Raw genomic sequence first — 72089 nt, forward strand, 5'->3', positions numbered from 1 at the left:
CACACACTTATCTCTCAGAACTGAGCAAGTGGAGAGACGTTCGTTCATCTAGCACCAATTGAACGGGTTGCAGGAGACAATTTTTCTCTGCTTTCTCAGTCTGTTTCCTAGTGCCTGTTTGAAATTCCTGCAGTTTTCACTGTCAAAACGAGTTGGAGCTTGTACCTCCACATATATATGTATGGAATGGAGTTTGCAACTGAAAAGAAACTTTGTGTTCCCAACAAGCTAGGTGAAGGACGGCTTTCACACACACTTATCTCTCAGAACTGAGCAAGTGGAGAGACGTTCGTTCATCTAGCACCAAGGGAACGGGTTGAAGGAGACACTTTTTCTCTGCTTTCTCAGTCTGTTTCCTAGTGCCGGTTTGAAGTTCCTGCATTTTCACTGTAAAACCGAGTTGGAGCTAGTACCTCCCCATATATATGTATGGAATGGAGTTTGCAACTGAAAAGAATCTTTGTGTTCCCAACAAGCAAGGTGAAGGACGGCTTTCACACACACATATCTCTCAGAACTGAGCAAGAGGAGAGACGTTCGTTCATCTAGCACCAAGGGAACGGGTTGCAGGAGACACATTTTCTCTGCTTTCCCAGTCTGTTTCCTAGTGCCGTTTTGAAGTTCCTGCAGGTTTCACTGGAAAACCGAGTTGGAGCTTGTACCTCCCCATATATATTTATGGAATGGTGTTTGCAACTGAAAAGAAACTTTGTGTTCCCTACAAGCTAGGTGAAGGACGGCTTTCACACACACTTATCTCTCAGAACTGAGCAAGTGGAGAGACGTTCGTTCATCTAGCACCAAGGGAACGGGTTGCAGGAGACACTTTTTCTCTGCTTTCTCAGTCTGTTTCCTAGTGCCGGTTTGAAGTTCCTGCAGTTTTCACTGCCAATCCGAGTTGGAGCTTGTACATCCCCATATGTATGTATGGAATGGAGTTTGCAACTGAAAAGAAACTTTGTGTTCCCAACAAGCTAGGTGAAGGACGGCTTTCACACACACTTATCTCTCAGAACTGAGCAAGTGGAGAGACGTTCGTTCATCTAGCACCAAGGAAACGGGTTGCAGGAGACACTTTTTCTCTACTTTCTCAGTCTGTTTCCTAGTGCCGGTTTGAAGTTCCTGCAGTTTTCACTGTAAAACCGAGTTGGAGCTAGTACCACCCCATATATATGTATGGAATGGAGTTTGCAACTGAAAAGAAACTTTGTGTTCCCAACAAGCTAGGTGAAGGACGGCTTTCACACACACTTATCTCTCAGAACTGAGCAAGTGTAGAGACGTTCGTTCATCTAGCACCAAGGGAACGTGTTGCAGGAGACAATTTTTCTCTAATTTCTCAGTCTGTTTCCTAGTGCCGGTTTGAAGTTCCTGCAGATTTCACTGGAAAACCGAGTTGGAGCTAGTACCTCCCCATATATATGTATGGAATGGAGTTTGCAACTGAAAAGAAACTTTGTGTTCCCAACAAGCTAGGTGAAGGACGGCTTTCACACACACTAATCCCTCAGAACTGAGCAAGTGGAGAGACTTTCGTTCATCTAGCACCAAGGGAACTGGTTGCAGGAGACACATTTTCTCTGCTTTCTCAGTCTGTTTCCTAGTGCCGGTTTGAAGTTCCTGCAGGTTTCACTGGAAATCCGAGTTGGAGCTTGTACCTCCCCATATATATTTATGGAATGGTGTTTGCAACTGAAAAGAAACTTTGTGTTCCCAACAAGCTAGGTGAAGTACGGCTTTCACACACACGTATCTCTCAGAACTGAGCAAGTGGAGAGACGTTCGTTCATCTAGCACCAAGGGAACGGGTTGCAGGAGAAACTTTTTCTCTGCTTTCTCAGTCTGTTTCCTAGTGCCGGTTTGAAGTTCCTGCAGTTTTCACTGCCAAACCGAGTTGGAGCTTGTACATCCCCATATGTATGTATGGAATGGAGTTTGCAACTGAAAAGAAACTTTGTGTTCCCAACAAGCTAGGTGAAGGACGGCTTTCACACACACTTATCTCTCAGAACTGAGCAAGTGGAGAGACGTTCGTTCATCTAGGACCAAGGGAACGGGATGCAGGAGACACTTTTTCTCTGCTTTCTCAGTCTGTTTCCTAGTGCCGGTTTGAAGTTCCTGCAGTTTTCACTGTAAAACCGAGTTGGAGCTTCTACCTCCCCATATATATGTATGGAATGGAGTTTGCAAATGAAAAGGAACTTTGTGTTCCCAATAAGCTAGGTGAAGTACGGCTTTCACTCACATATATCTCTCAGAACTAAGCAAGTGGAGAGACGTTCGTTCATCTAGCACCAAAGGAACGTGTTGCAGGAGACACTTTTTCTCTGCTTTCTCAGTCTGTTTCCTAGTGCCGGTTTGAAATTCCTGCAGTTTTCACTGTCAAACCGAGTTGGAGCTTGTACCTCCACATATATATGTATGGAATGGAGTTTGCAACTGAAAAGAAACTTTGTGTTCCCAACAAGCTAGGTGAAGGACGGCTTTCACACACACATATCCCTCAGAACTGAGCAAGTGGAGAGACGTTCGTTCATCTAGCACCAATGGAACGGGTTGCAGGAGACACTTTTTCTCTGCTTTCTCAGTCTGTTTCCTAGTGCCGGTATGAAGTTCCTGCAGTTTTCACTGTAAAATCGTGTTGGAGCTAGTACCTCTCCATATATATGGATGGAGTGGAATTTGCACCTGAAAACAAACTTTGTGTTCCCAACAAGCTAGGTGAAGGACGGCTTTCACACACACTTATCCCTCAGAACTGAGCAAGTGGAGAGACGTTCGTTCATCTAGCACCAAGGGAACGGTTTGCAGGAGACACATTTTCTCTGCTTTCTCAGTCTGTTTCCTAGTGCCGGTTTGAAGTTCCTGCAGTTTTCACTGTCAAACCGAGTTGGAGCTTGTACCTCCACATATATATGTATGGAATGGAGTTTGCAACTGAAAAGAAACTTTGTGTTCCCAACAAGCTAGGTGAAGGACGGCTTTCACACACAATTATCTCACAGAACTGAGCAAGTGGAGAGACGTTCGTTCATCTAGCACCAAGGGAACGGGTTGCAGGAGACACTTTTTCTCTGCTTTCTCAGTCTGTTTCCTAGTGCCGGTTTGAAGTTCCTGCAGTTTTCACTGTAAAACCGAGGTGGAGCTTCTACCTCCCCATATATATGTATGGAATGGAGTTTGCAACTGAAAAGAAACTTTGTGTTCCCAACAAGCTAGGTGAAGGACGGCTTTCACACACACTTATCTCTCAGAACTGAGCAAGTGGAGTGATGTTCGTTCATCTAGCACCAAGGGAACGGTTTGCAGGAAACACTATTTCTCTGCTTTCTCAGTCTGTTTCCTAGTGCCGGTTTGAAGTTCCTGCAGTTTTCACTGTAAAACCGAGTTGGAGCTAGTACCTCCCCATATATATGTATGGAATGGAGTATGCAACTGAAAAGAAACTTTGTGTTCCCAACAAGCTAGTTGAAGGACGGCTTTCACACACACTTATCTCTCAGAACTGAGCAAGTGGAGAGACGTTCGTTCATATGGCACCAAGGGAACGGGTTGCAGGAGACACTTTTTCTCTGCTTTCTCAGTCTGTTTCCTAGTGCCGGTTTGAAGTTCCTGCAGTTTTCACTTTAAAACCGAGTTGGAGCTAGTACCTCCCCATATATATGTATGGAATGGAGTTTGCAACTGAAAAGAAACTTTGTGTTCCCAACAAGCTAGGTGAAGGACGGCTTTCACACACACTTATCTCTCAGAACTGAGCAAGTGGAGAGACGTTCGTTCATCTAGCACCAAGGGAACGGGTTGCAGGAGACACTTTTTCTCTGCTTTCTCAGTCTGTTTCATAGTGCCGGTTTGAAATTCCTGCAGTTTTCACTGTCAAACCGAGTTGGAGCTTGTACCTCCACATATATATGTATGGAATGGAGTTTGCAACTGAAAAGAAACTTTGTGTTCCTAACAAGCTATGTGAAGGACGGCTTTCACACACACTTATCTCTCAGAACTTAGCAAGTGGAGAGACGTTCGTTCATCCACCACCAAGGGAACGGGTTGCAGGAGACACTTTTTCTCTGCTTTCTCAGTCTGTTTCCTAGTGCCGGTTTGAAGTTCCTGCAGTTTTCACTGTAAAACCGTGGTGGAGCTAGTACCTCCCCATATATATGTATGGAATGGAGTTTGCAACTGAAAAGAAACTTTGTGTTCCCAACAAGCTAGGTGAAGGACGGCTTTCACACACACTTATCTCTCAGAACTGAGCACGTGGAGAGACGTTCATTCATCTAGCACCAAGGGAACGTTATGCAGGAGACACTATTTCTCTGCTTTCTCAGGCTGTTTCCTAGTGCCGGTTTGAAATTCCTGCAGTTTTCACTGTAAAACCGAGTTGGAGCTAGTACCTCCCCATATATATGTATGGAATGGAGTTTGCAACTGAAAAGAAACTTTGTGTTCCCAACAAGCTAGGTGAAGGAAGGCTTTCACACACACTTATCTCTCAGAACTGAGCAAGTTTAGAGACGTTCGTTCATCTAGCACCAAGGGAACGGGTTGCAGGAGAAACTTTTCTCTGCTTTCTCAGTCTGTTTCCTAGTGCCGGTTTGAAGTTCCTGCAGTTTTCATTGCCAAACCGAGTTGGAGTTTCGACCTCCCCATATATATGTATGGAATAGAGTTTGCAACTGAAAAGAAACTTTGTGTTCCCAATAAGCTAGGTGAAGTACGGCTTTCACTCACATATATCTCTCAGAACTGAGCAAGTTAAGAGTCGTTCGTTCATCTAGCACCAAGGGAACGTGTTGCAGGAGACACTTTTTCTCTGCATTCTCTGTATGTTTCCTAGTGCCGGTTTGAATTTCCTGCAGTTTTCAGTGTAAAACCGAGTTGGAGCTAGTACCTCCCCATATATATGTATGGAATGGAGTTTGCAACTGAAAAGAAACTTTGTGTTCCCAAGAAGCTAGGTGAAGGACGGCTTTCACACACACTTAACACTCAGAACTGAGCAAGTGGAGAGACGTTCGTTCACCTAGAACCAAGGGAATGTTTTGCAGGAGACACTATTTCTCTGCTTTCTCAGTCTGTTTCCTAGTGCCGGTTTGAAGTTCCTGCAGCTTTCACTGGAAAACCGAGTTGGAGCTATTACCTCCCCATATATATGTATGGAATGGAGTTTGCAACTGAAAAGAAACTTTGTGTTCCCAACAAGCTAGTTGAAGGACGGCTTTCACACACACTTATCTCTCAGAAATTAGCAAGTGGAGAGACGTTCGTTCATATGGCACCAAGGGAACGGGTTGCAGGAGACACTTTTTCTCTGCTTTCTCAGTCTGTTTCCTAGTGCCTGTATGAAGTTCCTGCAGTTTTCACTGTAAAACCGAGTTGGAGCTAGTACCTCCCCATATATATGTATGGAATGGAGTTTGCAACTGAAAAGAAACTTTGTGTTCCCAACAAGCTAGGTGAAGGACGGCTTTCACACACACTTATCTCTCAGAACTGAGCAAGTAGAGAGACCTTCGTTCATCTAGCACCAAGGGAACGGGTTGCAGGAGACACTTTTTCTCTGCTTTCTCAGTCTGTTTCCTAGTGCCGGTTTGAAATTCCTGCAGTTTTCACTGTCAAACCGAGTTGGAGCTTGTACCTCCACATATATATGTATGGAATGGAGTTTGCAACTGAAAAGAAACTTTGTGTTCCCAACAAGCTAGGTGAAGGACGGCTTTCACACACACATATCTCTCAGAACTGAGCAAGTGGAGAGACGTTCGTTCATCTAGCACCAAGGAAACGGGTTGCAGGAGACACTTTTTCTCTGCTTTCTCAGTATGTTTCCTAGTGCCGGTTTGAAGTTCCTGCAGTTTTCACTGTAAAATCGTGTTGGAGCTAGTACCTCCCCATATATATGAATGGAGTGGAATTTGCAACTGAAAACAAACTTTGTGTTCCCAACAAGCTAGGTGAAGGACGGCTTTCACACACACTTATCCCTCAGAACTGAGCAAGTGGAGAGACGTTCGTTCATCTAGCACCAAGGGAACGGGTTGCAGGAGACACTTTTTCTCTGCTATCTCAGTCTGTTTCCTAGTGCCGGTTTGAATTTCCTGCAGTTTTCACTGTAAAATCGAGTTGGAGCTAGTACCTCCCCATATATATGTATGGAATGGAGTTTGCAACTGAAAAGAAACTTTGTGTTCCAAACAAGCTTGGTGAAGGACGGCTTTCACACACACTTATCTCTCAGAACTGAGCAAGTGGAGAGACGTTCGTTCATCTAGCACCAATTGAACGGGTTGCAGGAGACAATTTTTCTCTGCTTTCTCAGTCTGTTTCCTAGTGCCGGTTTGAAATTCCTGCAGTTTTCACTGTCAAACCGAGTTGGAGCTTGTACCTACACATATATATGTATGGAATGGAGTTTGCAACTGAAAAGAAACTTTGTGTTCCCAACAAGCTAGGTGAAGGACGGCTTTCACACACACTTATCTCTCAGATCTGAGCAAGTGTAGAGACGTTCGTTCATCTAGCACCAAGGGAACGTGTTGCAGGAGACAATTTTTCTCTACTTTCTCAGTCTGTTTCCTAGTGCCGGTTTGAAGTTCCTGCAGATTTCACTGGAAAACCGAGTTGGAGCTAGTACCTCCCCATATATATGTATGGAATGGAGTTTGCAACTGAAAAGAAACTTTGTGTTCCCAACAAGCTAGGTGAAGGACGGCTTTCACACACACTAATCTCTCAGAACTGAGCAAGTGGAGAGACTTTCGTTCATCTAGCACCAAGGGAACTGGTTGCAGGAGACACATTTTCTCTGCTTTCTCAGTCTGTTTCCTAGTGCCGGTTTGAAGTTCCTGCAGGTTTCACTGGAAATCCGAGTTGGAGCTTGTACCTCCCCATATATATTTATGGAATGGTGTTTGCAACTGAAAAGAAACTTTGTGTTCCCAACAAGCTAGGTGAAGGACGGCTTTCACACACACGTATCTCTCAGAACTGAGCAAGTGGAGAGACGTTCGTTCATCTAGCACCAAGGGAACGGGTTGCAGGAGAAACTTTTTCTCTGCTTTCTCAGTCTGTTTCCTAGTGCCGGTTTGAAGTTCCTGCAGTTTTCACTGCCAAACCGAGTTGGAGCTTGTACATCCCCATATGTATGTATGGAATGGAGTTTGCAACTGAAAAGAAACTTTGTGTTCCCAACAAGCTAGGTGAAGGACGGCTTTCACACACACTTATCTCTCAGAACTGAGCAAGTGGAGAGACGTTCGTTCATCTAGGACCAAGGGAACGGGATGCAGGAGACACTTTTTCTCTGCTTTCTCAGTCTGTTTCCTAGTGCCGGTTTGAAGTTCCTGCAGTTTTCACTGTAAAACCGAGTTGGAGCTTCTACCTCCCCATATATATGTATGGAATGGAGTTTGCAAATGAAAAGGAACTTTGTGTTCCCAATAAGCTAGGTGAAGTACGGCTTTCACTCACATATATCTCTCAGAACTGAGCAAGTGGAGAGACGTTCGTTCATCTAGCACCAAAGGAACGTGTTGCAGGAGACACTTTTTCTCTGCTTTCTCAGTCTGTTTCCTAGTGCCGGTTTGAAATTCCTGCAGTTTTCACTGTCAAACCGAGTTGGAGCTTGTACCTCCACATATATATGTATAGAATGGAGTTTGCAACTGAAAAGAAACTTTGTGTTCCCAACAAGCTAGGTGAAGGACGGCTTTCACACACACATATCCCTCAGAACTGAGCAAGTGGAGAGACGTTCGTTCATCTAGCACCAATGGAACGGGTTGCAGGAGACACTTTTTCTCTGCTTTCTCAGTCTGTTTCCTAGTGCCGGTATGAAGTTCCTGCAGTTTTCACTGTAAAATCGTGTTGGAGCTAGTACCTCTCCATATATATGGATGGAGTGGAATTTGCACCTGAAAACAAACTTTGTGTTCCCAACAAGCTAGGTGAAGGACGGCTTTCACACACACTTATCCCTCAGAACTGAGCAAGTGGAGAGACGTTCGTTCATCTAGCACCAAGGGAACGGGTTGCAGGAGACACATTTTCTCTGCTTTCTCAGTCTGTTTCCTAGTGCCGGTTTGAAGTTCCTGCAGTTTTCACTGTCAAACCGAGTTGGAGCTTGTACCTCCACATATATATGTATGGAATGGAGTTTGCAACTGAAAAGAAACTTTGTGTTCCCAACAAGCTAGGTGAAGGACGGCTTTCACACACAATTATCTCACAGAACTGAGCAAGTGGAGAGACGTTCGTTCATCTAGCACCAAGGGAACGGGTTGCAGGAGACACTTTTTCTCTGCTTTCTCAGTCTGTTTCCTAGTGCCGGTTTGAAGTTCCTGCAGTTTTCACTGTAAAACCGAGGTGGAGCTTCTACCTCCCCATATATATGTATGGAATGGAGTTTGCAACTGAAAAGAAACTTTGTGTTCCCAACAAGCTAGGTGAAGGACGGCTTTCACACACACTTATCTCTCAGAACTGAGCAAGTGGAGTGATGTTCGTTCATCTAGCACCAAGGGAACGGTTTGCAGGAAACACTATTTCTCTGCTTTCTCAGTCTGTTTCCTAGTGCCGGTTTGAAGTTCCTGCAGTTTTCACTGTAAAACCGAGTTGGAGCTAGTACCTCCCCATATATATGTATGGAATGGAGTATGCAACTGAAAAGAAACTTTGTGTTCCCAACAAGCTAGTTGAAGGACGGCTTTCACACACACTTAACTCTCAGAACTGAGCAAGTGGAGAGACGTTCGTTCATATGGCACCAAGGGAACGGGTTGCAGGAGACACTTTTTCTCTGCTTTCTCAGTCTGTTTCCTAGTGCCGGTTTGAAGTTCCTGCAGTTTTCACTTTAAAACCGAGTTGGAGCTAGTACCTCCCCATATATATGTATAGAATGGAGTTTGCAACTGAAAAGAAACTTTGTGTTCCCAACAAGCTAGGTGAAGGACGGCTTTCACACACACTTATCTCTCAGAACTGAGCAAGTGGAGAGACGTTCGTTCATCTAGCACCAAGGGAACGGGTTGCAGGAGACACTTTTTCTCTGCTTTCTCAGTCTGTTTCATAGTGCCGGTTTGAAATTCCTGCAGTTTTCACTGTCAAACCGAGTTGGAGCTTGTACCTCCACATATATATGTAAGGAATGGAGTTTGCAACTGAAAAGAAACTTTGTGTTCCTAACAAGCTATGTGAAGGACGGCTTTCACACACACTTATCTCTCAGAACTTAGCAAGTGGAGAGACGTTCGTTCATCCACAACCAAGGGAACGGTTTGCAGGAGACACTTTTTCTCTGCTTTCTCAGTCTGTTTCCTAGTGCCGGTTTGAAGTTCCTGCAGTTTTCACTGTAAAACCGTGGTGGAGCTAGTACCTCCCCATATATATGTATGGAATGGAGTTTGCAACTGAAAAGAAACTTTGTGTTCCCAACAAGCTAGGTGAAGGACGGCTTTCACACACACTTATCTCTCAGAACTGAGCACGTGGAGAGACGTTCATTCATCTAGCACCAAGGGAACGTTATGCAGGAGACACTATTTCTCTGCTTTCTCAGGCTGTTTCCTAGTGCCGGTTTGAAATTCCTGCAGTTTTCACTGTAAAACCGAGTTGGAGCTAGTACCTCCCCATATATATGTATGGAATGGTGTTTGCAACTGAAAAGAAACTTTGTGTTCCCAACAAGCTAGGTGAAGGAAGGCTTTCACACACACTTATCTCTCAGAACTGAGCAAGTTTAGAGACGTTCGTTCATCTAGCACCAAGGGAACGGGTTGCAGGAGAAACTTTTCTCTGCTTTCTCAGTCTGTTTCCTAGTGCCGGTTTGAAGTTCCTGCAGTTTTCACTGCCAAACCGAGTTGGAGTTTCGACCTCCCCATATATATGTATGGAATAGAGTTTGCAACTGAAAAGAAACTTTGTGTTCCCAATAAGCTAGGTGAAGTACGGCTTTCACTCACATATATCTCTCAGAACTGAGCAAGTTAAGAGACGTTCGTTCATCTAGCACCAAGGGAACGTGTTGCAGGAGACACTTTTTCTCTGCATTCTCTGTATGTTTCCTAGTGCCGGTTTGAATTTCCTGCAGTTTTCAGTGTAAAACCGAGTTGGAGCTTGTACCTCCCCATATATATGTATGGAATGGAGTTTACAACTGAAAAGAAACTTTGTGTTCCCAAGAAGCTAGGTGAAGGACGGCTTTCACACACACTTAACACTCAGAACTGAGCAAGTGGAGAGACGTTCGTTCACCTAGCACCAAGGGAACGGTTTGCAGGAGACACTATTTCTCTGCTTTCTCAGTCTGTTTCCTAGTGCCGGTTTGAAGTTCCTGCAGGTTTCACTGGAAAACCGAGTTGGAGCTATTACCTCCCCATATATATGTATGGAATGGAGTTTGCAACTGAAAAGAAACTTTGTGTTCCCAACAAGCTAGTTGAAGGACGGCTTTCACACACACTTATCTCTCAGAAATTAGCAAGTGGAGAGACGTTCTTTCATATGGCACCAAGGGAACGGGTTGCAGGAGACACTTTTTCTCTGCTTTCTCAGTCTGTTTCCTAGTGCCTGTATGAAGTTCCTGCAGTTTTCACTGTAAAACCGAGTTGGAGCTAGTACCTCCCCATATATATGTATGGAATGGAGTTTGCAACTGAAAAGAAACTTTGTGTTCCCAACAAGCTAGGTGAAGGACGGCTTTCACACACACTTATCTCTCAGAACTGAGCAAGTAGAGAGACCTTCGTTCATCTAGCACCAAGGGAACGGGTTGCAGGAGACACTTTTTCTCTGCTTTCTCAGTCTGTTTCCTAGTGCCGGTTTGAAATTCCTGCAGTTTTCACTGTCAAACCGAGTTGGAGCTTGTACCTCCACATATATATGTATGGAATGGAGTTTGCAACTGAAAAGAAACTTTGTGTTCCCAACAAGCTAGGTGAAGGACGGCTTTCACACACACATATCTCTCAGAACTGAGCAAGTGGAGAGACGTTCGTTCATCTAGCACCAAGGAAACGGGTTGCAGGAGACACTTTTTCTCTGCTTTCTCAGTATGTTTCCTAGTGCCGGTTTGAAGTTCCTGCAGTTTTCACTGTAAAATCGTGTTGGAGCTAGTACCTCCCCATATATATGGATGGAGTGGAATTTGCAACTGAAAACAAACTTTGTGTTCCCAACAAGCTAGGTGAAGGACGGCTTTCACACACACTTATCCCTCAGAACTGAGCAAGTGGAGAGACGTTCGTTCATCTAGCACCAAGGGAACGGGTTGCAGGAGACACTTTTTCTCTGCTTTCTCAGTCTGTTTCCTAGTGCCGGTTTGAATTTCCTGCAGTTTTCACTGTAAAATCGAGTTGGAGCTAGTACCTCCCCATATATATGTATGGAATGGAGTTTGCAACTGAAAAGAAACTTTGTGTTCCAAACAAGCTTGGTGAAGGACGGCTTTCACACACACTTATCTCTCAGAACTGATCAAGTGGAGAGACGTTCGTTCATCTAGCACCAATTGAACGGGTTGCAGGAGACAATTTTTCTCTGCTTTCTCAGTCTGTTTCCTAGTGCCGGTATGAAATTCCTGCAGTTTTCACTGTCAAACCGAGTTGGAGCTTGTACCTACACATATATATGTATGGAATGGAGTTTGCAACTGAAAAGAAACTTTGTGTTCCCAACAAGCTAGGTGAAGGACGGCTTTCACACACACTTATCTCACAGAACTGAGCAAGTGGAGAGACGTTCGTTCATCTAGCACCAAGGGAACGGGTTGCAGGAGACACTTTTTCTCTGCTTTCTCAGTCTGTTTCCAAGTGCCGGTTTGAAGTTCCTGCAGTTTTCACTGTAAAACCGAGGTGGAGCTTCTACCTCCCCATATATATGTATGGAATGGAGTTTGCAACTGAAAAGAAACTTTGTGTTCCCAACAAGCTAGGTGAAGGACGGCTTTCACACACACTTATCTCTCAGAACTGAGCAAGTGGAGAGATGTTCGTTCATCTAGCACCAAGGGAACGGTTTGCAGGAGACACTGTTTCTCTGCTTTCTCAGTCTGTTTCCTAGTGCCGGTTTGAAGTTCCTGCAGTTTTCACTGTAAAACCGTGTTGGAGCTAGAACCTCCCCATATATATGTATGGAATGGAGTTTGCAACTGAAAAGAAACTTTGTGTTCCCAACAAGCTATTTGAAAGACGGCTTTCACACACACTTATCTCTCAGAAGTGAGCAAGTGGAGAGACGTTCGTTCACATGGCACCATGGGAACGGGTTGCAGGAGACACTATTTCTCTGTTTTCTCAGTCTGTTTCCTAGTGCCGTTTTGAAGTTCCTGCAGTTTTCACTGTAAAACCGAGTTGGAGCTAGTACCTCCCCATATATATGTATGGAATGGAGTTTGCAACTGAAAAGAATCTTTGTGTTCCCAACAAGCTAGGTGAAGGACGGCTTTCACACACACTTATCTCTCAGAACTGAGCAAGTGGAGAGACGTTCGTTCATCTAGCACCAAGGGAACGTGTTGCACGAGACACTTTTTCTCTGCATTCTCAGTCTGTTTCCTAGTGCCGGTTTGAAATTCCTGCAGTTTTCACTGTCAAAACGAGTTGGAGCTTGTACCTCCACATATATATTTATGGAATGGAGTTCGCAACTGAAAAGAAACTTTGTGTTCCCAACAAGCTATGTGAAGGACGGCTTTCACACACACTTATCTCTCAGAACTGAGCAAGTGGAGAGACTTTCGTTCATTCACCACCAAGGGAACGGGTTGCAGGAGACACTTTTTCTCTGCTTTCTCAGTCTGTTTCCTAGTGCCGGTTTGAAGTTCCTGCAGTTTTAACTGTAAAACCGTGGTGGAGCTAGTACCTCCCCATATATATGTATGGAATGGAGTTTGCAACTGAAAAGAACCTTTGTGTTCCCAACAAGCTAGGTGAAGGACGGCTTTCACACACACTTATCTCAGAACTGAGCAAGTGGAGAGACGTTCGTTCATCTAGCTCCAAGGGAACGGTTTGCAGGAGACACTATTTCTCTGCTTTCTCAGTCTGTTTCCTAGTGCCGGTTTGAAGTTCCTGCAGTTTTCACTGTAAAACCGAGTTGGAGCTAGTACCTCCCCATATATATGTATGGAATGGAGTTTGCAACTGAAAAGAAACTTTGGTTCCAACAAGCTAGTTGAAGGACGGCTTTCACACACACTTATCTCTCAGAACTGAGCAAGTGGAGAGACGTTCGTTCATCTAGCACCAAGGGAACGGGTTGCAGGAGACACTTTTTCTCTGCTTTCTCAGTTTGATTCCTAGTGCCGGTTTGAAGTTCCTGCAGTTTTCACTGTAAAACCGAGTTGGAGCTTCTACCTCCCCATATATATGTAAGGAACGGAGTTTGCAACTGAAAAGAAACTTCGTGTTCCCAACAAAATAGGTGAAGGACGGCTTTCACACACACTTATCTCTCAGAACTGAGCAAGTGGAGAGACGTTCGTTCATCTAGCACCAAGGGAACGGGTTGCAGGAGACACTTTTTCTCTGCTTTCTCAGTCTGTTTCCTAGTGCCGGTTTGAAGTTCCTGCAGTTTTCACTGTAAAACCGAGTTGGAGCTAGTACATCCCCATATATATGTATGGAATGGAGTTTGCAACTGAAAAGAAACTTTGTGTTCCCAATAAGCTAGGTGAAGGACGGCTTTCACTCACACATATCTCTCAGAACTGAGCAAGTGGAGAGACCTTCGTTCATCTAGCACCAAGGGAACGCGTGGCTGGAGACACTTTTTCTTGCTTTCTCAGTCTGTTTCCTAGTGCCGGTTTGAAGATCCTGCAGTTTTCACTGTAAAACCGAGTTTTTGCTAGTACCTCCCATATATATGTATGGAATACAGTTTGCAACTGAAAAGAAACTTTGTGTTCCCAATAAGCTAGGTGAAGTACGGCTTTCACTCACATATATCTCTCAGAACTGAGCAAGTTAAGAGACGTTCGTTCATCAAGCACCAAGGGAACGTGTTTCAGGAGACAGTATTTCTCTGCTTTCTCAGTCTGTTTCCTAGTGCCGGTTTGAAGTTCCTGCAGTTTTCACTGTAAAACCGAGTTGGAGCTTGTACCTCCCCATATATATGTATGGAATGGAGTTTGCAACTGAAAAGAAACTTTGTGTTCCCAAAAAGCTAGGTGAAGGACGGCTTTCACACACACTTATCTCTCAGAACTGAGCAAGTGGAGAGACGTTCGTTCATATGGCACCAAGGGAACGGGTTGCAGGAGACACTTTTTCTCTGCTTTCTCAGTCTGTTTCCTAGTGCCGGTATGAAGTTCCTGCAGTTTTCACTGTAAAACCGAGTTGGAGCTAGTACCTCCCCATATATAAGTATGGAATGGAGTTTGCAACTGAAAAGAAACTTTGTGTTCCTAACAAGCTAGGTGAAGGTCGGCTTTCACACACACTTATCTCTCAGAACTGAGCAAGTGGAGAGACCTTCGTTCATCTAGCACCAAGGGAACGGGTTGCAGAAGAGACACTATTTCTCTGCTTTCTCAGTCTGTTTCCTAGTGCCGGTTTGAAGTTCCTGCAGTTTTCACTGTAAAATCGTGTTTGAGCTAGTACCTCCCCATATATATGGATGGAGTGGAATTTGCAAGTGAAAACAAACTTTGTGTTCCCAACAAGCTAGGTGAAGGACGGCTTACACACACACATATCCCTCAGAACTGAGCAAGTGGAGAGACGTTCGTTCATCTAGCACCAAGGGAACGGGTTGCAGGAGACACATTTTCTCTGCTTTCTCAGTCTGTTTCCTAGTGCCGGTTTGAATTTCCTGCAGTTTTCACTGTAAAATCGAGTTGGAGCTTGAACCTCCACATATATATGTATGGAATGGGGTTTGCAACTGAAAAGAAACTTTGTGTTCCCAACAAGCTAGGTGAAGTACCGCTTTCACACACATTTATCTCACAGAACTGAGCAAGTGGTGAGACGTTCGTTCATCTAGCACCAAGGGAACGGGTTGCAGGAGAAACTTTTTCTCTGCTTTCTCAGTCTGTTTCCTAGTGCCGGTTTGATGTTCCTGCAGTTTTCACTGTAAAACCGAGGTGGAGCTTCTAACTCCCCATATATATGTATGGAATGGAGTTTGCAACTGAAAAGAAACTTTCTCTTCCCAACAAGCTAGGTGAAGGACGGCTTTCACACACACTTATCTCTCAGAACTCAGCAAGTGGAGAGACGTTCGTTCATCTAGCACCAAGGGAACGTGTTGCAGGAGACACTTTTTCTCTGTTTCTCAGTCTGTTTCCTAGTGCCGGTTTGAAATTCCTGCAGTTTTCACTGTCAAAACGAGTTGGAGCTTGTACCTCCACATATATATGTATGGAATGGAGTTTGCATCTGAAAAGAAACTTTGTGTTCCCAACAAGCTATGTGAAGGACGGCTTTCACACACACTTATCTCTCAGAACTGAGCAAGTGGAGAGACGTTCGTTCATCCACCACCAAGGGAACGGGTTGCAGGAGACACTTTTTCACTGCTTTCTCAGTCTGTTTCCTAGTGCCGGTTTGAAGTTCCTGCAGTTTTCACTGTAAAACCGTGGTGGAGCTAGTACCTCCCCATATATATGTATGGAATGGAGTTTGCAACTGAAAAGAAACTTTGTGTTCCCAACAAGCTCGTTGAAGGACGGCTTTCACACACACATCTCTCAGAACTGAGCAAGTGGAGAGACGTTCGTTCATCTAGCACCAAGGGAACGATTTGCAGGAAACACTATTTCTCTGCTTTCTCAGTCTGTTTCCTAGTGCCGGTTTGAAGTTCCTGCAGTTTTCACTGTAAAACCGAGTTGGAGCTAGTACCTCCCCATATATATGTATGGAATGGGGTTTGCAACTGAAAAGAAACTTTGTGTTCCCAACAAGCTAGTTGAAGGACGGCTTTCACACACACTTATCTCTCAGAACTGAGCAAGTGGAGAGACGTTCGTTCATCTAGCACCAAGGGAACGGGTTGCAGGAGACACTTTTTCTCTGCTTTCTCAGTCTGATTCCTAGTGCCGGTTTGAAGTTCCTGCAGTTTTCACTGTAAAACCGAGTTGGAGCTTCTACCTCCCCATATATATGTAAGGAATGGAGTTTGCAACTGAAAAGAAACTTCGTGTTCCCAACAAAATAGGTGAAGGACGGCTTTCACACACACTTATCTCTCAGAATTGAGCAAGTGAAGAGACGTTCGTTCATCTAGCACCAAGGGAACGGGTTGCAGGAGACACTTTTTCTCTGCTTTCTCAGTCTGTTTCCTAGTGCCGGTTTGAAGTTCCTGCAGTTTTCACTGTAAAACCGAGTTGGAGCTAGTACCTCCCCATATATATGTATGGAATGGAGTTTGCAACTGAAAAGAAACTTTGTGTTCCCAACAAGCTAATTGAAGGACGGCTTACACACACACTTATCTCTCAGAACTGAGCAAGTGGAGAGACGTTCGTTCATCTAGCACCAAGGGAACGGGTTTCAGGAGACACTTTTTCTCTGCTTTCTCAGTCTGTTTCCTAGTGCCGGTTTGAAGTTCCTGCAGTTTTCACTGTAAAACCGAGTTGGAGCTAGTACATCCCCATATATATGTATGGAATGGAGTTTGCAACTGAAAAGAAACTTTGTGTTCCCAATAAGCTAGGTGAAGGACGGCTTTCACTCACACATATCTCTCAGAACTGAGCAAGTGGAGAGACCTTCGTTCATCTAGCACCAAGGGAACGCGTGGCTGGAGACACTTTTTCTTGCTTTCTCAGTCTGTTTCCTAGTGCCGGTTTGAAGATCCTGCAGTTTTCACTGTAAAACCGAGTTTTTGCTAGTACCTCCCATATATATGTATGGAATAGAGTTTGCAACTGAAAAGAAACTTTGTGTTCCCAATAAGCTAGGTGAAGTACGGCTTTCACTCACATATATCTCTCAGAACTGAGCAAGTTAAGAGACGTTCGTTCATCAAGCACCAAGGGAACGTGTTTCAGGAGACAGTATTTCTCTGCTTTCTCAGTCTGTTTCCTAGTGCCGGTTTGAAGTTCCTGCAGTTTTCACTGTAAAACCGAGTTGGAGCTTGTACCTCCCCATATATATGTATGGAATGGAGTTTGCAACTGAAAAGAAACTTTGTGTTCCCAAAAAGCTAGGTGAAGGACGGCTTTCACACACACTTATCTCTCAGAACTGAGCAAGTGGAGAGACGTTCGTTCATATGGCACCAAGGGAACGGGTTGCAGGAGACACTTTTTCTCTGCTTTCTCAGTCTGTTTCCTAGTGCCGGTATGAAGTTCCTGCAGTTTTCACTGTAAAACCGAGTTGGAGCTAGTACCTCCCCATATATAAGTATGGAATGGAGTTTGCAACTGAAAAGAAACTTTGTGTTCCTAACAAGCTAGGTGAAGGTCGGCTTTCACACACACTTATCTCTCAGAACTGAGCAAGTGGAGAGACGTTCGTTCATCTAGCACCAAGGGAACGGGTTGCAGAAGAGACACTATTTCTCTGCTTTCTCAGTCTGTTTCCTAGTGCCGGTTTGAAGTTCCTGCAGTTTTCACTGTAAAATCGTGTTTGAGCTAGTACCTCCCCATATATATGGATGGAGTGGAATTTGCAAGTGAAAACAAACTTTGTGTTCCCAACAAGCTAGGTGAAGGACGGCTTACACACACACTTATCCCTCAGAACTGAGCAAGTGGAGAGACGTTCGTTCATCTAGCACCAAGGGAACGGGTTGCAGGAGACACATTTTCTCTGCTTTCTCAGTCTGTTTCCTAGTGCCGGTTTGAATTTCCTGCAGTTTTCACTGTAAAATCGAGTTGGAGCTTGAACCTCCACATATATATGTATGGAATGGGGTTTGCAACTGAAAAGAAACTTTGTGTTCCCAACAAGCTAGGTGAAGTACCGCTTTCACACACACTTATCTCACAGAACTGAGCAAGTGGTGAGACGTTCGTTCATCTAGCACCAAGGGAACGGGTTGCAGGAGAAACTTTTTCTCTGCTTTCTCAGTCTGTTTCCTAGTGCCGGTTTGATGTTCCTGCAGTTTTCACTGTAAAACCGAGGTGGAGCTTCTAACTCCCCATATATATGTATGGAATGGAGTTTGCAACTGAAAAGAAACTTTCTCTTCCCAACAAGCTAGGTGAAGGACGGCTTTCACACACACTTATCTCTCAGAACTCAGCAAGTGGAGAGACGTTCTTTCATCTAGCACCAAGGGAACGTGTTGCAGGAGACACTTTTTCTCTGTTTCTCAGTCTGTTTCCTAGTGCCGGTTTGAAATTCCTGCAGTTTTCACTGTCAAAACGAGTTGGAGCTTGTATCTCCACATATATATGTATGGAATGGAGTTTGCATCTGAAAAGAAACTTTGTGTTCCCAACAAGCTATGTGAAGGACGGCTTTCACACACACTTATCTCTCAGAACTGAGCAAGTGGAGAGACGTTCGTTCATCCACCACCAAGGGAACGGGTTGCAGGAGACACTTTTTCACTGCTTTCTCAGTCTGTTTCCTAGTGCCGGTTTGATGTTCCTGCAGTTTTCACTGTAAAACCGAGGTGGAGCTTCTAACTCCCCATATATATGTATGGAATGGAGTTTGCAACTGAAAAGAAACTTTCTCTTCCCAACAAGCTAGGTGAAGGACGGCTTTCACACACACTTATCTCTCAGAACTCAGCAAGTGGAGAGACGTTCTTTCATCTAGCACCAAGGGAACGTGTTGCAGGAGACACTTTTTCTCTGTTTCTCAGTCTGTTTCCTAGTGCCGGTTTGAAATTCCTGCAGTTTTCACTGTCAAAACGAGTTGGAGCTTGTATCTCCACATATATATGTATGGAATGGAGTTTGCATCTGAAAAGAAACTTTGTGTTCCCAACAAGCTATGTGAAGGACGGCTTTCACACACACTTATCTCTCAGAACTGAGCAAGTGGAGAGACGTTCGTTCATCCACCACCAAGGGAACGGGTTGCAGGAGACACTTTTTCACTGCTTTCTCAGTCTGTTTCCTAGTGCCGGTTTGAAGTTCCTGCAGTTTTCACTGTAAAACCGTGGTGGAGCTAGTACCTCCCCATATATATGTATGGAATGGAGTTTGCAACTGAAAAGAAACTTTGTGTTCCCAACAAGCTCGTTGAAGGACGGCTTTCACACACACATCTCTCAGAACTGAGCAAGTGGAGAGACGTTCGTTCATCTAGCACCAAGGGAACGATTTGCAGGAAACACTATTTCTCTGCTTTCTCAGTCTGTTTCCTAGTGCCGGTTTGAAGTTCCTGCAGTTTTCACTGTAAAACCGAGTTGGAGCTAGTACCTCCCCATATATATGTATGGAATGGGGTTTGCAACTGAAAAGAAACTTTGTGTTCCCAACAAGCTAGTTGAAGGACGGCTTTCACACACACTTATCTCTCAGAACTGAGCAAGTGGAGAGACGTTCGTTCATCTAGCACCAAGGGAACGGGTTGCAGGAGAAACTTTTTCTCTGCTTTCTCAGTCTGATTCCTAGTGCCGGTTTGAAGTTCCTGCAGTTTTCACTGTACAACCGAGTTGGAGCTTCTACCTCCCCATATATATGTAAGGAATGGAGTTTGCAACTGAAAAGAAACTTCGTGTTCCCAACAAAATAGGTGAAGGACGGCTTTCACACACACTTATCTCTCAGAATTGAGCAAGTGGAGAGACGTTCGTTCATCTAGCACCAAGGGAACGGGTTGCAGGAGACAATTTTTCTCTGCTTTCTCAGTCTGTTTCCTAGTGCCGGTTTGAAGTTCCTGCAGTTTTCACTGTAAAACCGAGTTGGAGCTAGTACCTCCCCATATATATGTATGGAATGGAGTTTGCAACTGAAAAGAAACTTTGTGTTCCCAACAAGCTAATTGAAGGACGGCTTACACACACACTTATCTCTGAGAACTGAGCAAGTGGAGAGACGTTCGTTCATCTAGCACCAATGGAACGGGTTGCAGGAGACACTTTTTCTCTGCTTTCTCAGTCTGTTTCCTAGTGCCGGTTTGAAGTTCCTGCAGTTTTCACTGTAAATCCGAGTTGGAGCTTGTACCTCCCCATAAATATGTATGGAATGGAGTTTGCAACTGAAAAGAAACTTTGTGTTCCCAATAAGCTAGGTGAAGGACGGCTTTCACTCACACATATCTCTCAGAACTGAGCAAGTGGAGAGACCTTCGTTCATCTAGCACCAAGGGAACGCGTTGCAGGAGACACTTTTTCTTGCTTTCTCAGTCTGTTTCCTAGTGCCATTTTGAAGATCATGCAGTTTTCACTGTAAAACCGAGTTTTTGCTAGTACCTCCCATATATATGTATGGAATGGAGTTTGCAACTGAAAAGAAACTTTGTGTTCCCAACAAGCTAGTTGAAGGAATGCTTTCACACACACTTATCTCTCAGAACTGAGCAAGTGGAGAGACGTTCGTTCATCTAGCACCAAGGGAACGGGTTGCAGGAGAAACTTTTTCTCTGCTTTCTCAGTCTGTTTCCTAGTGCCGGTTTGAAGTTCCTGCAGTTTTCACTGTAAAACCGAGTTGGAGCTTCTACCTCCCCATATATATGTATGGAATGGATTTTGCAACTGAAAAGAAACTTTGTGTTCCCAATAAGCTAGGTGAAGTACGGCTTTCACTCACATATATCTCTCAGAACTGAGCAAGATAAGAGGCGTTCGTTCATCTAGCACCAAGGGAACGTGTTGCAGGAGACACTTTTTCTCTGCTTTCTCAGTATGTTTCCTAGTGCCGGTTTGAATTTCCTGCAGTTTTCACTGTAAAATCGATTTGGAGCTTGTACCTCCCCATATATATGTATGGAATGGAGTTTGCAACTGAAAAGAAACTTTGTGTTCCCAACAAGCTAAGTGAAGGACGGCTTTCACACACACTTATCTCTCAGAACTGAGCAAGTGGAGAGACGTACGTTCATCTAGCACCAAGGGAACGGGTTGCAGGAGACACTTTTTCTCTGCTTTCTCAGTCTGTTTCCTAGTGCCGGTTTGAAGTTCCTGCAGTTTTCACTGTAAAACCGAGTTGGAGCTTGAACCTCCCCATATATATGTATGGAATGGAGTTTGCAACTGAAAAGAAACTTTGTGTTCCCAACAAGCTAGGTGAAGGACGGCATTCACACACACTTATCTCTCAGAACTGAGCAAGTGGAGAGACGTTCGTTCATCTAGCACCAAGGGAACGTGTTGCAGGAGACACTTTTTCTCTGCTTTCTCAGTCTGTTTCCTAGTGCCGGTTTGAAGTTCCTGCAGTTTTCACTGCCAAACCGAATTGGAGCTTCTACCTCCCCATATATATGTATGGAATGGAGTTTGCAACTGAAAAGAAACTTTGTGTTCCCAATAAGCTAGGTGAAGTACGGCTTTCAATCACATATATCTCTCAGAACTGAGCAAGTGGAGAGACTTTCGTTCATCTAGCACCAAGGGAACGTGTTGCAGGAGACACTTTTTCTCTGCTTTCTCAGTATGTTTCCTAGTGCCGGTTTGAAGTTCCTGCAGTTTTCACTGTAAAACCGAGTTGGAGCTTGTACCTCCCCATATATATGTATGGAATGGAGTTTGCAACTGAAAAGAAACTTTGTGTTCCCAACAAGCTAGGTGAAGGACGGCTTTCACACACACGTATCTCTCAGAACTGAGCAAGTGGAGAGACGTTCGTTCATCTAGCACCAAGGGAACGGGTTGCAGGGGACACTTTTTCTCTGCTTTCTCAGTATGTTTCCTAGTGCCGTTTTGAAGTTCCTGCAGTTTTCACTGTAAAACCGAGTTTTTGCTAGTACCTCCCATATATATGTATGGAATGGAGTTTGCAACTGAAAAGAAACTTTGTGTTCCCAACAAGCTAGGTGAAGGACGGCTTTCACACACACTTATCTCTCAGAACTGAGCAAGTGGAGAGACGTACGTTCATCTAGCACCAAGGGAACGGGTTGCAGGAGACACTTTTTCTCTGCTTTCTCAGTCTGTTTCCTAGTGCCGGTTTGAAGTTCCTGCAGTTTTCACTGTAAAACCGAGTTGGAGCTTGTACCTCCCCATATATATTTATGGAATGGAGTTTGCAACTGAAAAGAAACTTTGTGTTCCCAACAAGCTAGGTGAAGGACGGCATTCACACACACTTATCTCTCAGAACTGAGCAAGTGGAGAGACGTTCGTTCATCTAGCACCAAGGGAACGTGTTGCAGGAGACACTTTTTCTCTGCTTTCTCAGTCTGTTTCCTAGTGCCGGTTAGAAGTTCCTGCAGTTTTCACTGCCAAACCGAGTTGGAGCTTCTACCTCCCCATATATATGTATGGAATGGAGTTTGCAACTGAAAAGGAACTTTGTGTTCCCAATAAGCTAGGTGAAGTACGGCTTTCACTCACATATATCTCTCAGAACTGAGCAAGTGGAGAGACTTTCGTTCATCTAGCACCAAGGGAACGTGTTGCAGGAGACACTTTTTCTCTGCTTTCTCAGTATGTTTCCTAGTGCCGGTTTGAAGTTCCTGCAGTTTTCACTGTAAAACCGAGTTGGAGCTTGTACCTCCCCATATATATGTATGGAATGGAGTTTGCAACTGAAAAGAAACTTTGTGTTCCCAACAAGATAGGTGAAGAACGGCTTTCACACACACTTATCTCTCAGAACTGAGCAAGTGGAGAGACGTACGTTCATCTAGCACCAAGGGAACGGGTTGCAGGAGACACTTTTTCTCTGCTTTCTCATTCTGTTTTCTAGTGCCGGTTTGATGTTTCTGCAGTTTTCACTGTAAAACCGAGTTTTTGCTAGTACCTCCCATATATATGTATGGAATGGAGTTTGCAACTGAAAAGAAACTTTGTGTTCCCAACAAGCTAGGTGAAGGACGGCTTTCACACACACTTATCTCTCAGAACTGAGCAAGTGGAGAGACGTACGTTCATCTAGCACCAAGGGAACGGGTTGCAGGAGACACTTTTTCTCTGCTTTCTCAGTCTGTTTCCTAGTGCCGGTTTGAAGTTCCTGCAGTTTTCACTGTAAAACCGATTTGGAGCTTGTACCTCCCCATATATATTTATGGAATGGAGTTTGCAACTGAAAAGAAACTTTCTGTTCCCAACAAGCTAGGTGAAGGACGGCATTCACACACACTTATCTCTCAGAACTGAGCAAGTGGAGAGACTTTCGTTCATCTAGCACCAAGTGAACGTGTTGCAGGAGACACTTTTTCTCTGCTTTCTCAGTCTGTTTCCTAGTGCCGGTTTGAAGTTCCTGCAGTTTTCACTGCCAAACCGAGTTGGAGCTTCTACCTCCCCATATATATGTATGGAATGGAGTTTGCAACTGACAAGGAACTTTGTGTTCCCAACAAGCTATGTGAAGGACGGCTTTCACACACACTTATCTCTCAGAACTGAGCAAGTGGAGAGACGTTCGTTCATCCACCACCAAGGGAACGGGTTGCAGGAGACACTTTTTCACTGCTTTCTCAGTCTGTTTCCTAGTGCCGGTTTGAAGTTCCTGCAGTTTTCACTGTAAAACCGTGGTGGAGCTAGTACCTCCCCATATATATGTATGGAATGGAGTTTGCAACTGAAAAGAAACTTTGTGTTCCCAACAAGCTCGGTGAAGGACGGCTTTCACACACACATCTCTCAGAACTGAGCAAGTGGAGAGACGTTCGTTCATCTAGCACCAAGGGAACGATTTGCAGGAGACACTATTTCTCTGCTTTCTCAGTCTGTTTCCTAGTGCCGGTTTGAAGTTCCTGCAGTTTTCACTGTAAAACCGAGTTGGAGCTAGTACCTCCCCATATATATGTATGGAATGGGGTTTGCAACTGAAAAGAAACTTTGTGTTCCCAACAAGCTAGTTGAAGGACGGCTTTCACACACACTTATCTCTCAGAACTGAGCAAGTGGAGAGACGTTCGTTCATCTAGCACCAAGGGAACGGGTTGCAGGAGACACTTTTTCTCTGCTTTCTCAGTCTGATTCCTAGTGCCGGTTTGAAGTTCCTGCAGTTTTCACTGTAAAACCGAGTTGGAGCTTCTACCTCCCCATATATATGTAAGGAATGGAGTTTGCAACTGAAAAGAAACTTCGTGTTCCCAACAAAATAGGTGAAGGACGGCTTTCACACACACTTATCTCTCAGAATTGAGCAAGTGGAGAGACGTTCGTTCATCTAGCACCAAGGGAACGGGTTGCAGGAGACAATTTTTCTCTGCTTTCTCAGTCTGTTTCCTAGTGCCGGTTTGAAGTTCCTGCAGTTTTCACTGTAAAACCGAGTTGGAGCTAGTACCTCCCCATATATATGTATGGAATGGAGTTTGCAACTGAAAAGAAACTTTGTGTTCCCAACAAGCTAATTGAAGGACGGCTTACACACACACTTATCTCTGAGAACTGAGCAAGTGGAGAGACGTTCGTTCATCTAGCACCAATGGAACGGGTTGCAGGAGACACTTTTTCTCTGCTTTCTCAGTCTGTTTCCTAGTGCCGGTTTGAAGTTCCTGCAGTTTTCACTGTAAATCCGAGTTGGAGCTTGTACCTCCCCATAAATATGTATGGAATGGAGTTTGCAACTGAAAAGAAACTTTGTGTTCCCAATAAGCTAGGTGAAGGACGGCTTTCACTCACACATATCTCTCAGAACTGAGCAAGTGGAGAGACCTTCGTTCATCTAGCACCAAGGGAACGCGTTGCAGGAGACACTTTTTCTTGCTTTCTCAGTCTGTTTCCTAGTGCCATTTTGAAGATCATGCAGTTTTCACTGTAAAACCGAGTTTTTGCTAGTACCTCCCATATATATGTATGGAATGGAGTTTGCAACTGAAAAGAAACTTTGTGTTCCCAACAAGCTAGTTGAAGGAATGCTTTCAAACACACTTATCTCTCAGAACTGAGCAAGTGGAGAGACGTTCGTTCATCTAGCACCAAGGGAACGGGTTGCAGGAGAAACTTTTTCTCTGCTTTCTCAGTCTGTTTCCTAGTGCCGGTTTGAAGTTCCTGCAGTTTTCACTGTAAAACCGAGTTGGAGCTTCTACCTCCCCATATATATGTATGGAATGGAGTTTGCAACTGAAAAGAAACTTTGTGTTCCCAATAAGCTAGGTGAAGTACGGCTTTCACTCACATATATCTCTCAGAACTGAGCAAGATAAGAGGCGTTCGTTCATCTAGCACCAAGGGAACGTGTTGCAGGAGACACTTTTTCTCTGCTTTCTCAGTATGTTTCCTAGTGCCGGTTTGAATTTCCTGCAGTTTTCACTGTAAAATCGATTTGGAGCTTGTACCTCCCCATATATATGTATGGAATGGAGTTTGCAACTGAAAAGAAACTTTGTGTTCCCAACAAGCTAGGTGAAGGACGGCTTTCACACACACTTATCTCTCAGAACTGAGCAAGTGGAGAGACGTTCGTTCATCTAGAACCAATGGAACGGGTTGCAGGAGACACTTTTTCTCTGCTTTCTCAGTCTGTTTCCTAGTGCCGGTTTGAAGTTCCTGCAGTTTTCACTGTAAAACCGAGTTGGAGCTTGTACCTCCCCATATATATGTATGGAATGGAGTTTGCAACTGAAAAGAATCTTTGTGTTCCCAACAAGCTAGGTGAAGGACGGCATTCACACACACTTATCTCTCAGAACTGAGCAAGTGGAGAGACTTTCGTTCATCTAGCACCAAGGGAACGTGTTGCAGGAGACACTTTTTCTCTGCTTTCTCAGTCTGTTTACTAGTGCCGATTTGAAGTTCCTGCAGTTTTCACTGCCAAACCGAGTTGGAGCTTCTACCTCCCCATATATATGTATGGAATGGAGTTTGCAACTGAAAAGAAACTTTGTGTTCCCAATAAGCTAGGTGAAGTACGGCTTTCACTCACATATATCTCTCAGAACTGAGCAAGTGGAGAGACGTTCGTTCATCTAGCACCAAGGGAACGTGTTGCAGGAGACACTTTTTCTCTGCTTTCTCAGTATGTTTCCTAGTGCCGTTTTGAAGTTCCTGCAGTTTTCACTGTAAAACCGAGTTTGTGCTAGTACCTCCCATATATATGTATGGAATGGAGTTTGCAACTGAAAAGAAACTTTGTGTTCCCAACAAGCTAGGTGAAGGACGGCTTTCACACACACTTATCTCTCAGAACTGAGCAAGTGGAGAGACGTACGTTCATCTAGCACCAAGGGAACGGGTTGCAGGAGACACTTTTTCTCTGCTTTCTCAGTCTGTTTCCTAGTGCCGGTTTGAAGTTCCTGCAGTTTTCACTGTAAAACCGAGTTGGAGCTTGAACCTCCCCATATATATTTATGGAATGGAGTTTGCAACTGAAAAGAAACTTTGTGTTCCCAACAAGCTAGGTTAAGGACGGCATTCACACACACTTATCTCTCAGAACTGAGCAAGTGGAGAGACGTTCGTTCATCTAGCACCAAGGGAACGTGTTGCAGGAGACACTTTTTCTCTGCTTTCTCAGTCTGTTTCCTAGTGCCGGTTTGAAGTTCCTGCAGTTTTCACTGCCAAAACGAATTGGAGCTTCTACCTCCCCATATATATGTATGGAATGGAGTTTGCAACTGAAAAGAAACTTTGTGTTCCCAATAAGCTAGGTGAAGTACGGCTTTCAATCACATATATCTCTCAGAACTGAGCAAGTGGAGAGACTTTCGTTCATCTAGCACCAAGGGAACGTGTTGCAGGAGACACTTTTTCTCTGCTTTCTCAGTATGTTTCCTAGTGCCGGTTTGAAGTTCCTGCAGTTTTCACTGTAAAACCGAGTTGGAGCTTGTACCTCCCCATATATATGTATGGAATGGAGTTTGCAACTGAAAAGAAACTTTGTGTTCCCAACAAGCTAGGTGAAGGACGGCTTTCACACACACGTATCTCTCAGAACTGAGCAAGTGGAGAGACGTTCGTTCATCTAGCACCAAGGGAACGGGTTGCAGGAGACACTTTTTCTCTGCTTTCTCAGTATGTTTCCTAGTGCCGTTTTGAAGTTCCTGCAGTTTTCACTGTAAAACCGAGTTTTTGCTAGTACCTCCCATATATATGTATGGAATGGAGTTTGCAACTGAAAAGAAACTTTGTGTTCCCAACAAGCTAGGTGAAGGACGGCTTTCACACACACTTATCTCTCAGAACTGAGCAAGTGGAGAGACGTACGTTCATCTAGCACCAAGGGAACGGGTTGCAGGAGACACTTTTTCTCTGCTTTCTCAGTCTGTTTCCTAGTGCCGGTTTGAAGTTCCTGCAGTTTTCACTGTAAAACCGAGTTGGAGCTTGTACCTCCCCATATATATTTATGGAATGGAGTTTGCAACTGAAAAGAAACTTTGTGTTCCCAACAAGCTAGGTGAAGGACGGCATTCACACACACTTATCTCTCAGAACTGAGCAAGTGGAGAGACGTTCGTTCATCTAGCACCAAGGGAACGTGTTGCAGGAGACACTTTTTCTCTGCTTTCTCAGTCTGTTTCCTAGTGCCGGTTTGAAGTTCCTGCAGTTTTCACTGCCAAACCGAGTTGGAGCTTCTACCTCCCCATATATATGTATGGAATGGAGTTTGCAACTGAAAAGGAACTTTGTGTTCCCAACAAGCTAGTTGAAGGAATGCTTTCACACACACTTATCTCTCAGAACTGAGCAAGTGGAGAGACGTTCGTTCATCTAGCACCAAGGGAACGGGTTGCAGGAGAAACTTTTTCTCTGCTTTCTCAGTCTGTTTCCTAGTGCCGGTTTGAAGTTCCTGCAGTTTTCACTGTAAAACCGAGTTGGAGCTTCTACCTCCCCATATATATGTATGGAATGGAGTTTGCAACTGAAAAGAAACTTTGTGTTCCCAATAAGCTAGGTGAAGTACGGCTTTCACTCACATATATCTCTCAGAACTGAGCAAGTGGAGAGACTTTCGTTCATCTAGCACCAAGGGAACGTGTTGCAGGAGACACTTTTTCTCTGCTTTCTCAGTATGTTTCCTAGTGCCGGTTTGAAGTTCCTGCAGTTTTCACTGTAAAACCGAGTTGGAGCTTGTACCTCCCCATATATATGTATGGAATGGAGTTTGCAACTGAAAAGAAACTTTGTGTTCCCAACAAGCTAGGTGAAGGACGGCTTTCACACACACGTATCTCTCAGAACTGAGCAAGTGGAGAGACGTTCGTTCATCTAGCACCAAGGGAACGGGTTGCAGGAGACACTTTTTCTCTGCTTTCTCAGTATGTTTCCTAGTGCCGTTTTGAAGTTCCTGCAGTTTTCACTGTAAAACCGAGTTTTTGCTAGTACCTCCCATATATATGTATGGAATGGAGTTTCCAACTGAAAAGAAACTTTGTGTTCCCAACAAGCTAGGTGAAGGACGGCTTTCATACACACTTATCTCTCAGAACTGAGCAAGTGGAGAGACGTACGTTCATCTAGCACCAATGGAACGGGTTGCAGGAGACACTTTTTCTCTGCTTTCTCAGTCTGTTTCCTAGTGCCGGTTTGAAGTTCCTGCAGTTTTCACTGTAAAACCGAGTTGGAGCTTGTACCGCCCATATATATTTATGGAATGGAGTTTGCAACTGAAAAGAAACTTTGTGTTCCCAACAAGCTAGGTGAAGGACGGCATTCACACACACTTATCTCTCAGAACTGAGCAAGTGGAGAGACGTTCGTTCATCTAGCACCAAGGGAACGTGTTGCAGGAGACACTTTTTCTCTGCTTTCTCAGTCTGTTTCCTAGTGCCGGTTTGAAGTTCCTGCAGTTTTCACTGCCAAACCGAGTTGGAGCTTCTACCTCCCCATATATATGTATGGAATGGAGTTTGCAACTGAAAAGGAACTTTGTGTTCCCAATAAGCTAGGTGAAGTACGGCTTTCACTCACATATATCTCTCAGAACTGAGCAAGTGGAGAGACTTTCGTTCATCTAGCACCAAGGGAACGTGTTGCAGGAGACACTTTTTCTCTGCTTTCTCAGTATGTTTCCTAGTGCCGGTTTGAAGTTCCTGCAGTTTTCACTGTAAAACCGAGTTGGAGCTTGTACCTCCCCATATATATGTATGGAATGGAGTTTGCAACTGAAAAGAAACTTTGTGTTCCCAACAAGATAGGTGAAGAACGGCTTTCACACACACTTATCTCTCAGAACTGAGCAAGTGGAGAGACGTACGTTCATCTAGCACCAAGGGAACGGGTTGCAGGAGACACTTTTTCTCTGCTTTCTCATTCTGTTTTCTAGTGCCGGTTTGATGTTCCTGCAGTTTTCACTGTAAAACCGAGTTTTTGCTAGTACCTCCCATATATATGTATGGAATGGAGTTTGCAACTGAAAAGAAACTTTGTGTTCCCAACAAGCTAGGTGAAGGACGGCTTTCACACACACTTATCTCTCAGAACTGAGCAAGTGGAGAGACGTACGTTCATCTAGCACCAAGGGAACGGGTTGCAGGAGACACTTTTTCTCTGCTTTCTCAGTCTGTTTCCTAGTGCCGGTTTGAAGTTCCTGCAGTTTTCACTGTAAAACCGATTTGGAGCTTGTACCTCCCCATATATATTTATGGAATGGAGTTTGCAACTGAAAAGAAACTTTCTGTTCCCAACAAGCTAGGTGAAGGACGGCATTCACACACACTTATCTCTCAGAACTGAGCAAGTGGAGAGACTTTCGTTCATCTAGCACCAAGAGAACGTGTTGCAGGAGACACTTTTTCTCTGCTTTCTCAGTCTGTTTCCTAGTGCCGGTTTGAAGTTCCTGCAGTTTTCACTGCCAAACCGAGTTGGAGCTTCTACCTCCCCATATATATGTATGGAATGGAGTTTGCAACTGAAAAGAAACTTTGTGTTCCCAATAAGCTAGGTGAAGTACGGCTTTCACTCACATATATCTCTCAGAACTGAGCAAGTGGAGAGACTTTCGTTCATCTAGCACCAAGGGAACGTGTTGCAGGAGACACTTTTTCTCTGCTTTCTCAGTATGTTTCCTAGTGCCGGTTTGAAGTTCCTGCAGTTTTCACTGTAAAACCGAGTTGGAGCTTGTACCTCCCCATATATATGTATGGAATGGAGTTTGCAACTGAAAAGAAACTTTGTGTTCCCAACAAGATAGGTGAAGAACGGCTTTCACACACACTTATCTCTCAGAACTGAGCAAGTGGAGAGACGTACGTTCATCTAGCACCAAGGGAACGGGTTGCAGGAGACACTTTTTCTCTGCTTTCTCATTCTGTTTCCTAGTGCCGGTTTGATGTTCCTGCAGTTTTCACTGTAAAACCGAGTTGGAGCTAGTACCTCCCCATATATATGTATGGAATGGAGTTTGCAACTGAAAAGAAACTTTCTGTTCCCAACAAGCTAGGTGAAGGACGGCATTCACACACACTTATCTCTCAGAACTGAGCAAGTGGAGAGACTTTCGTTCATCTAGCACCAAGGTAACGGGTTGCAGGAGACACTTTTTCTCTGCTTTCTCAGTCTGTTTCCTAGTTCCGGTTTGATGTTCCTGCAGTTTTCACTGTAAAACCGAGTTGGAGCTAGTACCTTCCCATATATATGTATGGAATGGAGTTTGCAACTGAAAAGAAACTTTGTGTTCCCAATAAGCTAGGTGAAGTACGACTTTCACTCACACATATCTCTCAGAACACAGCAAGTGGAGAGACGTTCGTTCATCTAGCACCAAGGGAACGCGTTGCAGATGACAGTTTTTCTCTGCTTTCTCAGTCTGTTTCGTAGTGCCGGTTTGAAGTTCCTGCAGTTTTCACTGTAAAACCGTGTTGGAGCTAGTACCTCCCCATATATATGGATGGAGTGGAGTTTGCAACTGAAAAGAAACTTTGTGTTCCCAACAAGATAGGTGAAGGACGGCTTTCACACACACTTATCCCTCAGAACTGAGCAAGTGGGGAGACGTTCGTTCATCTAGCACCAAGGGAACGGTTTGCAGGAGACACTTTTTCTCTGCTTTCTCAGTCTGTTTCCAAATGCCGATTTGAAGTTCCTGCAGTTTTCACTGTCAAACCGTGTTGGAGCTTGTACCTCCACATATATATGTATGGAATGGAGTTTGCAACTGAAAAGAAACTTTGTGTTCCCAAAAAGCTAGGTGAAGGACGGCTATCACACACACTTATCTCTCAGAACTGAGCAAGTGGAGAGACGTTCGTTCATCTAGCACCAAGGGAAAGGGTTTCAGGAGACACTTTTTCTCTGTTTTCTCAGTCTGTTTCCTAGTGCCGGTTTGAAATTCCTGCAGTTTTCACTGTCAAACCGAGTTGGAGCTTGTACCACCACATATATATGTATGGAATGGAGTTTGCAACTGAAAAGAAACTTTGTGTTCCCAACAAGCTAGGTGAAGGACGGCTTTCACACACACTTTTCTCTCAGAACTGAGCAAGTGGAGAAACGTTCGTTCATCTAGCACCAAGGGAACGGGTTGCAGGAGCCACTTTTTCTCTGCTTTCTCAGTCTGTTTCCTAGTGCCGGTTTGAAGTTCCTGCAGTTTTCACTGTAAAACCGAGGTGGAGCTTCTAACTCCCCATATATATGTATGGAATGGAGTTAGCAACTGAAAAGAAACTTTGTGTTCCCAACAAGCTAGGTGAAGGACGGCTTTCACACACACTTATCTCTCAGAACTGAGCAAGTGGAGAGACGTTCGTTCATCTAGCACCAAGGGAACGGGTTGCAGGAGACACTTTTTCTCTGCTTTCTCAGTCTGTTTCCTAGTGCCGGTTTGAAGTTCCTGCAGTTTTCACTGTCAAACAGACTTGGAGCTAGTACCTACCCATAAATATGTATGGAATGGAGTTTGCACCTGAAAAGAAACTTTGTGTTCCCAACAAGCTAGTTGAAGGACGGCTTTCACACACACTTATCTCTCAGAAGTTAGCAAGTGGAGAGACTTTCGTTCATCTAGCACCAAGGGAACGGGTTGCAGGAGACACTTTTTCTCTACTTTCTCAGTCTGTTTCCTAGTGCCGGATTGAAGTTCCTGCAGTTTTCACTGCCAAACGGATTTGGAGCTTCTACCTCCCCATATATATGTATGGAATGGAGTTTGCAACTGAAAAGAAACTTTGTGTTCCCAACAAGCTAGTTGAAGGACGGCTTTCACACACATTTATCTCTCAGAACTGAGCAAGTGGAGAGACGTTCGTTCATCTAGCACCAAGGGAACGGGTTGCAGGAGACACATTTCTCTGCTTTCTCAGTCTGTTTCCTAGTGCCGGTTTGAAGTTCCTGCAGTTTTCACTGTCAAACCGAGTTGGAGCTAGTACCTCCCCATATATATGTATGGAATGGAGTGTGCAACTGAAAAGAAACTTTGTGTTCCCAACAAGCTATTTGAAGGACGGCTTTCACACACACTTATCTCTCAGAACTGAGCAAGTGGAGAGACGTTCGTTCATCTAGCACCAAGGGAACGGGTTGCAGGAGACACTTTTTCTCTGCTTTCTCAGTCTGTTTCCTAGTGCCGGTTTAAAGTTCCTGCAGTTTTCACTGTAAAACCGAGTTGGAGCTAGTACTTCCCCATATATATGTATGGAATGGAGTTTGCAACTGAAAAGAAACTTTGTGTTCCCAATAAGCTAGGTGAAGCACGGCTTTCACTCACACATATCTCTCAGAACTGAGCAAGTGGAGAGACGTTCGTTCATCTAGCACCAAGGGAACGTGTTGCAGGAGACACTTTTTCTCTGCTTTCTCAGTCTGTTTCCTAGTGCCGGTTTGAATTTCCTGCAGTTTTCACTGTAAAACCGAGTTGGAGCTAGTACCTCCCCATATATATTTATGGAATGGAGTTTGCAACTGAAAAGAAACTTTGTGTTCCCAACAAGCTACGTGAAGGACGGCTTTCACACACACTTATCTCTCAGAACTGAGCAAGTGGAGAGACGTTCGTTCATCTAGCACCAAGGGAATGGGTTGCAGGAGACACTTTCTCTCTGTTTTCTCAGTTTATTTCCTAGTGCCGGTTTGAAGTTCCTGCAGTTTTTACTGGAAAACCGAGTTGGAGCTTGTACCTCCACATATATATGTATGGAATGGAGTTTGCAACTGAAAAGAAACTTTGTGTTCCCAAAAATCTAGGTGAAGGACGGCTTTCACACACACTTATCTCTCAGAACTGAGCAAGTGGAGAGACGTTCGTTCATCTAGCACAAAGGGAACGGTTTGCAGGAGTCACTATTTCTCTGCTTTCTCAGTCTGTTTCCTAGTGCCGGTTTGAAGTTCCTGCAGTTTTCACTGTAAAACCGAGTTGGAGCTAGTACCACCCCATATATATGTATGGAATGGAGTTTGCAACTGAAAAGAAACTTTGTGTTCCCAACAAGCTAGTTGAAGTACGGCTTTCACACACACTTATCTCTCAGAACTGAGCAAGTGGAGAGACGTTCGTTCATCTAGCACCAAGGGAACGGTTTGCAAGAGACACATTTTCTCTGCTTTCTCAGTCTGATTCCTAGTGCCGGTTTATAGTTCCTGCAGTTTTCACTGTCAAACCGAGTTCGAGCTTCTACCTCCCCATATATATGTATGGAATGGAGTTTGCAACTGAAATCAAACTTTGTGTTCCAAACAAGCTATTTGAAGGACGTCTTTAACTCACACATATCTCTCATAAATGAGCAAGTGCAGAGACGTTCGTTCATATAGCACCAAGGGAACGCGTTGCAGGAGACACTTTTTCTCTGCTTTCTCCGTCTGTTTCCTAGTGCCGGTTTGAAATTCCTGCAGTTTTCACTGTCAAACCGAGTTGGAGCTTGTACCACCACATATATACGTATGGAATGGAGTTTGCAACTGAAAAGAAACTTTGTGTTCCCAAAAAGCTAGGTGAAGGACGGGTTTCACACACACTTATCTCTCAGAACTGAGCAAGTGGAGAGACGTTCCTTCATCTAGCACCAAGGGAACGGGTTGCAGGAGCCACTTTTTCTCTGCTTTCTCAGTCTGTTTCCTAGTGCCGGTTTGAAGTTCCTGCAGTTTTCACTGTAAAACCGAGGTGGAGCTTCTAACTCCCCATATATATGTATGGAATGGAGTTTGCAACTGAAAAGAAACTTTGTGTTCCCAACAAGCTAGGTGAAGGACGGCTTTCACACACACTTATCTCTCAGAACTGAGCAAGTGGAAAGACGTTCGTTCATCTAGCACCAAGGGAACGGGTTGCAGGAGACACTTTTTCTCTGCTTTCTCAGTCTGTTTCCTAGTGCCGGTTTGAAGTTCCTGCAGTTTTCACTGTCAAACAGAGTTGGAGCTAGTACCTACCCATAAATATGTATGGAATGGAGTTTGCACCTGAAAAGAAACTTTGTGTTCCCAACAAGCTTGTTGAAGGACGGCTTTCACACACACTTATCTCTCAGAAGTGAGCAAGTGGAGAGACTTTCGTTCATCTAGCACCAAGGGAACGGGTTGCAGGAGACACTTTTTCTCTGCTTTCTCAGTCTGTTTCCTAGTGCCGGTTTGAAGTTCCTGCAGTTTTCACTGCCAAACGGATTTGGAGCTTCTACCTCCCCATATATATGTATGGAATGGAGTTTGCAACTGAAAAGAATCTTTGTGTTCCCAACAAGCTAGTTGAAGGACGGCTTTCACACACAATTATCTCTCAGAACTGAGCAAGTGGAGAGACGTTCGTTCATCTAGCACCAAGGGAACGGGTTGCAGGAGACACATTTCTCTGCTTTCTCAGTCTGTTTCCTAGTGCCGGTTTGAAGTTCCTGCAGTTTTCACTGTAAAACCGAGTTGGAGCTAGTACCTCCCCATATATATGTATGGAATGGAGTTTGCAACTGAAAAGAAACTTTGTGTTCCCAACAAGATAGGTGAAGGACGGCTTTCACACACACTTATCTCTCAGAACTGAGCAAGTGGAGAGACGTTCGTTCATCTAGCACCAAGGGAACGGGTTGCAGGAGACACTTTTTCTCTGCTTTCTCAGTCTGTTTCCTAGTGCCGGTTTAAAGTTCCTGCAGTTTTCACTGTAAAACCGAGTTGGAGCTAATACTTCCCCATATATATGTATGGAATGGAGTTTGAAACTGAAAAGAAACTTTGTGTTCCCAACAAGCTACGTGAAGGACGGCTTTCACACACACTTATCTCTCAGAACTGAGCAAGTGGAGAGACGTTCGTTCATCTAGCACCAAGGGAATGTGTTGCAGGAGACACTTTCTCTCTGTTTTCTCAGTTTATTTCCTAGTGCCGGTTTGAAGTTCCTGCAGTTTTCACTGGAAAACCGAGTTGGAGCTTGTACCTCCACATATATATGTATGGAATGGAGTTTGCAACTGAAAAGAAACTTTGTGTTCCCAAAAATCTAGGTGAAGGACGGCTTTCACACACACTTATCTCTCAGAACTGAGCAAGTGGAGAGACGTTCGTTCATCTAGCACAAAGGGAACGGTTTGCAGGAGTCACTATTTCTCTGCTTTCTCAGTCTGTTTCCTAGTGCCGGTTTGAAGTTCCTGCAGTTTTCACTGTAAAACCGAGTTGGAGCTAGTACCACCCCATATATATGTATGGAATGGAGTTTGCAACTGAAAAGAAACTTTGTGTTCCCAACAAGCTAGTTGAAGTACGGCTTTCACACACACTTATCTCTCAGAACTGAGCAAGTGGAGAGACGTTCGTTCATCTAGCACCAAGGGAACGGTTTGCAAGAGACACATTTTCTCTGCTTTCTCAGTCTGATTCCTAGTGCCGGTTTATAGTTCCTGCAGTTTTCACTGACAAACCGAGTTCGAGCTTCTACCTCCCCATATATATGTATGGAATGGAGTTTGCAACTGAAATCAAACTTTGTGTTCCAAACAAGCTATTTGAAGGACGTCTTTAACTCACACATATCTCTCATAAATGAGCAAGTGCAGAGACGTTCGTTCATATAGCACCAAGGGAACGCGTTGCAGGAGACACTTTTTCTCTGCTTTCTCCGTCTGTTTCCTAGTGCCGGTTTGAAATTCCTGCAGTTTTCACTGTCAAACCGAGTTGGAGCTTGTACCACCACATATATACGTATGGAATGGAGTTTGCAACTGAAAAGAAACTTTGTGTTCCCAAAAAGCTAGGTGAAGGACGGGTTTCACACACACTTATCTCTCAGAACTGAGCAAGTGGAGAGACGTTCCTTCATCTAGCACCAAGGGAACGGGTTGCAGGAGCCACTTTTTCTCTGCTTTCTCAGTCTGTTTCCTAGTGCCGGTTTGAAGTTCCTGCAGTTTTCACTGTCAAACCGAGTTGGAGCTTGTACCACCACATATATACGTATGGAATGGAGTTTGCAACTGAAAAGAAACTTTGTGTTCCCAAAAAGCTAGGTGAAGGACGGGTTTCACACACACTTATCTCTCAGAACTGAGCAAGTGGAGAGACGTTCCTTCATCTAGCACCAAGGGAACGGGTTGCAGGAGCCACTTTTTCTCTGCTTTCTCAGTCTGTTTCCTAGTGCCGGTTTGAAGTTCCTGCAGTTTTCACTGGAAAACCGAGTTGGAGCTTGTACCTCCACAAATATATGTATGGAATGGAGTTTGCAACTGAAAAGAAACTTTGTGTTCCCAAAAATCTAGGTGAAGGACGGCTTTCACACACACTTATCTCTCAGAACTGAGCAAGTGGAGAGACGTTCGTTCATCTAGCACCAAGGGAACGGGTTGCATGAGACACTTTTTCTCTGCTTTCTCATTATGTTTCCTAGTGCCGGTTTGAAGTTCCTGCAGTTTTCACTGTAAAATCGAGGTTGAGCTTCTTCCTCCCCATATATATGTATGGAATGGAGTTTGCAACTGAAAAGAATCTTTGTGTTCCCAACAAGCTAGGTGAAGGACGGCTTTCACACACACTTATCTCTCAGAACTGAGCCAGTGGAGAGACGTTCGTTCATCTAGCACCAAGGGAACGGGTTGCAGGAGCCACTTTTTCTCTGCTTTCTCAGTCTGTTTCCTAGTGCCGGTTTGAAGTTCCTGCAGTTTTCACTGTAAAACCGAGGTGGAGCTTCTAACTCCCCATATATATGTATGGAATGGAGTTTGCAACTGAAAAGAAACTTTGTGTTCAAAACAAGCTAGGTGAAGGACGGCTTTCACACACACATATCTCTCAGAACTGAGCAAGTGGAGAGACGTTCGTTCATCTAGCATCAAGGGAACGGGTTGCAGGAGACACTTTTTCTCTGCTTTCTCAGTCTGTTTCCTAGTGCCGGTTTGAAGTTCCTGCAGTTTTCACTGTCAAACAGAGTTGGAGCTAGTACCTACCCATAAATATGTATGGAATGGAGTTTGCACCTGAAAAGAAACTTTGTGTTCCCAACAAGCTAGTTGAAGGACGGCTTTCACACACACTTATCTCTCAGAAGTGAGCAAGTGGAGAGACTTTCGTTCATCTAGCACCAAGGGAACGGGTTGCAGGAGACACTTTTTCTCTGCTTTCTCAGTCTGTTTCCTAGTGCCGGTTTGAAGTTCCTGCAGTTTTCACTGCCAAACGGATTTGGAGCTTCTATCTCCCCATATATATGTATGGAATGGAGTTTGCAACTGAAAAGAAACTTTGTGTTCCCAACAAGCTAGTTGAAGGACGGCTTTCACACACATTTATCTCTCAGAACTGAGCAAGTGGAGAGACGTTCGTTCATCTAGCACCAAGGGAACGGGTTGCAGGAGACACATTTCTCTGCTTTCTCAGTCTGTTTCCTAGTGCCGGTTTGAAGTTCCTGCAGTTTTCACTGTAAAACCGAGTTGGAGCTAGTACCTCCCCTATATATATGTATGGAATGGAGTTTGCAACTGAAAAGAAACTTTGTGTTCCCAACAAGCTAATTGAAGGACGGCTTTCACACACACTTATCTCTCAGAACTGAGCAAGTGGAGAGACATTCGTTCATCTAGCACCAAGGGAACGGGTTGCAGGAGACACTTTTTCTCTGCTTTCTCAGTCTGTTTCCTAGTGCCGGTTTAAAGTTCCTGCAGTTTTCACTGTAAAACCGAGTTGGAGCTAGTACTTCCCCATATATATGTATGGAATGGAGTTTGCAACTGAAAAGAAACTTTGTGTTCCCAATAAGCTAGGTGAAGCACGGCTTTCACTCACACATATCTCTCAGAACTGAGCAAGTGGAGAGACGTTCGTTCATCTAGCACCAAGGGAACGTGTTGCAGGAGACACTTTTTCTCTGCTTTCTCAGTCTGTTTCCTAGTGCCGGTTTGAAGTTCCTGCAGTTTTCACTGGAAAACCGAGTTGGAGCTTGTACCTCCACATATATATGTATGGAATGGAGTTTGCCACTGAAAAGAAACTTTGTGTTCCCAAAAATCTAGGTGAAGAACGGCTTTCACACACACTTATCTCTCAGAACTGAGCAAGTGGAGAGACGTTCGTTCATCTAGGACCAAGGGAACGGGTTGCAGGAGACACTTTTTCTCTGCTTTCTCAGTCTGTTTCCTAGAGCCGGTTTCAAGTTCCTGCAGTTTTCACTGTAAAACCGAGTTGGAGCTAGTACCTCCCCATATATATGTATGGAATGGAGTTTGCAACTGAAAAGAAACTTTGTGTTCCCAACAAGCTAGGTGAAGGACGACTTTCACACACACTTATCTCTCAGAACTGAGCCAGTGGAGAGACGTTCGTTCATCTAGCACAAATGGAACGGTTTGCAGGAGACACTATTTCTCTGCTTTCTCAGTCTGTTTCCTAGTGCCGGTTTGAAGTTCCTGCATTTTTCACTGTAAAACCGAGTTTGAGCTAGTACCTCCCCATATATATGTATGGAATGGAGTTTGCAACTGTAAAGAAACTTTGTGTTCCCAACAAGCTTGTTGAAGTACGGCTTTCACACACACTTATCTCTCAGAACTGAGCAACTGGAGAGACGTTCGTTCATCTAGCACCAAGGGAACGGGTTGCAAGAGAAACATTTTCTCTGCTTTCTCAGTCTGATTCCTAGTGCCGGTTTGAAGTTCCTGCAGTTTTCACTGAAAAAACGTTTTGGAGCTTCTACCTCCCCATATATATGTATGGAATGGAGTTTGCAACTGAAAAGAAACTTTGTGTTCCCAACAAGCTAGGTGAAGTACGGCTTTCAAACACACATATCTCTCAGAACTGAGCAAGTGGAGAGACGTTCGTTCATCTAGCACCAAGGGAACGGTTTGCTGGAGACCCTTTTTCTCTGCTTTCTCAGGCTTTTTCCTAGTGCCGGTTTGAAGTTCCTGCAGTTTTCACTGTAAAAACGTTTTGGAGCTAGTACCTCCCCATATATATTTATTGAATGGAGTTTGCAACTGAAAAGAAACTGTGTGTTCCCAACAAGCTAGGTGAAGGAAGGCTTTCACACACACTTATCTCTCAGAACTGAGCAAGTGGAGAGACGTTCGTTCATCTAGGACCAAGGGAACGGGTTGCAGGAGACACTTTTTCTCTGCTTTCTCAGTCTGTTTCCTAGTGCCGGTTTCAAGTTCCTGCAGTTTTCACTGTAAAACCGAGTTGGAGCTAGTACCTCCCCATATATATGTATGGAATGGAGTTTGCAACTGAAAAGAAACTTTGTGTTCCCAACAAGCTAGGTGAAGGACGACTTTCACACACACTTATCTCTCAGAACTGAGCAAGTGGAGAGACGTTCGTTCATCTAGCACCAATGGAACGGGTTGCAGGAGACACTTTTTCTCTGCTTTCTCAGTCTGTTTCCTAGTGCCGGTTTGAAGTTCCTGCAGTTTTCACTGTAAAACCGAGTTGGAGCTAGTACCTCCCCATATATATGTATGGAATGGAGTTTGCAACTGAAAAGAAACTTTGTGTTCCCAACAAGCTAGGTGAAGTACGGCTTTCAAACACACTTATCTCTCAGAACTGTGCAAGTGGAGAGACGTTCGTTCATCTAGCTCCAAGGGAACGGGTTGCAGGAGACACTTTTTCTCTGCTTTCTCAGGCTTTTTCCTAGTGCCGGTTTGGATTTCCTGCAGTTTTCACTGTAAAAACGTTTTGGAGCTAGTACCTCCCCATATATATTTATGGAATGGAGTTTGCAACTGAAAAGAGACTTTGTGTTCCCAACAAGATAGGTGAAGGAATGCTTTCACACACACTTATCTCTCAGAACTGAGCAAGTGGAGAGACGTTCGTTCATCTAGCACCAAGGGAACGGTTTGCAGGAATCACTATTTCTCTGCTTTCTCAGTCTGTTTCATAGTGCCGGTTTGAAGTTCCTGCAGTTTTCACTGTCAAACCGAGTTGGAGCTTCTACCTCCCCATATATATGTATGGAATGGAGTTTGCTACTGAAAAGATACTTTGTGTTCCCAACAAGCTAGTTGAAGGACGGCTTTCACTCACACATATCTCTCATAACTGAGCAAGTGGAGAGACGTTCGTTCATCTAGCACCAAGGGAACGCGTTGCAGGAGACACTTTTTCTCTGCTTTCTCCGTCTGTTTCCTAGTGCCGGTTTGAAGTTCCTGCAATTTTCACTGTAAAACCGAGTTGGAGCTTGTACCTCCCCATATATCTGTATGGAATGGAGTTTGCAACTTAAAAGAATCTTTGTGTTCCAAACAAGCTAGGTGAAGGACGGCTTTCATACACACTTAGATCTCAGAACTGAGCAAGAGGAGAGACTTTCATTCATCTAGCACCAAGGGAACGGGTTGCAGGGGTCACTTTTTCTCTGCTTTCTCAGTCTGTTTCCTAGTGCCGGTTTGAAGTTCCTGCAGTTTTCACTGTAAATCAGAGTTGGAGTTTATACCTCCCCATATATATGAATGGAATGGAGTTTGCAACTGAAAAGAAACTTTGTGTTCCCAAGAAGCTAGGTGAAGGACGGCTTTAACACACAATTATCTCTCAGAACTGAGCAAGTGGAGAGACGTTCGTTCATCTAGCACCATTGGAACGGGTTGCAAGAGACACTTTTTCTCTGCTTTCTCAGTCTGTTTCCTAGTGCCGGTTTGAAGTTCCTGCAGTTTTCACTGTAAAACCGAGTTGGAGCTAGTACCTCCCCATATATATGTATGGAATGGAGTTTGCAACTGAAAAGAAACTTTGTGTTCCCAACAAGAGAGGTGAAGGAATGCTTTCACACACACTTATCTCTCAGAACTGAGCAAGTGGAGAGACGTTCGTTCATCTAGCACCAAGGGAACGGTTTGCAGGAATCACTATTTCTCTGCTTTCTCAGTCTGTTTCCTAGTGCCGGTTTGAAGTTCCTGCAGTTTTCACTGTCAAACCGAGTTGGAGCTTCTACCTCCCCATATATATGTATGGAATGGAGTTTGCTACTAAAAAGATACTTTGTGTTCCCAACAAGCTAGTTGAAGGACGGCTTTCACTCACACATATCTCTCATAACTGAGCAAGTGGAGAGACGTTCGTTCATCTAGCACCAAGGGAACGCGTTGCAGGAGACACTTTTTCTCTGCTTTCTCCGTCTGTTTCCTAGTGCCGGTTTGAAGTTCCTGCAATTTTCACTGTAAAACCGAGTTGGAGCTTGTACCTCCCCATATATATGTATGGAATGGAGTTTGCAACTTAAAAGAATCTTTGTGTTCCAAACAAGCTAGGTGAAGGACGGCTTTCATACACAATTAGATCTCAGAACTGAGCAAGAGGAGAGACGTTCATTCATCTAGCACCAAGGGAACGGGTTGCAGGGGTCACTTTTTCTCTGCTTTCTCAGTCTGTTTCCTAGTGCCGGTTTGAAGTTCCTGCAGTTTTCACTGTAAATCAGAGTTGGAGTTTGTACCTCCCCATATATATGAATGGAATGGAGTTTGCAACTGAAAAGAAACTTTGTGTTCCCAAGAAACTAGGTGAAGGACGGCTTTAACACACAATTATCTCTCAGAACTGAGCAAGTGGAGAGACGTTCGTTCATCTAGCACCAATGGAACGGGTTGCAAGAGACACTTTTTCTCTGCTTTCTCAGTCTGTTTCCTAGTGCCGGTTTGAAGTTCCTGCAGTTTTCACTGTAAAACCGAGTTGGAGCTTGTACCTCCCCAAATATATGTATGGAATGGAGTTTGCAACTGAAAAGAAACTTTGTGTTCCCAACAAGATAGGTGAAGGAATGCTTTCACACACACTTATCTCTCAGAACTGAGCAAGTGGAGAGACGTTCGTTCATCTAGCACCAAGGGAACGGTTTGCAGGAATCACTATTTCTCTGCTTTCTCAGTCTGTTTCCTAGTGCCGGTTTGAAGTTCCTGCAGTTTTCACTGTCAAACCGAGTTGGAGCTTCTACCTCCCCATATATATTTATGGAATGGAGTTTGCTACTGAAAAGATACTTTGTGTTCCCAACAAGCTAGTTGAAGGACGGCTTTCACTCACACATATCTCTCATAACTGAGCAAGTGGAGAGACGTTCGTTCATCTAGCACCAAGGGAACGCGTTGCAGGAGACACTTTTTCTCTGCTTTCTCCGTCTGTTTCCTAGTGCCGGTTTGAAGTTCCTGCAATTTTCACTGTAAAACCGAGTTGGAGCTTGTACCTCCCCATATATATGTATGGAATGGAGTTTGCAACTTAAAAGAATCTTTGTGTTCCAAACAAGCTATGTGAAGGACGGCTTTCATACACACTTAGATCTCAGAACTGAGCAAGAGGAGAGACGTTCATTCATCTAGCACCAAGGGAACGGGTTGCAGGGGTCACTTTTTCTCTGCTTTCTCAGTCTGTTTCCTAGTGCCGGTTTGAAGTTCCTGCAGTTTTCACTGTAAATCAGAGTTGGAGTTTGTACCTCCCCATATATATGAATGGAATGGAGATTGCAACTGAAATGAAACTTTGTGTTCCCAAGAAACTAGTTCAAGGACGGCTTTAACACACAATTATTTCTCAGAACTGAGCAAGTGGAGAGACGTTCGTTCATCTAGCACCAATGGAACGGGTTGCAAGAGACACTTTTTCTCTGCTTTCTCAGTCTGTTTCCTAGTGCCGGTTTGAAGTTCCTGCAGTTTTCACTGTAAAACCGATTTGGAGCTAGTACCTCCCCATATATATGTATGGAATGGAGTTTGCAACTGAAAAGAAACTTTGTGTTCCCAACAAGCCAGGTGAAGTACGGCTTTCAAACACACTTCTCTCTCAGAACTGAGCAAGTGGAGAGACGTTCGTTCATCCAGCACCAAGGGAACGGGTTGCAGGAGACACTTTTTCTCTGCTTTCTCAGGCTTTTTCCTAGTGCCGTTTTGAAGTTCCTGCAGTTTTCACTGTAAAAAAGTTTTGGAGCTAGTACCTCCCCATATATATTTATGGAATGGAGTTTGCAACTGAAAAGAGACTTTGTGTTCCCAACAAGATAGGTGAAGGAATGCTTTCACACACACTTATCTCTCAGAACTGAGCAAGTGGAGAGACGTTCGTTCATCTAGCACCAAGGGAACGGGTTGCAGGAGAGACTTTTTCTCTGCTTTCTCAGTCTGTTTCCTAGTGCCGGTTTGAAGTTCCTGCAGTTTTCACTGCCAAACCGAGTTGGAGCTTCTACCTCCCCATATATATGTATGGAATGGAGTTTGCAACTAAAAAGAAACTTTGTGTTCACAACAAGCTAGTTGAAGGACGGTTTTCACTCACACATATCTCTCATAACTGAGCAAGTGGAGAGACGTTCGTTCATCTAGCACAAAGGGAACGCGTTGCAGGAGACACTTTTTCTCTGCTTTCTCCGTCTGTTTCTTAGTGCCGGTTTGAAGTTCCTGCAGTTTTCACTGTAAATCAGAGTTGGAGTTTGTACCTCCCCATATATATGAATGGAATGGAGTTTGCAACTGAAAAGAAACTTTGTGTTCCCAAGAAACTAGGTGAAGGACGGCTTTAACACACAATTATCTCTCAGAACTGAGCAAGTGGAGAGACGTTCGTTCATCTAGCACCAATGGAACGGGTTGCAAGAGACACTTTTTATCTGCTTTCTCAGTCTGTTTCCTAGTGCCGGTTTGAAGTTCCTGCAGTTTTCACTGTAAAACCGAGTTGGAGCTAGTACCTCCCCATATATATGTATGGAATGGAGTTTGCAACTGAAAAGAAACTTTGTGTTCCCAACAAGATAGGTGAAGGAATGCTTTCACACACACTTATCTCTCAGAACTGAGCAAGTGGAGAGACGTTCGTTCATCTAGCACCAAGGGAACGGTTTGCAGGAATCACTATTTCTCTGCTTTCTCAGTCTGTTTCCTAGTGCCGGTTTGAAGTTCTTGCAGTTTTCACTGTCAAACCGAGTTGGAGCTTCTACCTCCCCATATATATGTATGGAATGGAGTTTGCTACTGAAAAGATACTTTGTGTTCCCAACAAGCTAGTTGAAGGACGGCTTTCACTCACACATATCTCTCATAACTGAGCAATTGGGGAGACGTTCGTTCATCTAGCACCAATGGAACGCGTTGCAGGAGACACTTTTTCTCTGCTTTCTCCGTCTGTTTCCTAGTGCCGGTTTGAAGTTCCTGCAATTTTCACTGTAAAACCGAGTTGGAGCTTGTACCTCCCCATATATATGTATGGAATGGAGTTTGCAACTTAAAAGAATCTTTGTGTTCCAAACAAGCTATGTGAAGGACGGCTTTCATACACACTTAGATCTCAGAACTGAGCAAGAGGAGAGACGTTCATTCATCTAGCACCAAGGGAACGGGTTGCAGGGGTCACTTTTTCTCTGCTTTCTCAGTCTGTTTCCTAGTGCCGGTTTGAAGTTCCTGCAGTTTTCACTGTAAATCAGAGTTGGAGTTTGTACCTCCCCATATATATGAATGGAATGGAGTTTGCAACTGAAATGAAACTTTGTGTTCCCAAGAAACTAGTTCAAGGACGGCTTTAACACACAATTATTTCTCAGAACTGAGCAAGTGGAGAGACGTTCGTTCATCTAGCACCAATGGAACGGGTTGCAAGAGACACTTTTTCTCTGCTTTCTCAGTCTGTTTCCTAGTGCCGGTTTGAAGTTCCTGCAGTTTTCACTGTAAAACCGATTTGGAGCTAGTACCTCCCCATATATATGTATGGAATGGAGTTTGCAACTGAAAAGAAACTTTGTGTTCCCAACAAGCCAGGTGAAGTACGGCTTTCAAACACACTTATCTCTCAGAACTGAGCAAGAGGAGAGACGTTCATTCATCTAGCACCAAGGGAACGGGTTGCAGGGGTCACTTTTTCTCTGCATTCTCAGTCTGTTTCCTAGTGCCGGTTTGAAGTTCCTGCAGTTTTCACTGTAAATCAGAGTTGGAGTTTGTACCTCCCCATATATATGAATGGAATGGAGTTTGCAACTGAAAAGAAACTTTGTGTTCCCAAGAAGCTAGGTGAAGGACGGCTTTAACACACAATTATCTCTCAGAACTGAGCAAGTGGAGAGACGTTCGTTCATCTAGCACCAATGGAACGGGTTGCAAGAGACACTTTTTCTCTGCTTTCTCAGTCTGTTTCCTAGTGCCGGTTTGAAGTTCCTGCAGTTTTCACTGTAAAACCGAGTTGGAGCTAGTACCTCCCCATATATATGTATGGAATGGAGTTTGCAACTGAAAAGAAACTTTGTGTTCCCAACAAGAGAGGTGAAGGAATGCTTTCACACACACTTATCTCTCAGAACTGAGCAAGTGGAGAGACGTTCGTTCATCTAGCACCAAGGGAACGGTTTGCAGGAATCACTATTTCTCTGCTTTCTCAGTCTGTTTCCTAGTGCCGGTTTGAAGTTCCTGCAGTTTTCACTGTCAAACCGAGTTGAAGCTTCTACCTCCCCATATATATGTATGGAATGGATTTTGCTACTGAAAAGATACTTTGTGTTCCCAACAAGCTAGTTGAAGGACGGCTTTCACTCACACATATCTCTCATAACTGAGCAAGTGGAGAGACGTTCGTTCATCTAGCACCAAGGGAACGCGTTGCAGGAGACACTTTTTCTCTGCTTTCTCCGTCTGTTTCCTAGTGCCGGTTTGAAGTTCCTGCAATTTTCACTGTAAAACCGAGTTGGAGCTTGTACCTCCCCATATATATGTATGGAATGGAGTTTGCAACTTAAAAGAATCTTTGTGTTCCAAACAAGCTAGGTGAAGGACGGCTTTCATACACAATTAGATCTCAGAACTGAGCAAGAGGAGAGACGTTCATTCATCTAGCACCAAGGGAACGGGTTGCAGGGGTCACTTTTTCTCTGCTTTCTCAGTCTGTTTCCTAGTGCCGGTTTGAAGTTCCTGCAGTTTTCACTGTAACTCAGAGTTGGAGTTTGTACCTCCCCATATATATGAATGGAATGGAGTTTGCAACTGAAAAGAAACTTTGTGTTCCCAAGAAACTAGTTGAAGGACGGCTTTAACACACAATTATCTCTCAGAACTGAGCAAGTGGAGAGACGTTCGTTCATCTAGCACCAATGGAACGGGTTGCAAGAGACACTTTTTCTCTGCTTTCTCAGTCTGTTTCCTAGTGCCGGTTTGAAGTTCCTGCAGTTTTCACTGTAAAACCGAGTTGGAGCTACAACCTCCCCATATATATGTATGGAATGGAGTTTGCAACTGAAAAGAAACTTTGTGTTCCCAACAAGATAGGTGAAGGAATGCTTTCACACACACTTATCTCTCAGAACTGAGCAAGTGGAGAGACGTTCGTTCATCTAGCACCAAGGGAACGGTTTGCAGGAATCACTATTTCTCTGCTTTCTCAGTCTGTTTCCTAGTGCCGGTTTGAAGTTCCTGCAGTTTTCACTGTCAAACCGAGTTGGAGCTTCTACCTCCCCATATATATGTATGGAATGGAGTTTGCTACTGAAAAGATACTTTGTGTTCCCAACAAGCTAGTTGAAGGACGGCTTTCACTCACACATATCTCTCATAACTGAGCAAGTGGAGAGACGTTCGTTCATCTAGCACCAAGGGAACGCGTTGCAGGAGACACTTTTTCTCTGCTTTCTCCGTCTGTTTCCTAGTGCCGGTTTGAAGTTCCTGCAATTTTCACTGTAAAACCGAGTTGGAGCTTGTACCTCCCCATATATATGTATGGAATGGAGTTTGCAACTTAAAAGAATCTTTGTGTTCCAAACAAGCTATGTGAAGGACGGCTTTCATACACACTTAGATCTCAGAACTGAGCAAGAGGAGAGACGTTCATTCATCTAGCACCAAGGGAACGGGTTGCAGGGGTCACTTTTTCTCTGCTTTCTCAGTCTGTTTCCTAGTGCCGGTTTGAAGTTCCTGCAGTTTTCACTGTAAATCAGAGTTGGAGTTTGTACCTCCCCATATATATGAATGGATTGGAGTTTGCAACTGAAATGAAACTTTGTGTTCCCAAGAAACTAGTTCAAGGACGGCTTTAACACACAATTATTTCTCAGAACTGAGCAAGTGGAGAGACGTTCGTTCATCTAGCACCAATGGAACGGGTTGCAAGAGACACTTTTTCTCTGCTTTCTCAGACTGTTTCCTAGTGCCGGTTAGAAGTTCCTGCAGTTTTCACTGTAAAACCGATTTGGAGCTAGTACCTCCCCATATATATGTATGGAATGGAGTTTGCAACTGAAAAGAAACTTTGTGTTCCCAACAAGCCAGGTGAAGTACGGCTTTCAAACACACTTATCTCTCAGAACTGAGCAAGTGGAGAGACGTTCGTTCATCTAGCACCAAGGGAACGGGTTGCAGGAGACACTTTTTCTCTGCTTTCTCAGGCTTTTTCCTAGTGCCGGTTTGAAGTTCCTGCAGTTTTCACTGTAAAAAAGTTTTGGAGCTAGTACCTCCCCATATATATTAATGGAATGGAGTTTGCAACTGAAAAGAGACTTTGTGTTCCCAACAAGATAGGTGAAGGAATGCTTTCACACACACTTATCTCTCAGAACTGAGCAAGTGGAGAGACGTTCGTTCATCTAGCACCGAGGGAACGGGTTGCAGGAGAGACTTTTTCTCTGCTTTCTCAGTCTGTTTCCTAGTGCCGGTTTGAAGTTCCTGCAGTTTTCACTGCCAAACCGAGTTGGAGCTTCTACCTCCCCATATATATGTATGGAATGGAGTTTGCAACTAAAAAGAAACTTTGTGTTCACAACAAGCTAGTTGAAGGACGGTTTTCACTCACACATATCTCTCATAACTGAGCAAGTGGAGAGACGTTCGTTCATCTAGCACAAAGGGAACGCGTTGCAGGAGACACTTTTTCTCTGCTTTCTCCGTCTGTTTCTTAGTGCCGGTTTGAAGTACCTGCAGTTTTCACTGTAAAAGCGAGTTGGAGCTTATACCTCCCCATATATATGTATGGAATGGAGTTTGCAACTGAAAAGAAACTTTGTGTTCCCAACAAGCTAGTTGAAGTTCGGCTTTCACACAAAATTATCTCTCAGAACTGAGCAAGTGGAGAGACGTTCGTTCATCTAGCACCAAGGGAACGGGTTGCAGGAGACACATTTTCTCTGCTTTCTCAGTCTGTTTCCTAGTGCCGGTTTGAAGTTCCTGCAGTTTTCACTGTAAATCCGAGATGGAGCTTGTACCTCCCCATATATATGTATGGAATGGAGTTTGCAACTGAAAAGAAACTTTGTGTTCCCAACAAGCTCGGTGAAGGACGGCTTTCACACACACTTACCTCTCAGAACTGAGCAAGTGGAGAGACGTTCGTTCATCTAGCACCAAGGGAACGGGTTGCAGGAGAGACTTTTTCTCTGCTTTCTCAGTCTGTTTCCTAGTGCCGCTTTGAAGTTCCTGCAGTTTTCACTGTCAAACCGAGTTGGAGCTTGTACCTCCCCATATATATGTATGGAATGGAGTTTGCAACTGAAAAGAATCTTTGTGTTCCCAACAAGCTAGGTGAAGGACGGCTTTCAGACACGCTTATCTCTCAGAACTGAGCAAGTGGAGAGACGTTCGTTCATCTAGCACCAAGGGAACGGGTTGCAGGGGATACTTTTTCTCTGCTTTCTCAGTCTGTTTCCTAGTGCCGGTTTGAAGTTCCTGCAGTTTTCTTTGTAAAACCGTGTTGGAGCTAGTACCTCCCCATATATATGGATGGAGTGGAGTTTGCAACTGAAAAGAAACTTTGTGTTCCAATCAAGCTAGGTGAAGGTCGGCTTTCACACACACTTATCTCTCAGAACTGAGCAAGTGGAGAGACGTTCGTTCATCTAGCACCAAGGGAACGATTTTCAGGAGACACTTTTTCTCTGCTTTCTCAGTTTGTTTCCTAGTGCCAGTTTGAATTTCCTGCAGTTTTCAAAGTAAAACCGAGTTGGAGCTTGTTCCGCCCCAGATATATGTATGGAATGAAGTTTGCAACTGAAAAGAATCTTTGTATTCCCTACATGCTAGGTGAAGGACGGCTTTCACACACACTTATCTCTCAGAACTGAGCAATTGGAGAGACGTTCATTCATCTAGCACCAAGGGAACGGGTTGCAGGGGACACTTTTTTTCTCTGCTTTCTCAGTCTGTTTCCTAGTGCCGCTTTGAAGTTCCTGCAGTTTTCACTGTAAAACCGAGTTGGAGCTTCTACCTCCCAATATATATGTATGGAATGGAGTTTGCAACTAAAAAGAAACTTTGTGTTCCCAACAAGCAAGGTGAAGGACGGCTTTCACACACACTTATCTCTCAGAACTGAGCAAGTGGAGAGACGTTTGTTCATCTAGCACCAAGGGAACCGGTTGCAGGAGACACTTTTTCTCTGCTTTCTCAGTCTGTTTCCTAGTGCCGGTTTGAAGTTCCTGCAGTTTTCACTGTAAAACCGTGTTGGAGCAAGTACCTCCCCATATATATGGATGGAGTGGAGTTTGCAACTGAAAAGAAACTTTGTGTTCCCAACAAGCTAGGTGAAGGACGGCTTTCATACACACTTAGATCTCAGAACTGAGCAAGAGGAGAGACGTTCATTCATCTAGCACCAAGGGAACGGGTTGCAGGGGTCACTTTTTCTCTGTTTCTCAGTCTGTTTCCTATTGCCGGTTTGAAGTTCCTGCAATTTTCACTGTAAATCAGAGTTGGAGTTTGTACCTCCCCATATATATGAATGGAATGGAGTTTGCAACTGAAAAGAAACTTTGTGTTCCCAAGATGCTAGGTGAAGGACGGCTTTCACACACACTTATCTCTCAGAACTGAGCAAGTGGAGAGACGTTCGTTCATCTAGCACCAATGGAACGGGTTGCAGGAGAAACTATTTCTCTGCTTTCTCAGTCTGTTTCCTAGTGCCGGTTTGAAGTTCCTGCAGTTTTCACTGTAAAACCGAGTTTGAGCTAGTACCTCCCCATATATATGTATGGAATGGAGTTTGCAACTGAAAAGAATCTTTGTGTTCCCAACAAGCTAGGTGAAGTACGGCTTTCAAACACACTTATCTCTCAGAACTGAGCAAGTGGAGAGACGTACGTTCATCTAGCACCAAGGGAACGGGTTGCAGGAGACACATTTTCTCTGCTTTCTCAGGCTTTTTCCTAGTGCCGGTTTGAAGTTCCTGCAGTTTTCACTGTAAAAAATTTTGGAGCTAGTACCTCCCCATATATATTTATGGAATGGAGTTTGCAACTGAAAAGAAACATTGTGTTCCCAACAAGATAGGTGAAGGAATGCTTTCACACACACTTATCTCTCAGAACTGAGCAAGTGGAGAGACGTTCGTTCATCTAGCACCAAGGGAACGGGTTGCAGGAGACACATTTTCTCTGCTTTCTCAGTCTGTTTCCTAGTGCCGGTTTGAAGTTCCTGCAGTTTTCACTGTCAAACCGAGTTGGAGCTTCTACCTCCCCATATATTTGTATGGAATGGAGTTTGCAACTAAAAAGAAACTTTGTGTTCCCAACAAGCTAGTTGAAGTTCGGCTTTCACACACAATTATCTCTCAGAACTGAGCAAGTGGAGAGACGTTCGTTCATCTAGCACCAAGGGAACGGGTTGCAGGAGACACTTTTTCTCTGCTTTCTCAGTCTGTTTCCTAGTGCCGGTTTGAAGTTCCTGCAGTTTTCACTGTAAAACCGTTTTGGAGCAAGTACCTCCCCATATATATGGATGGAGTGGAGTTTGCAACTGAAAAGAAACTTTGTGTTCCCAACAAGCTAGGTGAAGGACGGCTTTCATACACACTTAGATCTCAGAACTGAGCAAGAGGAGAGACGTTCATTCATCTAGCACCAAGGGAACGGGTTGCAGGGGTCACTTTTTCTCTGCTTTCTCAGTCTGTTTCCTAGTGCCGGTTTGAAGTTCCTGCAGTTTTCACTGTAAATCAGAGTTGGAGTTTGTACCTCCCCATATATATGAATGGAATGGAGTTTGCAACTGAAAAGAAACTTTGTGTTCCCAAGAAGCTAGGTGAAGGACGGCTTTCACACACACTTATCTCTCAGAACTGAGCAAGTGGAGAGACGTTCGTTCATCTAGCACCAATGGAACGGGTTGCAGGAGACACTATTTCTCTGCTTTCTCAGTCTGTTTCCTAGTGCCGGTTTGAAGTTCCTGCAGTTTTCACTGTAAAACCGAGTTTGAGCTAGTACCTCCCCATATATATGTATGGAATGGAGTTTGCAACTGAAAAGAAACTTTGTGTTCCCAACAAGCTAGGTGAAGTACGGCTTTCAAACACACTTATCTCTCAGAACTGAGCAAGTGGAGAGACGTACGTTCATCTAGCACCAAGGGAACGGGTTGCAGGAGACACATTTTCTCTGCTTTCTCAGGCTTTTTCCTAGTGCCGGTTTGAAGTTCCTGCAGTTTTCACTGTAAAAAATTTTGGAGCTAGTACCTCCCCATATATATTTATGGAATGGAGTTTGCAACTGAAAAGAAACATTGTGTTCCCAACAAGATAGGTGAAGGAATGCTTTCACACACACTTATCTCTCAGAACTGAGCAAGTGGAGAGACGTTCGTTCATCTAGCACCAAGGGAACGGGTTGCAGGAGACACATTTTCTCTGCTTTCTCAGTCTGTTTCCTAGTGCCGGTTTGAAGTTCCTGCAGTTTTCACTGTCAAACCGAGTTGGAGCTTCTACCTCCCCATATATTTGTATGGAATGGAGTTTGCAACTAAAAAGAAACTTTGTGTTCCCAACAAGCTAGTTGAAGTTCGGCTTTCACACACAATTATCTCTCAGAACTGAGCAAGTGGAGAGACGTTCGTTCATCTAGCACCAAGGGAACGGGTTGCAGGAGACACTTTTTCTCTGCTTTCTCAGTCTGTTTCCTAGTGCCGGTTTGAAGTTCCTGCAGTTTTCACTGTAAATCCGAGTTGGAGCTTGTACCTACCCATATATATGTATGGAATGGGGTTTGCAACTGAAAAGAAACTTTGTGTTCCCAAAAAGCTAGGTGAAGGACGGCTTTCACTCACACACATCTCTCAGAACTGAGCAAGTGGAGAGACGTTCGTTCATCTAGCACCAAGGGAACGGGTGGCAGGAGACACTATTTCTCTGCTTTCTCAGTCTGTTTCCTAGTGCCGGTTTGAAGTTCCTGCAGTTTTCACTGTAAAACCGAGTTGGAGCTTGTACTTCCCCGTATATATGTATGGAATGGAGTTTGCAACTGAAAAGAAACTTTGTGTTCCCATCAAGCTAGGTGAAGGTCGGCTTTCGCACACTCTTATCTCTCAGAACTGAGCAAGTGGAGAGACGTTCGTTCATCTAGCACCAAGGGAACGGGTTGCAGGAGACAATTTTTCTCTGCTTTCTCAGTCTGTTTCCTAGTGCCGGTTTGAAGTTCCTGCCGTTTTAAATGTAAAACCGATTTGGAGCTTGTACCTCCCCATATATATGTATGGAATGGAGTTTGCAACTTAAAAGAATCTTTGTGTTCCCAACAAGCTAGGTGAAGGACGGCTTTCATACACACTTAGATCTCAGAACTGAGCAAGAGGAGAGACTTTCATTCATCTAACACCAAGGGAACGTGTTGCAGGGGTCACTTTTCCTCTGCTTTCTCAGTCTGTTTCCTAGTGCCGGTTTGAAGTTCCTGCAGTTTTCACTATAAAATAGAGTTGGAGTTTGTACCTCCCCATATATATGAATGGAATGGAGTTTGCAACTGAAAAGAAACTTTGTGTTCCCCAGAAGCTAGGTGAAGGACGGCTTTCACACACACTTATCTCTCAGAACTGAGCAAGTGGAGAGACTTTCGTTCATCTAGCACCAATGGAACGGGTTGCAGGAGACACTTTTTCTCTGCTTTCTCTGTCTGTTTCCTAGTGCCGGTTTGAAGTTCCTGCAGTTTTCACTGTAAAACCGAGTTGGAGCTAGTACCTCCCCATATATATGTATGGAATGGAGTTTGCAACTGAAAAGAAACTTTGTGTTCCCATCAAGCTAGGTGATGGACGGCTTTCACACACACTTACCTCTCAGAAGTGAGCAAGTGGAGAGACGTTCGTTCATCTAGCACCAAGGGAACGGGTTGCAGGAGAGGCATTTTCTCTGATTTCTCAGTCTGTTTCCTAGTGCCGCTTTGACGTTCCTGCAGTTTTCACTGTCAAACCGAGTTGGAGCTTGTACCTCCCCATATATATGTATGGAATGGAGTTTGCAACTGAAAAGAATCTTTGTGTACCCAACAAGCTAGGTGAAGTACGGCTTTCACACACGCTTATCTCTCAGAACTGAGCAAGTGGAAAGACGTTCGTTCATCTAGCACCAACGGAACGGGTTGCAGGGGATACTTTTTCTCTGCTTTCTCAGTCTGTTTCCTAGTGCCGGTTTGAAGTTCCTGCAGTTTTCATTGTAAAACCGTGTTGGAGCTAGTACCTCCCCATATATATGGATGGAGTGGAGTTTGCAACTGAAAAGAAACTTTGTGTTCCCAACAAGCTAGGTGAAGGACGGTTTTCACACACACTTATCTGTCAGAACTGAGCAAGTGGAGAGACGTTCGTTCATCTAGCACAAAGGGAACCGTTTGCAGGGGACACTAATTCTCTGCTTTCTCAGTCTGTTTCCTAGTGCCGGTTTGAAGTTTCTGCAGTTTTCACTATAAAACCGTGTTGGAGCTAGTACCTCCCCATATATATGGATGGAGTGGAGTTTGCAACTGAAAAGAAACTTTGTGTTCCCAACAAGCTAGGTGAAGGACGGCTTTCATACACACTTAGATCTCAGAACTGAGCAAGAGGAGAGACGTTCATTCATCTAGCACCAAGGGAACGGGTTGCAGGGGTCACTTTTTCTCTGCTTTCTCAGTCTGTTTCCTAGTGCCGGTTTGAAGTTCCTGCAGTTTTCACTGTAAATCAGAGTTGGAGTTTGTACCTCCCCATATATATGAATGGAATGGAGTTTGCAACTGAAAAGAAACTTTGTGTTCCCAAGAAGCTAGGTGAAGGACGGCTTTCACACACACTTATCTCTGAGAACTGAGCAAGTGGAGAGACGTTCGTTCATCTAGCACCAATGGAACGGTTTGCAGGAGACACTATTTCTCTGCTTTCTCAGTCTGTTTCCTAGTGCCGGTTTGATGTTCCTGCAGTTTTCACTGTAAAACCGAGTTGGAGCTAGTACCTCCCCATATATATGTATGGAATGGAGTTTGCAACTGAAAAGAAACTTTGTGTTCCCAACAAGCTAGGTGAAGTACGGCTTTCAAACACACTTATCTCTCAGAACTGAGCAAGTGGAGAGACGTTCGTTCATCTAGCACCAAGGGAACGGGTTGCAGGAGACACATTTTCTCTGCTTTCTCAGGCTTTTTCCTAGTGCCGGTTTGAAGTTCCTGCAGTTTTCACTGTAAAAAATTTTGGAGCTAGTACCTCCCCATATATATTTATGGAATGGAGTTTGCAACTGAAAAGAAACTTTGTGTTCCCAACAAGATATGTGAAGGAATGCTTTCACACACAATTATCTCTCAGAACTGAGCAAGTGGAGAGACGTTCGTTCATCTAGCACCAAGGGAACGGGTTGCAGGAGACACATTTTCTCTGCTTTCTCAGTCTGTTTCCTAGTGCCGGTTTGAAGTTCCTGCAGTTTTCACTGTCAAACCGAGTTGGAGCTTCTACCTCCCCATATATATGTATGGAATGGAGTTTGCAACTAAAAAGAAACTTTGTGTTCCCAACAAGCTAGTTGAAGGACGGCTTTCACTCACACATATCTCTCATAACTTAGCAAGTGGAGAGACGTTCGTTCATCTAGCACCAAGGGAACGCGTTGCAGGAGACACTTATTCTCTGCTTTCTCCGTCTGTTTCCTAGTGCCGGTTTGAAGTTCCTGCAGTTTTCACTGTAAAAGCGAGTTGGAGTTTGTACCTCCCCATATATATGAATGGAATGGAGTTTGCAACTGAAAAGAAACTTTGTGTTCCCCAGAAGCTAGGTGAAGGACGGCTTTCACACACACTTATCTCTCAGAACTGAGCAAGTGGAGAGACTTTCGTTCATCTTGCACCAATGGAACGGGTTGCAGGAGACACTTTTTCTCTGCTTTCTCTGTCTGTTTCCTAGTGCCGGTTTGAAGTTCCTGCAGTTTTCACTGTAAAACCGAGTTGGAGCTAGTACCTCCCCATATATATGTATGGAATGGAGTTTGCAACTGAAAAGAAACTTTGTGTTCCCATCAAGCTAGGTGAAGGACGGCTTTCACACACACTTACCTCTCAGAACTGAGCAAGTGGAGAGACGTTCGTTCATCTAGCACCAAGGGAACGGGTTGCAGGAGAGACTGTTTCTCTGCTTTCTCAGTCTGTTTCCTAGTGCCGCTTTGACGTTCCTGCAGTTTTCACTGTCAAAACGTGTTGGAGCTTGTACCTCCCCATATATATGTATGGAATGGAGTTTGCAACTGAAAAGAATCTTTGTGTACCCAACAAGCTAGGTGAAGTACGGCTTTCACACACGCTTATCTCTCAGAACTGAGCAAGTGGAGAGACTTTCGTTCATCTAGCACCAACGGAACGGGTTGCAGGGGATACTTTTCCTCTGCTTTCTCAGTCTGTTTCCTAGTGCCGGTTTGAAGTTCCTGCAGTTTTCATTGTAAAACCGTGTTGGAGCTAGTACCTCCCCATATATATGGATGGATTGGAGTTTGCAACTGAAAAGAAACTTTGTGTTCCCAACAAGCTAGGTGAAGGTCGGCTTTCACACACACTTATCTCTCAGAACTGAGCAAGTGGAGAGACGTTCGTTCATCTAGCACCAAGGGAACGATTTTCAGGAGACACTTTTTCTCTGCTTTCTCAGTTTGTTTCCTAGTGCCGGTTTGAATTTCCTGCAGTTTTCAATGTAAAACCGAGTTGGAGCTTGTTCCGCCCCATATATATGTATGGAATGAAGTTTGCAATTGAAAAGAATCTTTGTGTTCCCAACAAGCTAGGTGAAGGACGGCTTTCATACACACTTAGATCTCAGAACTGAGCAAGAGGAGAGACGTTCATTCATCTAGCACCAAGGGAACGGGTTGCAGGGGTCACTTTTTCTCTGCTTTCTCAGTCTGTTTCCTAGTGCCGGTTTGAAGTTCCTGCAGTTTTCACTGTAAATCAGAGTTGGAGTTTGTACCTCCCCATATATATGAATGGAATGGAGTTTGCAACTTAAAAGAAACTTTGTGTTCCCAAGAAGCTAGGTGAAGGACGGCTTTCACACACACTTATCTCTCAGAACTGAGCAAGTGGAGAGACGTTCGTTCATCTAGCACCAATGGAACGGGTTGCAGGAGACACTATTTCTCTGCTTTCTCAGTCTGTTTCCTAGTGCCGGTTTGAAGTTCCTGCATTTTTCACTGTAAAACCGAGTTGGAGCTAGTACCACCCCATATATATGTATGGAATGGAGTTTGCAACTGAAAAGAAACTTTGTGTTCCCAACAAGCTAGGTGAAGTACGGCTTTCAAACACACTTATCTCTCAGAACTGAGCACGTGGAGAGACGTTCGTTCATCTAGCACCAAGGGATCGGGTTGCCAGAGACACTTTTTCTCTGCTTTCTCAGGCTTTTTCCTAGTGCCGGTTTGAAGTTCCTGCAGTTTTCACTGTAAAAAAGTTTTGGAGCTAGTACCTCCCCATATATATTTATGGAATGGAGTTTGCAACTGAAAAGAAACTTTGTGTTCCCAACAAGATAGGTGAAGGAATGCTTTCACACACACTTATCTCTCAGAACTGAGCAAGTGGAGAGACGTTCGTTCATCTAGCACCAAGGGAACGGGTTGCAGGAGACACATTTTCTCTGCTTTCTCAGTCTGTTTCCTAGTGCCGGTTTGAAGTTCCTGCAGTTTTCACTGTAAATCCGAGTTGGAGCTTGTACCTACCCATATATATGTATGGAATGATATTTGCAACTGAAAAGAAACTTTGTGTTCCCAATAAGCTAGGTGAAGGACAGCTTTCACTCACACACATCTCTCAGAACGGAGCAAGTGGAGAGACGTTCGTTCATCTAGCACGAAGGGAACGGGTGGCAGGAGACACTATTTCTCTGCTTTCTCAGTCTGTTTCCTAGTGCCAATTTGAAGTTCCTGCAGTTTTCACTGCAAAACCGAGTTGGAGCTTGTACTTTCCCGTATATATGTATGGAATGGAGTTTGCTACTGAAAACAAACTTTGTGTTCCCATCAAGCTAGTTGAAGGTCGGCTTTCGCACACACTTATCTCTCAGAACTGAGCAAGTGGAGAGACGTTCGTTCATCTAGCACCAAGGGAACGGGTTCCAGGAGACACTTTTTCTCTTTTTTCTCAGTCTGTTTCCTAGTGCCGGTTTGAAGTTCCTGCAGTTTTCACTGTAAAATATAGTTGGAGCTTGTACCTCCCCATATATATGAATGGAATGAAATTTGCAACTGAAAAGAAACTGTGTGTTCCCTACAAGCTAGGTGAAGGACGGCTTTCAAACACACTTAGGTTTCGGAACTGAGCAAGTGGCGAGACGTTCGTTCATCTAGCACCAAGGGAACGGGTTGCAGGAGACACTTTTTCTCTGCTTTCTCAGTCTGTTTCCTAGTGCCGGTTTGAAGTTCCTGCAGTTTTCACTGTAAAACCGTGTTGGAGATTGTACCTCCCCATATATATGTATGGAATGGAGTTTGCAACTGAAAAGAAACTTTGTGTTCCCAACAAGCTAGGTGAAGGACGGCTTTCACACACACTTAACTCTCAGAACTGAGCAAGTGGAGAGACGTTCGCTCATCTAGCACCAAGGGAACGGGTTGCAGGAGACACATTTTCTCTGCTTTCTCAGTCTGTTTCCTAGTGCCGGTTTGAAGTTCCTGCAGTTTTCACTGTAAAACCGAGTTGGAGCTAGTGCCTCCCCATATATATGTATGGAATGGAGTTTGCAACTGAAAAGAAACTTTGTGTTCCCAACAAGCTAGGTGAAGGACGGCTTTCACACACACTTATCTCTCAGAACTGAGCAAGTTGAGAGACGTTCGTTCATCTAGCACCAAGGGAACGGGTTGCAGGAGACACTTTTTCTCTGCTTTCTCAGTCTGTTTCCTAGTGCCGGTTTGAAGTTCCTGCAGTTTTCACTGTAATACCGAGTTGGAGCTAGTACCTCCCCATATATATGGATGGAGTGGAGTTTGCAACTGAAAAGAATCTTTGTGTTCCCAACAAGCTAGGTGAAGGACGGCTTTCACACACACTTATCTCTCAGAACTGAGCAAGTGGAGAGACGTTCGTTCATCTAGCACCAAGAGAACGGGTTGCAGGAGACACTTTTTCTCTGCTTTCTCAGTCTGTTTCCTAGTGCCGGTTTGAAGTTCCTGCCGTTTTCACTGTAAAACAGATTTGGAGTTGGTACCTCCCCATATATATTTATGGAATGGAGTTTGCAACTGAAAAGAAACTTTGTGTTCCCAACAAGCTAATTGAAGGACGGCTTTCACTCACACAAATCTCTCTGAACTGAGCAAGTGAAGAGACGTTCGTTCATCTAGCACCAAGGGAACGGGTTGCAGGAGACACTTTTTCTCTGCTTTCTCAGTCTGTTTCCTAGTGCCGGTTTGAAGTTCCTGCAGTTTTCACTGTAAAACCGTGTTGGAGATTGTACCTCCCCTTATATATGTATGGAATGGAGTTTGCAACTGAAAAGAAACTTTGTGTTCCCAACAAGGTAGGTGAAGGACGGCTTTCACACACACTTAACTCTCAGAACTGAGCAAGTGGAGAGACGTTCGCTCATCTAGCACCAAGGGAACGGGTTGCAGGAGACACTTTTTCTCTGCTTTCTCAGTCTGTTTCCTAGTGCCGGTTTGAAGTTCCTGCAGTTTTCACTGTAAAACCGAGTTGGAGCTAGTGCCTCCCCATATATATGTATGGAATGGAGTTTGCAACTGAAAAGAAACTTTGTGTTCCCAACAAGCTAGGTGAAGTACGGCTTTCACACACACTTATCTCTCAGAACTGAGCAAGTTGAGAGACGTTCGTTCATCTAGCACCAAGGGAACGGGTTGCAGGAGACACTTTTTCTCTGCTTTCTCAGTCTGTTTCCTAGTGCCGGTTTGAAGTTCCTGCAGTTTTCACTGTAATACCGAGTTGGAGCTAGTACCTCCCCATATATATGGATGGAGTGGAGTTTGCAACTGAAAAGAAACTTTGTGTTCCCAACAAGCTAGGTGAAGGACGGCTTTCACACACACTTATCTCTCAGAACTGAGCAAGTGGAGAGACGTTCGTTCATCTAGCACCAAGAGAACGGGTTGCAGGAGACACTTTTTCTCTGTTTCTCAGTCTGTTTCCTAGTGCCGGTTTGAAGTTCCTGCAGTTTTCACTGTAAAATCGATTTGGAGCTAGTACCTCAACATATATATTTATGGAATGGAGTTTGCAACTGAAAAGAAACTTTGTGTTCCCAACAAGCTAGGTGAAGGACGGCTTTCACACACACTTATCTCTCAGAACTGAGAAAGTGGAGAGACGTTCGTTCATCTAGCATCAAGGGAACGGGTTGCAGGAGACACTTTTTCTCTGCTTTCTCAGTCTGTTTCCTATTGCCGGTTTGAAGTTCCTGCAGTTTTCACTGTAAAACCGAGTTGGAGCTTGTACCTCCCCATATATATGTATGGAATTGAGTTTGCAACTGAAAAGAAACTTTGTGTTCCCAACAAGCTAGGTGAAGGGCGGCTTTCACACACAATTATCCCTCAGAACTGAGCAATTGGAGAGACGTTCGTTCATCTATCACCAATGGAACGGGTTGCAGGAGACAATTTTTCTCGGCGTTCTCAGTCTGTTTCCTAGTGCCGGTTTGAAGTTCCTGCAGTTTTCACTGTAAAATCGAGTTGGAGCTTGTACCTCCCCATATATATGTATGGAATGGAATTTTCAACTGAAAAGAAACTTTGTGTTCCCAACAAGCAAAGTGAAGGACGGCTTTCACACACACTTATCTCTCAGAACTGAGCAATTTGAGAGACGTTCGTTCATCTAGAACCAAGGGAACGGGTTGCAGGAGACACTTTTTCTCTGCTTTCTCAGTCTTTTTCCTAGTGCCAGTTTGAATTTCCTGCAGTTTTCACTGTAAAACCGTGTTGGAGCTATTACCTCCCCATATATATGGATGGAGTGGAGTTTGCAACTGAAAAGAAACTTTGTGTTCCCAACAAGCTAGGTGAAGGACGGCTTTCACACACACTTATCTCTCAGAACTGAGCAAGTGGAGAGACGTTCGTTCATCTAGCACCAAGAGAACGGGTTGCAGGAGACAGTTTTTCACTGCTTTCTCAGTCTGTTTCCTAGTGCCGGTTTGAAGTTCCTGCCGTTTTCACTGTAAAACCGAGTTGGAGATGGTACCTCCCCATATATATTTATGGAATGGAGTTTGCAACTGAAAAGAATCTTTGTGTTCCCAACAATCTAATTGAAGGACGGCTTTCACTCACACATATCTCTCTGAACTGAGCAAGTGAAGAGACGTTCGTTCATCTAGCAAGAAGGGAACGCGTTGCAGGAGACACTTTTTCTCTGCTTTCTCAGTCTGTTTCCTAGTGCCGGTTTTAAGTTCCTGCAGTTTTCACTGTAAAATCGATTTGGAGCTAGTACCTCAACATATATATTTATGGAATGGAGTTTGCAACTGAAAAGAAACTTTGTGTTCCCAACAAGCTAGGTGAAGGACGGCTTTCACACACACTTATCTCTCAGAACTGAGAAAGTGGAGAGACGTTCGTTCATCTAGCATCAAGGGAACGGGTTGCAGGAGACACTTTTTCTCTGCTTTCTCAGTCTGTTTCCTATTGCCGGTTTGAAGTTCCTGCAGTTTTCACTGTAATATCGAGTTGGAGCTTGTACCTCCCCATATATATGTATGGAATGGAGTTTGCAACTGAAAAGAAACTTTGTGTTCCCAACAACCTAGGTGAAGGGCGGCTTTCACACACACTTATCCCTCAGAACTGAGCATTTGGAGAGACGTTCGTTCATCTATCACCAATGAAACCGGATGCAGGAGAAAATTTTTCTCGGCTTTCTCAGTCTGATTCCTAGTGCCGGTTTTAAGTTCCTGCAGTTTTCACTGTAAAACCGAGTTGGAGCTTGTACCTCCCCTTATATATGTATGGAATGGAGTTTTCAACTGAAAAGAAACTTTGTGTTCCCAACAAGCAAGGTGAAGGACGGCTTTCACACACACATATGTCTCAGAACTGAGCAAGTGGAGAGACGTTCGTTCATCTAGCACCAAGGGAACGCGTTGCAGGAGACACATTTTCTCTGCTTTCTCCATCTGTTTCCTAGTGCCGGTTTGAAGTTCCTGCAGTTTTCACTTTAAAACCGAGTTGGAGATTCTACCTCCCCATATATATGTATGGAATGGAGTTTGCAACTGAAAAAAACTTTGTGTTCCCAACAAGCTAGTTGAAGTTCGGCTTTCACACACACTTATCTCTCAGAACTGAGCAAGTGGAGAGACGTTCGTTCATCTAGCACCAAGGGAACGGGTTGCAGGGGACACTTTTTCTCTGCTTTCTCAGTCTGTTTCCTAGTGCCGGTTTGAAGTTCCTGCATTTTTCACTGTAAAAGCGAGTTGGAGCTTGTACCTCCCCATATATATGTATGGAATTGGGTTTGCAACTTAAAAGAAACTTTGTGTTCCCAACAAGATATGTGAAGGAAGGCTTTCACACACACATATGTCTCGGAACTGAGCAAGTGGCGAGACGTTCGTTCATCTAGCACCAAGGGAACGGGTTGCAGGAGACACTTTTTCTCTGCTTTCTCAGTCTGTTTCTTGGTGCCGGTTTGAAGTTCCTGCAGTTTTCACTGTAAAACCGAGTTGGAGATACTACCTCCCCATATATATGTATGGAATGGAGTTTGCAACTGAAAAGAAACTTTGTGTTCCCAACAAGCTAAGTGAAGGACGGCTTTCACACACACTTATCTCTCATAACTGAGCAATTTGAGAGACGTTCGCTCAACTAGCACCAAGGGAACGGGTTGCAGGAGACACTTTTTCTCTGCTTTCTCAGTCTGTTTCCTAGTACCGGTTTAAAGTTCCTGCAGTTTTCACTGTAAAACCGAGTTGGAGCTAGTACCTCCCCATATATATGTATGGAATGGAGTTTGCAACTGAAAAGAAACTTTGTGTTCCCAACAAGCTAGTTGAAGGACGGCTTTCAAAAACACTTTCCTCTCAGAACTGAGCAAGTGGAGAGACGTTCGTTCATCTAGCACCAAGGGAACGGGTTGCAGGAGACACTTTTTCTCTGCTTTCTCAGTCTGTTTCCTAGTGCCGGTTTGAAGTTCCTGCAGTTTTCACTGTAAAACCGAGTTGGAGCTAGTACCACAACATATATATTTATGGAATGGAGTTTGCAACTGAAAAGAAACTTTGTGTTCCCAACAAGCTAGGTGAAGGACGGCTTTCACACACACTTATCTCTCAGAACTGAGCAAGTGGAGAGACGTTCGTTCATCTAGCATCAAGGGAACGGAATGCAGGAGACACTTTTTCTCTGCTTTCTCAGTCTGTTTCCTATTGCCAGTTTGAAGTTCCTGCAGTTTTCACTGTAAAATCGAGTTGGAGCTTGTACCTCCCCATATATATGTAAGGAATGGAGTTTGCAACTGAAAAGAAACTTTGTGTTCCCAACAAGCTAGGTGAAGGGCGGCTTTCACACACACTTATCCCTCAGAAATGAGCAATTGGAGAGACGTTCGTTCATCTAGCACCAAGGGAACGGATTGCAGGAGACACTTTTTCTCTACTTTCTCAGTCTGTTTCCTAGTGCCGGTTTGAAGTTCCTGCAGTTTTCCCTGGAAAACTTATTTGGAGCTTGTACCTCCCCATATATATGTATGGAATGGAGTTTGCAACTGAAAAGAAACTTTGTGTTCCCAACAAGCAAGGTGAAGGACGGCTTTCACACACACATATGTCTCAGAACTGAGCAAGTGGAGAGACGTTCGTTCATCTAGCACCAAGGGAACGCGTTGCAGGAGACACTTTTTCTCTGCTTTCTCCATCTGTTTCCTAGTGCCGGTTTGAAGTTCCTGCAGTTTTCACTTTAAAACCGAGTTGGAGCTTCTACCTCCCCATATATATGTAAGGAATGGAGTATGCAACTGAAAAAAACTTTGTGTTCCCAACAAGCTAGTTGAAGTTCGGCTTTCACACACACATATCTCTCAGAACTGAGCAAGTGGAGAGACGTTCGTTCATCTAGCAACAAGGGAACGGTTTGCAGGAGACACTTATTCTCTGCTTTCTCAGTTTCTTTCCTTGTGCCGATTTGAAGTTCCTGCAGTTTTCACTGGAAAACCGATTTGGAGCTAGTACCTCCCCATATATAAGTATGGAATGGAGTTTGGAACTGAAAAGAAACTTTGTGTTCCCAACAAGCTAGGTGAAGCACGGCTTTCACACACACTTATCTCTCGGAACTGAGCAAGGGGAGAGATTTTCGTTCATCTAGCACCAAGGGAACGGTTTGCAGGAGACACTTTTTCTCTGCTTTCTCAGATTCTTTCCAAGTGCCGCTTTGAAGTTCCTGCATTTTCACTTTCAAACCGAGTTGGAGCTTCTACCTCCCCGTATATATGTATGGAATGGTGTTTGCAACTTAAAAGAAACTTTGTGTTCCCAACAAGATAGGTGAAGGACGGCTTTCACACACACATATGTCTCGGAACTGAGCAAGTGGCGAGACGTTCGTTCATCTAGCACCAAGGGAACGGGTTGCAGGAGACACTTTTTCTCTGCTTTCTCAGTCTGTTTCTTGGTGCCGGTTTGAAGTTCCTGCAGTTTTCACTGTAAAACCGAGTTGGAGCTACTACCTCCCCATATATATGTATGGAATGGAGTTTGCAACTGAAAAGAAACTTTGTGTTCCCAACAAGCTAAGGGAAGGACGGCTTTCACACACACTTATCTCTCAGAACTGAGCAATTTGAGAGACGTTCGCTCAACTAGCACCAAGGGAACGGGTTGCAGGAGACACTTTTTCTCTGCATTCTCAGTCTGTTTCCTAGTGCCGGTTTAAAGTTCCTGCAGTTTTCACTGTAAAACCGAGTTGGAGCTAGTACCTCCCAATATATGTATGGAATGGAGTTTGCAACTGAAAAGAAACTTTGTGTTCCCAACAAGCTAGTTGAAGGACGGCTTTCAAAAACACTTTCCTCTCAGAACTGAGCAAGTGGAGAGACGTTCGTTCATCTAGCATCAAGGGAACGGGTTGCAGGAGACACTTTTTCTCTGCTTTCTCAGTCTGTTTCCTAGTGCCGGTTTGAAGTTCCTGCAGTTTTCACTGTAAAACCGAGTTGGAGCTAGTACCACAACATATATATTTATGGAATGGAGTTTGCAACTGAAAAGAAACTTTGTGTTCCCAACAAGCTAGGTGAAGGGCGGCTTTCACACACACTTATCTCTCAGAACTGAGAAAGTGGAGAGACGTTCGTTCATCTAGCATCAAGGGAACGGGTTGCAGGAGACACTTTTTCTCTGCTTTCTCAGTCTGTTTCCTATTGCCAGTTTGAAGTTCCTGCAGTTTTCACTGTAAAACCGAGTTGGAGCTTGTACCTCCCCATATATATGTAAGGAATGGAGTTTGCAACTGAAAAGAAACTTTGAGTTCCCAACAAGCTAGGTGAAGGGCGGCTTTCACACACACTTATCCCTCAGAAATGAGCAATTGGAGAGACGTTCGTTCATCTAGCACCAAGGGAACGGATTGCAGGAGACACTTTTTCTCTAATTTCTCAGTCTGTTTCCTAGTGCCGGTTTGAAGTTCCTGCAGTTTTCCCTGGAAATCTTATTTGGAGCTTGTACCTCCCCATATATATGTATGGAATGGAGTTTGCAACTGAAAAGAAAATTTGTGTTCCCAACAAGATAGGTGAAGGACGGCTTTCACACACACTTATCTCTCAGAACTGAGCAAGTGGAGAGACGTTCGTTCATCTAGCACCAAGGGAACCGGTTGCAGGAGACACTTTTTCTCTGCTTTGTCACTCTGTTTCCTAGTGCCAGTTTGAAGTTCCTGCAGTTTTCACTGTAAAAACGTGTTGGAGCTTGTACCTCACCATATATATATATGGAATAGAGTTTGCAACTGAAAAGAAACTTTGTGTTCCAAACAATCTAGGTGATGGTCGGCTTTCACACACACGTATCCCTCAGAACTGAGCAATTGGAGAGACGTTCGTTCATCTATCACCAATGGAACGGGTTGTAGGAGATAATTTTTCTCTGCTTTCTCAGTCTGTTTCCTAGTGCCGGTTTGAAGTTCCTGCAGTTTTCACTTTAAAACCGAGTTGGAGCTTCTACCTCCCCATATATATGTATGGAATAGAGTTTGCAACTGAAAAAAACTTTGTGTTCCCAACTAGTTAGGTGAAGCACGGCTTTCACACACACTTATCTCTCGGAACTGAGCAAGTGGAGAGACTTTCGTTCATCTAGCACCAAGGGAACGGGTTGCAGGTGACACTTTTTCTCTGCTTTCTCAGTCTGTTTCCAAGTGAAAGTTTGAAGTTCCTGCAGTTTTCAATGTAAAACAGAGTTGGAGCTAGTACCTCCCCATATATATGTATGGAATGGAGTTTGCAACTGAAAAGGAACTTTGTGTTCCCAATAAGCTAGGTTAAAGATGGCTTTCACTCACACACATCTCTCAGAACTGAGCAAGTGGAGAGACGTTCGTTCATCTAGCACCAAGGGAACGCGTTGCAGGAGACACTTTTTCTCTGCTTTCTCAGGCTGTTTCCTAGTGCCGGTTTGAAGTTCCTGCAGTTTTAACTGTAAAACCGAGTTGGAGCTTGTACACCCCGGATATATGTATGGAATGGAGTTGGCAACTGAAAAGAAACTTTGTGTTCCCAACAAGATAGGTGAAGGACGGCTTTCACACACACATACGTCTCGGAACTGAGCAAGTGGCGAGACGTTCGTTCATCTAGCACCAAGGGAACGGGTTGCAGGAGACACTTTTTCTCTGCTTTCTCAGTTTCTTTCCTAGTGCCGATTTGAAGTTCCTGCAGTTTTCACTGGAAAACAGATTTGGAGCTAGTACCTCTCCATATATATGTATGGAATGGAGTTTGCAACTGAAAAGAAACTTTGAGTTCCCAACAAGCTAGGTGAAGCACGGCTTTCACACACACTTATCTCTCGGAACTGAGCAAGTGGAGAGACTTTCGTTCATCTAGCACGAAGGGAACGGGTTGCAGGAGACACTTTTTCTCTTCTTTCTCAGTCTGTTTCCAAGTGCCGGTTTGATTTTCCTGCAGTTTTCACTGTAAAACCGTGTTGGAGATAGTACCTCACCATATATATGTATGGAATGGAGTTTGCAACTGAAAAGGAACTTTGTGTTCCCAATAAGCTAGGTGAAGGACGGCTTTCACTCACACACATCTCTCAGAACTGAGCAAGTGGAGAGACGTTCGTTCATCTAGCACCAATGGAACGGGTTGCAAGAGACACTTTTTCTCTGCTTTCTCAGTCTGTTTCCTAGTGCCGGTTTGAAGTTCCTGCAGTTTTCACTGTAAAACCGATTTGGAGCTAGTACCTCCCCATATATATGTATGGAATGGAGTTTGCAACTGAAAAGAAACTTTGTGTTCCCAACAAGCCAGGTGAAGTACGGCTTTCAAACACACTTATCTCTCAGAACTGAGCAAGTGGAGAGACGTTCGTTCATCTAGCACCAAGGGAACGGGTTGCAGGAGACACTTTTTCTCTGCTTTCTCAGGCTTTTTCCTAGTGCCGGTTTGAAGTTCCTGCAGTTTTCACTGTAAAAAAGTTTTGGAGCTAGTACCTCCCCATATATATTTATGGAATGGAGTTTGCAACTGAAAAGAGACTTTGTGTTCCCAACAAGATAGGTGAAGGAATGCTTTCACACACACTTATCTCTCAGAACTGAGCAAGTGGAGAGACGTTCGTTCATCTAGCACCAAGGGAACGGGTTGCAGGAGAGACTTTTTCTCTGCTTTCTCAGTCTGTTTCCTAGTGCCGGTTTGAAGTTCCTGCAGTTTTCACTGCCAAACCGAGTTGGAGCTTCTACCTCCCCATATATATGTATGGAATGGAGTTTGCAACTAAAAAGAAACTTTGTGTTCACAACAAGCTAGTTGAAGGACGGTTTTCACTCACACATATCTCTCATAACTGAGCAAGTGGAGAGACGTTCGTTCATCTAGCACAAATGGAACGCGTTGCAGGAGACACTTTTTCTCTGCTTTCTCCGTCTGTTTCTTAGTGCCGGTTTGAAGTTCCTGCAGTTTTCACTGTAAATCAGAGTTGGAGTTTGTACCTCCCCATATATATGAATGGAATGGAGTTTGCAACTGAAAAGAAACTTTGTGTTCCCAAGAAACTAGGTGAAGGACGGCTTTAACACACAATTATCTCTCAGAACTGAGCAAGTGGAGAGACGTTCGTTCATCTAGCACCAATGGAACGGGTTGCAAGAGACACTTTTTATCTGCTTTCTCAGTCTGTTTCCTAGTGCCGGTTTGAAGTTCCTGCAGTTTTCACTGTAAAACCGAGTTGGAGCTAGTACCTCCCCATATATATGTATGGAATGGAGTTTGCAACTGAAAAGAAACTTTGTGTTCCCAACAAGATAGGTGAAGGAATGCTTTCACACACACTTATCTCTCAGAACTGAGCAAGTGGAGAGACGTTCGTTCATCTAGCACCAAGGGAACGGTTTGCAGGAATCACTATTTCTCTGCTTTCTCAGTCTGTTTCCTAGTGCCGGTTTGAAGTTCTTGCAGTTTTCACTGTCAAACCGAGTTGGAGCTTCTACCTCCCCATATATATGTATGGAATGGAGTTTGCTACTGAAAAGATACTTTGTGTTCCCAACAAGCTAGTTGAAGGACGGCTTTCACTCACACATATCTCTCATAACTGAGCAATTGGGGAGACGTTCGTTCATCTAGCACCAAGGGAACGCGTTGCAGGAGACACTTTTTCTCTGCTTTCTCCGTCTGTTTCCTAGTGCCGGTTTGAAGTTCCTGCAATTTTCACTGTAAAACCGAGTTGGAGCTTGTACCTCCCCATATATATGTATGGAATGGAGTTTGCAACTTAAAAGAATCTTTGTGTTCCAAACAAGCTATGTGAAGGACGGCTTTCATACACACTTAGATCTCAGAACTGAGCAAGAGGAGAGACGTTCATTCATCTAGCACCAAGGGAACGGGTTGCAGGGGTCACTTTTTCTCTGCTTTCTCAGTCTGTTTCCTAGTGCCGGTTTGAAGTTCCTGCAGTTTTCACTGTAAATCAGAGTTGGAGTTTGTACCTCCCCATATATATGAATGGAATGGAGTTTGCAACTGAAATGAAACTTTGTGTTCCCAAGAAACTAGTTCAAGGACGGCTTTAACACACAATTATTTCTCAGAACTGAGCAAGTGGAGAGACGTTCGTTCATCTAGCACCAATGGAACGGGTTGCAAGAGACACTTTTTCTCTGCTTTCTCAGTCTGTTTCCTAGTGCCGGTTTGAAGTTCCTGCAGTTTTCACTGTAAAACCGATTTGGAGCTAGTACCTCCCCATATATATGTATGGAATGGAGTTTGCAACTGAAAAGAAACTTTGTGTTCCCAACAAGCCAGGTGAAGTACGGCTTTCAAACACACTTATCTCTCAGAACTGAGCAAGAGGAGAGACGTTCATTCATCTAGCACCAAGGGAACGGGTTGCAGTGGTCACTTTTTCTCTGCATTCTCAGTCTGTTTCCTAGTGCCGGTTTGAAGTTCCTGCAGTTTTCACTGTAAATCAGAGTTGGAGTTTGTACCTCCCCATATATATGAATGGAATGGAGTTTGCAACTGAAAAGAAACTTTGTGTTCCCAAGAAGCTAGGTGAAGGACGGCTTTAACACACAATTATCTCTCAGAACTGAGCAAGTGGAGAGACGTTCGTTCATCTAGCACCAATGGAACGGGTTGCAAGAGACACTTTTTCTCTGCTTTCTCAGTCTGTTTCCTAGTGCCGGTTTGAAGTTCCTGCAGTTTTCACTGTAAAACCGAGTTGGAGCTAGTACCTCCCCATATATATGTATGGAATGGAGTTTGCAACTGAAAAGAAACTTTGTGTTCCCAACAAGAGAGGTGAAGGAATGCTTTCACACACACTTATCTCTCAGAACTGAGCAAGTGGAGAGACGTTCGTTCATCTAGCACCAAGGGAACGGTTTGCAGGAATCACTATTTCTCTGCTTTCTCAGTCTGTTTCCTAGTGCCGGTTTGAAGTTCCTGCAGTTTTCACTGTCAAACCGAGTTGAAGCTTCTACCTCCCCATATATATGTATGGAATGGATTTTGCTACTGAAAAGATACTTTGTGTTCCCAACAAGCTAGTTGAAGGACGGCTTTCACTCACACATATCTCTCATAACTGAGCAAGTGGAGAGACGTTCGTTCATCTAGCACCAAGGGAACGCGTTGCAGGAGACACTTTTTCTCTGCTTTCTCCGTCTGTTTCCTAGTGCCGGTTTGAAGTTCCTGCAATTTTCACTGTAAAACCGAGTTGGAGCTTGTACCTCCCCATATATATGTATGGAATGGAGTTTGCAACTTAAAAGAATCTTTGTGTTCCAAACAAGCTAGGTGAAGGACGGCTTTCATACACAATTAGATCTCAGAACTGAGCAAGAGGAGAGACGTTCATTCATCTAGCACCAAGGGAACGGGTTGCAGGGGTCACTTTTTCTCTGCTTTCTCAGTCTGTTTCCTAGTGCCGGTTTGAAGTTCCTGCAGTTTTCACTGTAACTCAGAGTTGGAGTTTGTACCTCCCCATATATATGAATGGAATGGAGTTTGCAACTGAAAAGAAACTTTGTGTTCCCAAGAAACTAGTTGAAGGACGGCTTTAACACACAATTATCTCTCAGAACTGAGCAAGTGGAGAGACGTTCGTTCATCTAGCACCAATGGAACGGGTTGCAAGAGACACTTTTTCTCTGCTTTCTCAGTCTGTTTCCTAGTGCCGGTTTGAAGTTCCTGCAGTTTTCACTGTAAAACCGAGTTGGAGCTACAACCTCCCCATATATATGTATGGAATGGAGTTTGCAACTGAAAAGAAACTTTGTGTTCCCAACAAGATAGGTGAAGGAATGCTTTCACACACACTTATCTCTCAGAACTGAGCAAGTGGAGAGACGTTCGTTCATCTAGCACCAAGGGAACGGTTTGCAGGAATCACTATTTCTCTGCTTTCTCAGTCTGTTTCCTAGTGCCGGTTTGAAGTTCCTGCAGTTTTCACTGTCAAACCGAGTTGGAGCTTCTACCTCCCCATATATATGTATGGAATGGAGTTTGCTACTGAAAAGATACTTTGTGTTCCCAACAAGCTAGTTGAAGGACGGCTTTCACTCACACATATCTCTCATAACTGAGCAAGTGGAGAGACGTTCGTTCATCTAGCACCAAGGGAACGCGTTGCAGGAGACACTTTTTCTCTGCTTTCTCCGTCTGTTTCCTAGTGCCGGTTTGAAGTTCCTGCAATTTTCACTGTAAAACCGAGTTGGAGCTTGTACCTCCCCATATATATGTATGGAATGGAGTTTGCAACTTAAAAGAATCTTTGTGTTCCAAACAAGCTATGTGAAGGACGGCTTTCATACACACTTAGATCTCAGAACTGAGCAAGAGGAGAGACGTTCATTCATCTAGCACCAAGGGAACGGGTTGCAGGGGTCACTTTTTCTCTGCTTTCTCAGTCTGTTTCCTAGTGCCGGTTTGAAGTTCCTGCAGTTTTCACTGTAAATCAGAGTTGGAGTTTGTACCTCCCCATATATATGAATGGATTGGAGTTTGCAACTGAAATGAAACTTTGTGTTCCCAAGAAACTAGTTCAAGGACGGCTTTAACACACAATTATTTCTCAGAACTGAGCAAGTGGAGAGACGTTCGTTCATCTAGCACCAATGGAACGGGTTGCAAGAGACACTTTTTCTCTGCTTTCTCAGTCTGTTTCCTAGTGCCGGTTTGAAGTTCCTGCAGTTTTCACTGTAAAACCGATTTGGAGCTAGTACCTCCCCATATATATGTATGGAATGGAGTTTGCAACTGAAAAGAAACTTTGTGTTCCCAACAAGCCAGGTGAAGTACGGCTTTCAAACACACTTATCTCTCAGAACTGAGCAAGTGGAGAGACGTTCGTTCATCTAGCACCAAGGGAACGGGTTGCAGGAGACACTTTTTCTCTGCTTTCTCAGGCTTTTTCCTAGTGCCGGTTTGAAGTTCCTGCAGTTTTCACTGTAAAAAAGTTTTGGAGCTAGTACCTCCCCATATATATTTATGGAATGGAGTTTGCAACTGAAAAGAGACTTTGTGTTCCCAACAAGATAGGTGAAGGAATGCTTTCACACACACTTATCTCTCAGAACTGAGCAAGTGGAGAGACGTTCGTTCATCTAGCACCGAGGGAACGGGTTGCAGGAGAGACTTTTTCTCTGCTTTCTCAGTCTGTTTCCTAGTGCCGGTTTGAAGTTCCTGCAGTTTTCACTGCCAAACCGAGTTGGAGCTTCTACCTCCCCATATATATGTATGGAATGGAGTTTGCAACTAAAAAGAAACTTTGTGTTCACAACAAGCTAGTTGAAGGACGGTTTTCACTCACACATATCTCTCATAACTGAGCAAGTGGAGAGACGTTCGTTCATCTAGCACAAAGGGAACGCGTTGCAGGAGACACTTTTTCTCTGCTTTCTCCGTCTGTTTCTTAGTGCCGGTTTGAAGTACCTGCAGTTTTCACTGTAAAAGCGAGTTGGAGCTTATACCT

The sequence above is a fragment of the Camelus dromedarius genome, unplaced genomic scaffold, assembly GCF_036321535.1.
Source record: "Camelus dromedarius isolate mCamDro1 unplaced genomic scaffold, mCamDro1.pat HAP1_SCAFFOLD_179, whole genome shotgun sequence".
Lineage (NCBI taxonomy): Eukaryota > Metazoa > Chordata > Mammalia > Artiodactyla > Camelidae > Camelus > Camelus dromedarius.